Here is a 72,089-nt window from a genome sequence, read left to right as displayed (position 1 = left end):
CCCAGCTTAGTGTCATCCGCAAACTTGGAGCTGTTGCATTCAATTCCCTTGTCCAAATCATTAATATATATTGTAAATAGCTGGGGTCCCAGCACTGAACTTTGCGGTACCCCACTAGTCACTGCCAGCCAGTTCTTTATCCACATCAATGCTGAACCCCCAAGAAACGTTGAAATCTTGAATAAAAATGTTAGTCAGTAATATCAGTATCACCATACAGGGAGATATTCATGAGTTGCATGATAGCATGATCAAGGTTATATTGAAGCATAATGTGTTGTGGTTCAGCACTGAGGTGGGATTGCGGTTTTGATGAGCAGAGAGGTTGAATGAGGCAGAGTGCCTGGACGAGTGAATGTGCAGAATGTGTTTCCACCAGTGGGAGAGTCCAGGACCAGAGCCACAGCCTCAGAATAAAAAGGTCGCACCTTTAGAAAGGCGACGAGGAAGACATTCTTCAGTCTCAGTCAGATGGTGGCGAATATGTGGAATTCATTGCCATGGAGCCTGAGGAGGCTAATTCAATTATATTTTTAAGGTGGAAATCGAGAGATTCGTGATTAGGATGGGTGTTAGAGGTTATGGGGAGAAGGCGTGAGAATGGGGTTGAGAGGGAAAGACAGATCAGCCATGGTTGAATGGCAGACTAGACTTGGTGGGTCTAAAAGGCCTAATTCTTGAAAGGCGCCCATAAAATAAATTTATTAATTCTGCTCTTGTAACTTATGAACATCAGCAAAATATAGTGACGATAAAAAGTACAGTAAACATAAATAATTATTCACAAACTTCATTCGCGAGTCAGACCCCACCGGAACAGAAAAGACACATAGGCCAGGGGGACTGAGGGGGGAGAGAGCAGTAGATTTGAGGAGAGATGCGAGGGAATGAGAGAGAGAGCAGAGAGAGCTAGGCGAGAGAGAGAGAGAAGAGAGAGAGAGAGATATGAGCGGAGAGAGAGGCTCGTTCTTCTCTTCGCTGCTCTGCTCTTCTATCTCTCTCTCTATATCTCTCTCTCTCTCTCTCTCTCTCTCTCGCTCTCTCTCTCGCGCTCCGCTCTCTCTCTCTCTCTCTCTCTCTCTCTCTCTCTCTCTCGCTCTCGCTCTCGCTCTCGCTCTCGCTCTCGCTCTCGCTTCCATTTCCAAGGATTTTATGCAGCAAAATGCATAATACAGCACATCATAAACACATTCAGAGGTTACAATACATCAAGCAATCATTATAGTACAATGGTATAGTCATTATTTACAATGCTCTCGACCAGCATTGAAGGAAGGCCTCCAGAGTCCCCGTGGACACTGCGTGTTCCCTCTCCAGCTACACGCGAGCACGGACATAGGCCCGGAAGAGGGGCAGGCATCCGACTAGCATGACCATCGACCGCACACTGCCTAGACCTGCAAATGGCCACCTTGGCCAGGCCCAGGAGCAAATCGACTGGGAGGTCCCAACCTCCCGATCGGCTCCCCCACGCCCTGCCTTGTGTCCAGGCACCAGGATCGTTGGACTAAAATGTAACCAAAACTTGAGGAACAACCACTTCAGATATTGATACAGGGGCAGTGACCTCACACACTCCATATACGCGTGGAATACGGTCTATTCCTCGCCGCAGAAAATACTGACGGCCGACGAGCCCGTGAACCGACTCAAAAGTTTGTTACACGCCACCGCTCTGTGCAGCACTCACCACCCAAGGTCCCCAATTTAAAGGGGGACGACTCCTTGTAGAGGGATCTCCACTGGGGACTGCCCTTGCCTCCAGCTGGTCACACAGACACATCACGATAGAAACTAGGCAAACCCGGTAAGGCGGGTCGACTGATACCCGCCACCGGGAGCCGCGAGACCCCCCTTAGGCAACGACCCCGACGGAAAAAATACATGGCCAGAGCGTGACATCTGGGGGGGTTCTCTACATACATATACCTCCGCAAAGTCCTGAGACGGAGAGCCGCCACCTGGGTACGCACGCATACCAAGGACTGGCCACCCTCCTCTAACGGGAGACTCAGGACCACTGTGGAAACCCAGTGCTTCCTATTTTTCCCAAAAGAAATCCGCCAGCTTCATCTGTAAAGCATTTACAAAAATGGAAGGCGGGACAAGAGTAGCCAGCCGGTACCATAACACAGAGGCCACCAGCAGGGAGTCTACCTGCCACTGACGCACTAAAAGTCCAGAGCACTTGCTCCAGTTAATCCTGGCGGACGATGTAGCTGAGAATACATTCACGCATCCTCCGCAGGTCACCAGGATCAGTGAACATAAGGAGTACATCGTCGGCATACGCCAAAAGAACCGCCTCTACGCCCGGGCCAGGTAGGGCCAGGCCTGTCAACCGCCTTCGAAGAAGACACAGGAATGGCAGTACCGAGTACAACTGACCGAGTACAACTGACCAGACATGGGGCACCCTTGACGGACCCCACTCCCAAAATGAAAGGGAGCCAACCACACACCATTAACCTTCACAAGCCACTCCACTGCAGCATACAAAAGGCGGACCTGGGCTACGAAATGCGGTCCAAATCCAAACGCTTGCAACGTCCCGAAGAGGTAATCATGCTCTACCCTAGCAAAAGCCTTCTCCTGATCAAGAGACATAAAAGCAGCTGACTGACCAGTACCTAACCAGGTGGATGTACCTAACCAGGTGACCCAGTTCTTCAACAAGCGGAGTTCCCCCTTCTTGGGCAAGCCGACAACTGCCCTACGCCACGAGAGAGGCATCTCCCCGGTTGCCAGGCTCTCCCCCAGAACCCCCAGGATATCCCAGAAGGTTCGAGTAAACTCTACCGTCAACCCACCCAGCCCGGGGGACTTGCGCCTCCTGTGCTGAAGTAAGGCACGAGTCAACTCCTCTAAAGATAAAGGGCCATCAAGAAGACGGCCACCTCTCTAACTACAGTTGGTAGACCCTCCCACAGGTCCTGCTGAGCCTCCCTGCTGAATCCACCTGCGGAGAACAGGGACCCATAAAAGGACCTGACCAAGGCACTGATCCTCTCCGGATCAGTGACAGAGGAGCCGTCGTCTGCAGAGCAGCTCTACGAGCTGCTTGTGAGCTCCCCGCCCTTTCTCCAGAGAGAAAAAGAAAGGTGAAGCTCGATCCAGATCGTGCAGCAGCTGGACCCGCGACCTCACGTAAATGCATCCGGACCGCTAAAGCTGCAGGTACCTCAAACCTTCCCTCACCTCCTGATACTCTCCCCATTCGCAGGAGTCCTCACCAACTCGACACAGGCGAGACTCTGCATCGAGTAACCCCTCACGAGCCTCTCGACGCGTGTGTCCCGCCTTCCAGTCGACCCCCTCGTGTATTCCTGACAAAGGAGATGGATGTAAGCCTTTCCCACATCCCACCATTGCCTCAGGGAAGGGAAGCTCCTCTGCCTCTCTCTCCACTTCACCCAAAACTGACTGAATGACTCCCGGAAACACCGATCCTCCAGCAGCTTGTTGTTAAATTGCAATACGTGGATCCAGCCCGAGCGCGCGCTGGAATAAAGACCACTCATACCAGACAATGGTTGGAGCACGGCACCAGCCGCTTCAGGCCGCTAAGACATGGGAGACATACACACCGGAGATGTACATGCGATCAATGCGGGAACCACTCCCCTCAGACCTCCGCGAAAAAGTGCTGGTCTGCCGTGCATCAACCAACTCAAAGGAATCAATCAAACCTCTCAACGTCTTCACTACAGCAGGGGCACACTGAGTACCAGAGGGATCTCGCACCTCAAGTGTGCAATTGAACCCCCCCCCCCCCCAAGGAAGACACACTCTCCACTCTCAATAGTGCTCAACAGAGCAGTCACCTCCTGAAGTAGGCAGGCCTGCATCGTGTCGGTGCTGGGGGTGTACACATTAACGAAATGCAATGGCATGCCATCGAGGCTCACGGCCAGATGGAGCAAACGACCTGGCACAACTTCCTGCACCTTCAGGATCTCTGGCTGAAAAGTCAGGGCCAACAGTAAAGCCATCCCACTCGAATTTGTGCTGAGGTGGCTCATGTAGACCCGCCCCCCCCCACTCCAGTCGCCCGGTGGGTTCATCACTGACAACAGTATGCGTCTCTTGCAGAAAACCCAATGCATATTTCCCCTCTCTGAGGACTGATAGATGATGAAATCTACGAAAATCCCCCTTACCGCCATTTAATTTTAGACTAGCAACTGTGAATGTGACAACACACTAGAATTTTTCCTTACACTCCTCATGGGAGCGGGGACCCTTTCTCTTAGAAACTTCAAAATGTCCCCAAACTGACGCTTCTCAGACTGGGGAAGACCAGTCTTTGCTGCCAAGGATAATATCAAGTGTCTTAATAAATCCTGGCAGACCTGTCCAACATCTCCCAGCTGCCTCCATTTTAGTTTTAGAGCACTTGTTTATTTTCAGATAGTCCCGATACTCACAGATAACGGCCCCTCAAGACACAGCACTGGAGTCGGGGCAATTCACCAACACACTGACACCTGGAGCACCATCCTCCACTATACAGCGCTGAAGGTTATTGTCTGAGTTCAGAGGACTACAGCTAGCTGTCAGCTCACCCACCCCACTGCACAAGCTGGCTGCATCACTCAGTGGGCATCAGACCACCCCCAGGATCAATGTCGAGGGAGGCTCCCGATACTCCTGACAGCAATAAGTTGTCCGATGAAAGGCCAGGCTCCTGAACTCTCCCACTCTAAGTCTGGGCCTGGGGAAGAAAAAGGCATCCCCAGGGCCCACGGTACGCAGGCACCCCCTGATTCTGAATGATGGTACATGCCCCGAAAACAGCCCCGACCCCCATCGCACCCAGAGTACCCGCTCCACTGGCAACGCCCAGAGTACCCGCTCCACTGGCAACACCCAGAGTACCCACTCCACTGGCAACACCCAGAGTACCCACTCCACCGGCAACACCCAGAGTACCCGCTCCATTGGGAACGCCCAGAGTACCCGCTCCACTGGCAACGCCCAGAGTACCCGCTCCACTGGCAACACCCTGAGTACCCGTTCCACTGGCAACACCCTCAGAGTCTCTACCCTCCACCAGCAACACCGTGCATTTAGGAGGCATAGATCATGCGAGTCTCAGCTTATCCTGATGACAAATGACCTGGCCAAGCACCTTGATAGTAACGTCATCACAAGTTTAGTTGTGCTGGACTTTTCTAAAGCATTTGATGTCACCCCACACCGGAGACTGCTTCGCAAGCTTGACTTCTATGGTATTCGTTCCAACACGAAACGATGGATTTGGCATATGGATAAGAAGGGAATGGAGGGTTATGGTATGAGTGCAGGCAGATGGGACTAAGGGAAAAAAGTTGTTCGGCACGGACTTGTAGGGCCGAGATGGCCTGTTTCCGTGCTGTAATTGTTATATGGTTATATATGGTTATATGATTTCCAATTTCCTGACAAAACGTCTTCAGTATGTGTGTGAAAGGAAAGAGCTCCAATTGTCATCCAGTGTTGAGTGGTACACCTCAGGGCACAGTACTTGGCCCACACCTATTTTTGCTTTACATAAATGACATCCATGAAAAAGTCGCAAGTACGACCAGACTTTTCGCTGATGATTGTCTGCTGTACCGTCCAATTAAGTCAGCTGATGATGAACATGCTCTCCAAAAGGATCTCGATACTATGGTTGAGTGGTCACAGCAATGGGGCATGCAGTTCAACCCTTCCAAATGTGAACCTATGCGTGTCACCAGAAAGAGGAATCCAGGCAAAACATTTTACAATGCCACGCTTGAAGAATCCAAACAAGCCAAGAATCTTGGCATCAAATTGCAGAATGATCTGTGTTGGAATGGTCAGTCTCATCGTGCAACGGTGAAAGCAACAGGTGTCCTAAACTTTCTGAGGAGCAACTTTCATCATTGTTCAACTTCTGTCAAGGAGAAGCTATACTTCACCTTCGTTAGACCTCATTTGGACTACGTAGTTGCAGCATGGGACCCATACACAAATTAAAACATTTCTTCCATCGAACGTGTCCAAAGACAGGCAGCTCGATTTGTTACTAACACCTATGAGAGAGAAGCGAAAGTCACCAAACTTCTGAATTCTCTGGGGTAGAACCCTCTCCAAGACAGACGTGAAGCTCACCGTTTGACCTGTTTTTACAAAATGTTAAATGGTCAGCTCGACATAGACTAGAAGACCTACACCAAACCCAAACAAATTAGGAGCAGACGAGGGCATTCAATCCAATGTGTGATCCCAGCTACAAAGACAGATGTATACAGCAATTTGTTCTTCCCCCGCACAATTAAAGCATGGAATAATCTCCACCCAACTATAGTTAACCAACCAGATGCAACTAAATTTAAAGTAGCTCGTTCTTCCCAATAACCCTTTCTGGCTGAAGCCCTGCCTTCACCACCTCCAGTTTAAATTCCATTTGGAATATTTTGGAGGACCAAGAAACCAAGAACCAAGAACTCAGAACTGAGAACCCAGAGTACCCGCTCCAACGGCAACACCCAGAGTACCCGCTCCAACGGCAACACCCAGAGTACCCGCTCCAACGGCAGAGTCTCTACCCTCCCTCACCAGGGGAGTGACCTCACCAAGACCCATTGAAAGAGCCTATGTTTCTGGAGTCTCCCCGACTATCTCAGCCGGGGGGGGGGGGGGGGTGAAACACACCCCACGGCAACTCTCGTGGTTCTAATAAGGAACACAGACTGGAGAGCTGCCTCTACTCCCGAGACTCCCACTTCGGGTTGTCTCTGCTCATCCCCATCCAGAGCACACATTTCCAGGAGAGCCAACCCCAAAACTGGTGTGATAACACCCTTGGAAGGCCCCTGAAATGAGGGGATGTCCTCTGACTAAGAGGACACACTCCCAGGGGAGCCAACCCCAAAGACCGGTGATATAACACCCTCGGAAGGCCCCTGAGACGAGGGGACAACTACCGGCCCAGAGGACACAAGTCCTTGGCCACCATCCTCAACAGGGGTAGAATGTCTCGAAGTAGGCATCCCCCTTACTTTGGGTCCACAGACTTGCTCTCCCTCTCTGGGCCCACGCCTACTTTGAGTCCCGCTGGCATGCGGCGGTACGGTGATCTCCATCAAGGAAGGGTCCTCCGCCTCCACACCACCTCTTTTCCGCCCCCACGTTCTACCCCCCCCCCCCCCCGCCCCCTAAGTTCTGATCCACCTCAGCTCCTTGCTGAATCACACTAGGTACGTCTTGGACCTCACTGGGGCCAACAAGCACCCCTTGAGTGGGCTCAGGTCTGTGCAAGGGCGCATCCGCTAGCGATTGACTCGCTTGGAAGTGCTTATTCTTCTTTTTGGACTTCTTCCTCTGCACCACCCAAACCCCCGTCAACCACCGCCACAGGTTTAAGGACGTAAAGGGCGGGGGGCAGCACAGGTCTGGGCCGCTGAGTTGGAGCTGGCAGCCTCAGAAGGGTCAGCAGTGATGCCCCGGGTCACCAAGGCAGTACAGGCCTCCCCGGATGGGCCAGCAGTGCATCCCTGGGCCACTGCGCTAGGATTTATAGCATCGTATTTAGCACTAGAGGGCGCCGTCCTGTGTGTGGCTGCCTAGCCAGCAGCTGTCCGTCTTTTCCACTTCTTTTTTTTTTTTTAGTGAGTCATAGTGTTTTGTTTTTGGGAGGTCTAGATTTTTTATGTGGGGGAGGGGGGAACTACTTTCTAGGGTCCCTACCTGGTCGGAGAGGCAGCTTTTCTCCGGGCTGCACCGTCGACCCGTCCTCGCGGCCTACCAGCGGGCCTGGAGCGGCGTTTTCCTGAGGTACCGCCCAGCACCTCGGCTTCGGCTGCGGCACAGCGCTGGAGCGCTGGAGCGCTATCGCTGAGCGCAGCGGGCGATGCCTTGCCTGGGTCACCGCGCTGGAGCTCCGGTGAGCTGAAGACCGCAGAGAAAAAACATCGCGGAGCTGCGGGTCTGTGGAGCGGCCTTGAACTTAACAATGGGAGCCTGGGATCTCTCGATGAGATCGCCAGTGGTGGAGCTCCAACCGGCGCGGCCTTGTCGGCTTCGGAAGCCGCGGTGTCCGGTAAGGAAGCGGCCGTTCCAGGTGTCCCAAGCCGCTGAGATGCTCTCCCGACGCCGGTGCAACATCACCCGGCGAAAAAGGCCTGGAACATCGGGCTTCTGTAGAGGCAACTGTGGAGGCCTCAATAGGCCCGACTATGGGTGAACTGGGGATGGGGACTGGACTTTGTGCCTTCCCTCATAATGGAAACCATTGTGGGGGATGTTTTTATGTTAAAGATCTTTATTATTGTTATGTTTTGTATTAACCTTTCTGGCTTAATCCCCCCCCCCCCCCCCTTCACCACCTCGTTTAAATTCCAGTTGGAATATTTGGAGGTCCAAGCAACCAAGAACCAAGAATCCGCCCGGCAAATGGGACAATCCTTGCGGAAATATCTAAACTCTCTGCACGCATGACCGTGCCTCCCCCCAACTCCAACGCACATGACAGGGGTCACCCTAATATTCCACAACAAAGCTCCCCTCAGCGCTCGACCCCACTTCCACCTTCATGAAATCCTGCCTCTTTATACTCTGATCCCTTTGAGACATGGGTTACTCCAGGGGTGCATAAGCCTAGTCAACCTAGACCGCACCTCCCCAATCTTTGCCAAGTGTGGAAGAAGTTGCGCATCCCGGATGAATGCGGGGACATCCCGCAGGAGAACCGATCTTAACCATATAATATAACCATATAACAATTACAGCACGGAAACAGGCCATCTCGACCCTTCTAGTCCGTGCCGAACACATAATCTCCCCTAGTCCCATATACCTGCGCTCAGACCATAACCCTCCATTCCTTTCCTATCCATATAACTATCCAATTTATTTTTAAATGATAAAAACGAACCTGCCTCCACCACCTTCACTGGAAGCTCATTCCACACAGCTACCACTCTCTGAGTAAAGAAGTTCCTCCTCATGTTACCCCTAAACTTCAGTCCCTTAATTCTCAAGTCATGTCCCCTTGTTTGAATCTTCCCTACTCTCAGTGGGAAAAGCTTTTCCACGTCAACTCTGTCTATCCCTCTCATCATTTTAAAAACCTCTATCAAGTCCCCCCTTAACCTTCTGCGCTCCAAAGAATAAAGCCCTAACTTGTTCAACCTTTCTCTGTAACTTAGTTGCTGAAACCCAGGCAACATTCTAGTAAATCTCCTCTGTACTCTCTCTATTTTGTTGACATCCTTCCTATAATTAGGCGACCGAAATTGTACACCATACTCCAGAATTGGCCTCACCAATGCCTTGTACAATTTTAACATTACATCCCAACTTCTATACTCAATGCTCTGATTTATAAAGGCCAGCACACCAAAAGCTTTCTTTACCACCCTATCTACATGAGATTCCACTTTCAGGGAACTGTGCACAGTTATTCCCAGATCCCTCTGTTCACCTACATTCTTCAATTCCCTACCATTTACCATGTACGTCCTATTTTGATTTGTCCTGCCAAGATGTAGCACCTCACACTTATCAGCATTAAACTCCATCTGCCATCTTTCAGCCCACTCTTCCAACTGGCATAAATCTCTCTGTAGACTTTGAAACACTACTTCATTACCCGCAACCCCACCTATCTTAGTATCATCTGCGTACTTACTAATCCAATTTACCACGCCATCGTCCAGATCATTGATGTACATGACAAACAACAGTGGACCCAACACAGATCCCTGTGGCACCCCACTCGTCACTGGCCTCCAACCTGACAAACAACCATCCACCATTACTCTCTGGCATCTCCCATTCAGCCACTGTTGAATCCATCTTGCTACTCCACCATTAATACCCAACCATTGAACCTTCTTAACCAACCTTCCATGAGGAACCTTGTCAAAGGCCTTACTGAAGTCCATATACACAACATCCACTGCTTTACCCTCATCAATTTCCCGAGTAACATCTTCAAAAAATTCAAGAAGATTAGTTAAACATGTCCTTCCAGGCACAAATCCATGTTGACTGTTCATAATCAGACCCTGTTTATCCAGATGCTTATATATATTATCTCTAAGTATTCTTTCCATTAATTTGCCCACCACTGACGTCAAACTAACAGGTCTATAATTGCTAGGTTTACTCTTAGACCCCTTTTTAAACAATGGAACAACATGCGCAGTACGCCAATCCTCCGGCACTATTCCCGTTTCTAATGACATTTGAAATATTTCTGCCATAGCCCCTGCTATTTCTACACTAACTTCCCTCAATGTCCTAGGGAATATCCTGTCCGGACCTGGAGACTTATCCACCTTTATATTTCTCAAAAGTGTCAGTACTTCCTCTTCTTTGATCCTCATAGTTTCCATAGCTACTCTACTTGTTCCCTTACCTCACATAATTCAATATCGTTCTCCTTGGTGAATACCGAAGAAAAGAAACTGTTCAATATCTCCCCCATCTCTTTTGGCTCTGCAGATAGTTGGCCACTCTGACTCTCTAATGGACCAATTTTATCCCTCGTTATCCTTTTGCTATTAATATAGCGGTAGAAACCCTTCGGATTTACTTTTACCTTACTTGCCAAAGCAACCTCATATCTTCTTTTAGCTTTTCTAATTTCTTTCTTAAGATTCTTTTTACATTCTTTATACTCCTCAAGCACCTCATTTACTCCATGCTGCCTATAACTATTGTAGATCTCCCTCTTTTTCCGAACCAAGTGTCCAATTTCCCTTGAAAACCATGGCTCTTTACAATTTTTACGATTTCCTTTCAACCGAACAGGGACATAAAGATTCTGTACTCTTAAAATTTCACCTTTAAATGTACTCCATTTCTCTTCCACATCTTTCCCATAAAACAAACTGTCTCAATTTACTCCTTTTAAATCCTTTCGCATCTCCTCAAAGTTAGCCTTTCTCCAATCAAAAATCTCAACCCTAGGTCCAATTTTGTCCCTCTCCATAATTATATTGAAACTAATGGTATTGTGATCACTGGACCCGAACTGTTCCCCAACGCATACCTCTGCCACCTGACCCATCTCATTTCCTAACAGGAGGTCCAGTACCGCCCCTTCTCTAGTAGGTACTTCTATGTATTGTTGCAAAAAAACTATCCTGCACACATTTTACAAACTCCAACCCATCCAGCCCATTTACAGAATGTGTTTCCCAGTCTATGTGTGGAAAATTGAAATCTCCCACAATCACTACCTTGTGCTTACTACTAATATCTGCAATCTCCTTACATATTTGCTCTTCCAATTCTCGCTCCCCATTTGGCGGTCTATAATACACCCCTATAAGTGTTGCTACCCCTTCCCCATTTCTCAGTTCCACCCAAATAGCCTCCCTAGACGAGCCCTCTAATCTATCCTGCCAAAGCACTGCTGTAATATCTTCCCTGATAAGCAATGCAACACCTCCACCTCTTGCCCCTCCAATTCTATCACACCTGAAGCAATGAAATCCTGGAATATTTAGTTTCCAATCACAGCCCTCCTGCAACCATGTTTCACTGATCGCCACAACATCATACTTCCAGGTGTCAATCCAGGCTCTAAGTTCATCCACTTTTCTTACAATGCTCCTAGCATTAAAATATACACATTTAAGAAACCCACCCTCTCTTATTCTCTGATTATTTTCTTTTTCTTCTCTCTCCCCTACATTTTGGGTCAGAGTGCTACCATTCTCTGCCCCCTGCTTCACACACTGACTGCTAGCTTTCCCAATTTGAGTCCCTCCCCCCAACCATACTAGTTTAAAGTCTCCCCAGTAGCCTTTGCAAATCTCCCCGCCAGGATATTGGTCCCCCTTGAGTTCAAGTGCAACCCGTCCTTTCTGTACAGGTCGTACCTTCCCCAAAAGAGGTCCCAATGATCCAGAAACTTGAATCCATACCCACTGCACCAGTCTCTCATCCACGCATTTATCCTCCACCTCGCTCCATTCCTACTCTCACTGTTGCGTGGCACAGGCAGTAATCCTGAGATTGTTACCTTTCCAGTCCTTCTCCTTAACTCTCTACCTAACTCCCTAAATTCTTCTTTCAGGACCTCTTCTCTTTTTTTACCTATGTCGTTGGTACCTATATGCACCACAACCTCAGGTTCCTCTCCCTCCCATTTCAGGATTTCTTGGACACGTTCAGACACATCCCTGACTCTGGCACCAGGGAGGCAAACTACCATCCGGGACTCCTGTCTGCGTCCACAGAATCGCCTATCCGACCCCCTGACTATAGAGTCCCCTATTACAATTGCCCTCCTCTTCTTTTCCTTACCCTTCTGAGCAACAGGACCGGTCTCTGTGCCAGAGGCCCGGCCGCTGTCGCTGCCCCCAGGTAGGCTGTCTCCCCCACCTTTACTCAAACACCAGTACTTATTTTCAAGGTGTACAGCCACCGGGGTACTCACCAGTCCCTGCCTCTGCCCATTGCCCTTCCTAACTGTGACCCAGTTTTCTGTCTCCCGTGGTCTTGGAGTGACCACCTCCCTGTAACTCCTTTCTATGACCTCCTCGCTCTCCCTGAGCAGACAGAGGTCATCGAGTTGCTGCTCCAGGTTCCTAACGCGGTCCCTTAGGAGCCCCATCTCGACGCACCTGGCGCAGATGTGGACGTCTGGAGAGCACTCAGACTCCATGACCTCCCACATCTGACATCCAGAACAGTAAACTGCCCTGGCCCTCATTCTCCCCCTTATCCGAATACAATAAAGCCTTACCCAGGATACAAGCCAATCAGCTGCTTCCTCTGATCCTCTTCCACCAATCAGAGGCTTCCACCAGAATCCTTCTCTGGAAGTGAGATGGAACGTTACAGATTTGGGTACACTTACAGCTCCAGGCAACTCCTCCTCTCACCAACGGCTCCCCGGGCCTCTGTAAACGCAAGCCCCGCGCTGTTTTTATACTTACAGCTCCAGGCAACTCCTCCTCTCACCAACGGCTCCCCGGGCCTCTGTAAACGCAAGCCCCGCGCTGTTTTTATACTTACAGCTCCAGGCGACTCCTCCTCTCACCAACGGCTCCCCGGGCCTCTGTAAACGCAAGCCCCGCGCTGTTTTTATACTTACAGCTCCAGGCAACTCCTCCTCTCACCAACGGCTCCCCGGGCCTCTGTAAACGCAAGCCCCGCGCTGTTTTTATACTTACAGCTCCAGGCAACTCCTCCTCTCACCAACGGCTCCCCGGGCCTCTGTAAACGCAAGCCCGCGCTGTTTTTATACTTACAGCTCCAGGCGACTCCTCCTCTCACCAACGGCTCCCCGGGCCTCTGTAAACGCAAGCCCCGCGCTGTTTTTATACTTACAGCTCCAGCAACTCCTCCTCTCACCAACGGCTCCCCGGGCCTCTCATCTTAGGGTGGACACCCACGGTTCCACTGGTACAAAGATTCCCTCCCCCCCCCTGTGATCCCCTTCTCCAGAGCTAAGGTCACATCCTCCTGGGAATTTAGTATCATCCCACACTTCCCTCTTGCAACCTCGGCAGAGGCAATTACATCCTTCTGGAAAATATCATGCATGCCCTTCGTTATAGCATCCCTGCTTCACAGGAACCTGGTTTGGGTTCCGAGATCCCGAATTTTCTACCACCTAAGTCAACATAATGCTCATCCTTGATTGGCCCCAAAGCCGCAGCCGAAACCGCAGCTGCGTAACTCCAAGTCCGAGATTGAGCCCACGCCATCTTGACAGTGGCACAAACCAACACCAGGGGAACCAGCAATCTCAGCTCAAGAGTGATCTCAGTCAGTCACAGTCTGAAAAAGCAACAGAAGCAGTTCTCTTCAGCCGAGTAAGGAAAACCCCCACGCTCAACTCCACAGCCGAGAGCAGCTCTTGGGAGGCTTTTCAAAGCCCTTCCAAGCCTCCAGAAACAGCCTGAAGTGAACAGTACCTTCCCCTCATTAATTCCAGGCAGCCTACTCTGGGCAAAACGGTATGAGGGCAGGGATCCGGTGTTAGAAACGACAAAAACACCGCACACCTTCCTACTCCCCGGTCTCCGGTCACTATTGGCAATCCGCCAGCAACAGCCGCTCCCACGGCGCCCCAGAAGAACGCACTAACTTCACACTTAATAACCATATAACCATATAACCATATAACAATTACAGCACGGAAACAGGCCATCTCGACCCTTCTAGTCCGTGCCGAACACGTATTCTCCCCTAGTCCCATATACCTGCGCTCAGACCATAACCCTCCATTCCTTTCCCGTCCATATAACTATTCAATTTATTTTTAATTGATAAAAACTAACCTGCCTCCAACACATTCACTGGAAGCTCATTCCACACAGCCACCACTCTCTGAGTAAAGAAGTTCCCCCTCATGTTACCCCTAAACTTCTGTCCCTTAATTCTCAAGTCATGTCCCCTTGTTTGAATCTTCCCTACTCTCAGTGGGAAAAGCTCATCCACGTCAACTCTGTCTATCCCTCTCATCATCTTAAATACCTCTATCAAGTCCCCCCTTAATCTTCTGCGCTCCAAAGAATAAAGCCCTAACTTGTTCAACCTTTCTCTGTAACTTAGTTGCTGAAACCCAGGCAACATTCTAGTAAATCTCCTCTGTACTCACTCTATTTTGTTGACATCCTTCCTATAATTAGGCGACCAAAATTGTACCCCATACTCCAGAATTGGCCTCACCAATGCCTTGTACAATTTTAACATTACATCCCAACTTCTATACTCAATGCTCTGATTTATAAAGGCCAGCACACCAAAAGCTTTCTTTACCACCCTATCTACATGAGATTCCACTTTCAGGGAACTGTGCACAGTTATTCCCAGATCCCTCTGTTCACCTGCATTCTTCAATTCCCTACCATTTACCATGTACGTCCTATTTTGATTTGTCCTGCCAAGATGTAGCACCTCACACTTATCAGCATTAAACTCCATCTGCCATCTTTCAGTCCACTCTACCAACTGGCATACATCTCTCTGTAGACTTTGAAAATCTACTTCATTATCCACAACCCCACCTATCTTAGTATCATCTGCATACTTACTAATCCAATTTACCATACCATCATCCAGATCATTGATGTACATGACAAACAACAGTGGACCCAACACAGATCCCTGTGGCACCCCACTGGCCTCCAACCTGACAAACAACCATCCACCATTACTCTCTGGCATCTCCCATTCAGCCACTGTTGAATCCATCTTGCTACTCCACCATTAATACCCAACCATTCTTCTTAACCTGTTTAACCTTCCACGAGGAACCTTGTCAAAGGCCTTACTGAAGTCCATATATACAACATCCACTGCTTTACCCTCATCAATTTCCCGAGTAACCTCTTCAAAAAATTCAAGAAGATTAGTCAAACATGACCTTCCAGGCACAAATCCATGTTGACTGTTCCTAATCAGACCCTGTTTATCCAGATGCTTATATATATTATCTCTAAGTATCCATTCCATTAATTTGCCCACCACTGACGTCAAACTAACAGGTCTATAATTGCTAGGTTTACTCTTAGACCCCTTTTTAAACAACGGAACAACATGCGCAGTACGCCAATCCTCCGGCACTATTCTCGTTTCTAATGACATTTGAAATATTTCTGTCATAGCCCCTGCTATTTCTACACTAACTTCCCTCAATGTCCTAGGGAATATCCTGTCCGGACCTGGAGACTTATCCATTTTTATATTTCTCAAAAGTGTCAGTACTTCCTCTTCTTTGAATCTCATAGTTTCCATAGCTACTCTACTTGTTTCCCTTACCTCACATAATTCAATATCCTTCTCCTTGGTGAATACCGAAGAAAATAAATTGTTCAATATATCCCCCATCTCTTTTGGTTCTGCAGATAGCTGTCCACTCTGACTCTCTAATGGACCAATTTTATCCCTCGTTATCCTTTTGCTATTAATATAGCTGTAGAAACCCTTTGGGTTTACTTTCACCTTACTTGCCAAAGCAACCTCATATCTTCTTTTAGCTTTTCTAATTTATTTCTTAAGATTCTTTTTACATTCTTTATACTCCTCAAGCACCTCATTTACTCCATGCTGCCTATAATTATTGTAGATCTACCTCTTTTTCGAACCAAGTGTCCAATTTCCCTTGCAAACCCTGGCTCTTTCCGATTTTTACTATTTCCTTTCAACCGAACAGGGACATAAAGATTCTGTACTCTTAAAATTTCACCTTTAAATGTACTCCATTTCTCTTCCACGTCTTTCCCATAAAACAAAATGTCCCAATTTACTCCTTTTAAATCCTTTCGCATCTCCTCAAAGTTAGTCTTTCTCCAATCAAAAATCTCAACACTAGGTCCAGTTCTGACCATCTCCATAATTATATTGAAACTAATGGTATTGTGATCACTCGTCCCGAACTGTTCCCCAACGCATACCTCTGCCACCTGACCCGTCTCATTCCCTAACATTTCCTAACAGGAGGTCCAGCACCGCCCCTTCTCTAGTAGGTGCTGGAGAGATCCTTGAACAAAGGACAGTTTCAGCATTCCAATGTTAAGTCGATCTTTGAAGACTCACTGCCTCTGTCCCTCTTCCTTCGATAAAAGACCTTGAAAGGTACACAAAATTGCTGGAGGAACTCAGCGGGTGCAGCAGCATCTATGAAGCGAAGGAAATAGGCGACGTTTCGGGCCGAAACCCTTCTTCAGACTGATGGGGGGTGGGGAAAGAAAGAAGGAAAAAGGGAGGAGGAGGAGGAGCCCGAGGGCGGGCGGATGGGAGGGTGGGAGGAGACAGCTAGAGGGTGAAGGAAGGGGAGGGGACAGCACAGGCTAGCCAAATTGGGGGAATTCAATGTTGATGCCATAAGGGCGCAAGGACCCCAGACGGAATATGAGGTGCTGTTCCTCCAATTTCCGCTGTTGCTCACTCTGGCAATGGAGGAGACCCAGGACAGAGAGGTCGGATTGGGAATGGGAGGGGGAGTTGAAGTGCTGAGCCACCGGGAGGTCAGGTAGGTTATTGCGGACTGAGCGGAGGTGTTCGGCGAAACGGTCGCCCAACCTACGCTTGGTCTCACCGATGTAAATTAGCTGACATCTAGAGCAGCGGATGCAGTAGATGAGGTTGGAGGAGATACAGGTGAACCTTTGTCGCACCTGGAACGACTGCTTGGGACCTTGAATGGAGTCGAGGGGGGAGGTGAAGGGACAGGTGTTGCATTTCTTGCGGTTGCAACGGAAAGTGCCCGGGGAGGGGGTGGTGCGGGAGGGAAGGGAAGAATTGACGAGGGAGTTGCGGAGGGAGCGGTCTTTGCGGAAGGCAGACATGGGGGGAGATGGGAAGATGTGGCGAGTGGTGGGGTCACGTTGGAGGTGGCGGAAATGGCGGAGGATTATGTGTTGTATTTGCCGGCTGGTGGGGTGAAAGGTGAGGACCAGAGGGACTCTGCCCTTGTTGCGTGTGCGGGGATGGGGAGAGAGAGCAGTGTTACGGGGTATGGATGAGACCCTGGTGTGAGCCTCATCTATGGTGGCGGAGGGGAATCCCCGTTCCCTGAAGAACGAGGACATTTCCGATGCCCTGGTATGTCTCATCCTGGAACAGATGCGGCGTAGGCGGAGGAATTGGGAGTAGGGGATGGAGTCTTTACAGGGGGCAGGGTGGGAAGACGTTTAGTCCAGATAGCCATGTGAGTCAGTGGGTTTGTAATGTATGTCGGTCAGGAGTCTGTCCCCTGCGATGGAGATGGTGAGGTCAAGGAATGGTAGGGAAGTGTCGGAAATCGTCCAGGTGTATTGGAGTGCCGGATGGAAGTTGGTGGTGAAGTGGATGAAGTCAGTCAGTTGTGTGTGGGTGCAGGAGGTGGCACCAAAGCAGTCGCCAATGTAGCGGAGGTAGAGGTCGGGGATGGGGCCCTGGTACGCATCGAATAAGGATTGTTCAACGTACCCGACAAAGAGGCAGGCGTAGCTGGGGCCCATGCGTGTGCCCATAGCTACGCCTTGTGTTTGGAGGAAATGGGAGGAGTCAAATGTAAAGTTATTGAGGGTGAGGACCAACTCCGCTAAGCGGAGGAGAGTGTCAGTGGCTGGGTAAAGGTTGCTCCTCTGGTCGAGGAAGAACCGGAGGGCTCTGAGGCCATCCTGGTGGGGGATGGAGGTGTAGAGTGACCGGACATCCATGGTGAAGATGAGGGGGTGAGGGCCCAGAGAGTGGAATGCGTGGAGGCGGCGGAGAGTGTCTGAGGTGTCTAGAACATAGGTGGGGAGGGATTTGACCAAGGGGGATAGGATGGAGTCAAGATATGTCGAGATGAGTTCGGTGGGGCACGAACACGCAGAGACAATGGGTCTGCCGGGAGAGCCGGGTTTGTGGATTTTGGGGAGAAGGTAAAAACGGGCCGTGCGGGGCTGGGGAACGATGAGTTTGGAGGCTTGGTCAGGTAGGGCGTGGGAATTGATGAAGTCGGTGATGGTGCTAGAAATGGTGGCCTGGTGCTCGTCAGTGAGGTCATGGTCCATGGGTAAGTAGGAGGAGGTGTCCGAGAGTTGGCACGTGGCCTCAGCTTTGTAGAGATCGACGCGCCAGACTACCACGGCACCTCCCTTGTCGGCTGGTTTGATGACCCAGTCTGGGTTTTTGCGGAGAGATTCGATGGCAGTGCGTTCAGAGGGGGAAAGATTGGAGTGAGACAGGGGAGTGGAGAAGTTGAGGCGGTTGACGTCGCGGCGGCAGTTCTGAATGAAGAGTTCCAGAGCCGGGACTTTCTGAGGGGGGTTCCACGAGGAGGGGGTGCGTTGGAGACGGGAAAAGGGGTCATCATTAGGGGGCGAGGACTCCTTCCCATGGAAGTGCGCTGTGAGGCGGAGACGACGGTAGAAGCTCTCCAAGTCATGGTGGGCGCGGAACTCATTGAGATGGGGACGGAGGGGGACAAAAGTGAGACCTCTGCTGAGGACAGACCGTTGGGTGGGGGAGAGGGGGAGGTCGGGGGGGGGATGGTGAACACCCGGCAGGGGTGGGAGTTGGGGCCAGAGGAAGGCAGGTGGGTAGACTGGGTACGGGGTTGTGGGTGTTGGAGGGGTGGTGGGTGGTCAGGGGGTGGGGGGGAGAGAGGGCTGTAAGGTGGGTGGGGAAGAGCGGGTGTGACATGGTTGGGGGGGGATGGGGGAGGGTCAGTGGAGCAGCCACTGAGGTTAGCACGGCTGGGCAGACGGGCGCTAGGACCCGGTGGAATTAAATCGAGGAGAGTGGGAGTAAGCAGCGTGAAGGCTGCAGGCCCAGTGCAGAGTCCAGACTCCAGGTAAGGCGACGGCTGTGGGTTGCTGGAGGGGGGTGGAGTGGCGCGGGTCAACGGACCCGATGGTCGGAGTCCAGCGGCGCGGGTCAACGGACCCGATGGTCGGAGTCGAGTGGCACGGGTCACCGGACCCGATGGTCGGAGTCCAGTGGTGGTTGAGTCGGGGTCCGCGGGCGATGCGTGGGTGGTCCCGGTGGGCGGATGGTCGGCGGGTCGGCGGCGAGATGAATCGGGTGCGTAGCGGCGGCCATGTTGAGATAGCTCCGGTCCGGCGGCGTTGTCGGATAGTTGGGGTCGGGTGGCGATGTCGGAGGAATCGGCGAGGGGGAGCGAGTCCAAGTTACCGTTGAAGCTGCGAGGCTGGGCGTCATCGGTAGGCAGGTGAGGGTCGGCGGCATCGATGTAGAGGTCGGTGAAGGCGGCGTCCCGGTGGGTATGGTAGTCGCTCCTCGTGGGCAAGATGGCGTCGCGGGACTCGGGCAGGCGATGCGGGCCAGGGTTGGGGCCCGGAGTCTGCGGGCGGTCGAGTCGCGGAGTGTAGGCGTCGGGAGCGGCCTGGAGTCGGGATAATTTAAGGTCCTTGGTGGAATTAAGGTAGGCCAGGAATTTTTTATTTAAGAGGTGGATCTTCCGGCGGATGAAATACAGCTGGGGTCCGTTGCAGGTCTGGGTTAGTGAGGCCTGAAGTACAGGGAGTGTCGATGTGAGGTCCTGTTGGTGCCGGCGCATCGCGACCAGGGTGGATCTCAGTGCCCGGTTGGAGAATTGCTGGGTATGCCGGTGGATAGCCAGTCGGTACCGATGGTCCGGTTGGGGTCCGAACTGGGAGGTAGGGAACTGGAGCTGGAAGCCGTGGGGTATGAGATGATGGCGCAGGCAGGACCCGAGGAAGCAGATGTGGCTGTGGTATCGAGTCTGGGTAAGGGTATGGTCGTACAGTTGGAGGGCAGGTGGGATCACAGAAGGTGTGCAGTTAGAGAGGAGGTTGTGAAACTGTCTCCGGAGAGAGGAGGAGAACTTCTTCAAAGTAGGCATACCTTGAAGAGATATCGCAGTGGAGTAGACAAAGTGTTCAAAAGGGAACTGCAGATGCTGGAATATCGAAGGTACACAAAATTGCTGGAGGAACTCAGCGGGTGCAGCAGCATCTATGGAGCTTGAAAGGTTGCTTTGACACATTTCAGCCGTCATGGTCTCTCTCTCTCTCTCTCTCTCTCTCTCTCAGCGCTAGCTCGAGAGTAGCTCTCATCTCTATCTCTCTCTCTCTCTCGCTCTATATATCTCTCTATATATCTATATCTCTCTCTATCTATCTCCTCGACTCATGCTCTCTCTCTCTTCTCTATTCCCCTCCATCCCTCTCTCCTCTTCTCTCTCTCTCTCTCTCTTTCCCCCTCCCTTTCTCTCTCTCAGGGAAGAGGCCAAGGCAGTGCAGTACCTCTGTCTTGACGGCATCACAGTCTGCAGCCATTACACAAGTAGCAATAAATAAGCCTGCCGGGTCTCACCACTCAGGTATGGAGCCAAGATGTCCATCCAATTCCTGACATGCCCATCCCTTCTCAGCAGTCATTTAAAAAGTGTAAAAAAATGCTTAGGTATGCGTTCACATGCACCCCAGGGCTATGTGCCTTCATTGGCACAAAGCAGCAGGGATTATGTTACTCAAGCAAAGTTATGGGTCTACTCTTGGGTTGCTGCTGTAGTTCTCAAGCAACTCACTGTTATTCAAAGCTGGTCTCAGATAAATGTCAGATCAGTCCCCCAGGAACCAGTACTCAGGCCCACATTCTCCACCAATGTGGCATCAGTCAGCTCACCACATCAGCAATAAACACACTGGAACACACCGTAAGTTGAACTCACAGAATGGGCTTCATTTCACAAAACAAGATCGTCCCTCTCCCACCTTCCTCTCTCCCAGGGTTCATACGGACAAGGATCAGATGAATTGGTCCAATAACAATTAATGAGATCCAACTGTTCCATTTTTATATTTTATCGTTTGCCCGTGGCTGGGAATCAGAGCGGACCATAAAGTGGACATGTTGTCACAATATATAAATAACCTGGTGTAAATGTAGATGGGTTGTTGAGTAGGTTTGTTGCCTCTACCAATATTGTTGGAGTTGCCGATGGTGAGGAATGCTGCCAGTTCGCAGAGCAGGATAAAATGTAAGAGATTATGCAGTTAATGGCAAGACCCACAAAAGCATTGGTGTGCAGAGGGATCTTGGAGTCCAATTTCATAGTTTACAGAAGGTGGCAGCAGAAGTAGATAAGGTGGTGAAGGAGATAAATTGTGTGCTTGCCTGTATTGCGAGGGGGGTTGAATACAAGTCAGGAAGTCACGATGTAGCTGTATAGGACTTTGGTTAGGCCACATTTGAAGTATTGTCTGCAGTTCTGGTCGTCCCACTACCGGAAAGAAAATGCATATGATGTGGAGGTTTTCGAGAGGGTGCAGAGGAGGTTTACCAGAATGCTACCTGATTAGTTTAGTTTAGTTTATTATTGTTACATACACTCAGGTACTGCGAAAATATTTTTGTTGCACTCTCTCTGGTGAAAGGACTTTTCAGTTGCCAGTTGTCATGGTTTCAACGACAGCGAGAGGTTGGATAGACTTGAATTTGCTTTGCTGGAATGTCAGAGGTTGCGGGGAGACTTGATAGAAGTAAACACAATGATGAGAGGCATGGATAGGTAGATGGGCAGAAACTTTTATCCAAGGGTAGAAAAGTCCAACATTAGAGGTCATAGCTACAAGGTGGGGTGTCTTAGGGTATCTCCGAATCATACAGCAAAGACCAAGCCGTTTGACCCAGCGAGACCATGACAACCAAGGTGCCCCATCTACACTAGTTCCACCTGGCCGTGTTTGGCCCAGCTCCCTCTTAACATTTCCTTTCCGTGTACATGTGCATATGTATTTTTAATGTTATTCTTTCTGCCTCTATTACAGTACCTCCACTGGCAGCTCATCTCTTGTAACTATCACCCTGTGTTTGGAAAAAGTTCCCCTTCAGATTCCTATTAAATAATTCCTCTCTCACCTTCAACCTAATCCTCTGGTTCTTGATTCCCCTACTCTGGGGAATAGACTATCCATCCTATCCATACACCTCATGATCATATACAACTCTGTAAGATCACCGCTCATCCATGCACTCTCCACAGAATACAGTCCTAGCCTGATCAACCAGTCCGTATAGCTCAGTCCCTCAGTTCCTGACAACATCCTTGTTCGGGTAAATCTCGACATTCTTTCTAGTTTAACAACATCTTCTGTAGCTGGGTGACCAACTCTGATCGCATACTCCAGCTGTGGCCTCACGAGCACCTTGTACAGTTGTAACATCCAACCCTCTATCCTCAAAATCCTGATTGATGAAGGCCAAAGTGCTAAAGTTCTTTTTGACCACCTTATCAACCTGTGCTACCAATTGCAATGAACTATTAGAAACATAGAAACTAGGAGGCTATTCTGCCCTTTGAGCTAGCACCGCCATTCATTGTGATCATGGCTGATCGACCCCAATCAATAAGCCGTGCCTGCCTTCTACCCATATCCCTTGACTCCACTAGCCCTAGAGCTCTATCTAACTCTCTTAAATCCATCCAGTGATTTGGCCTCCACTGTGGCAGGTAATTCAACAAATTCACAACTCTCTGGGTGAAAAAGTTTATCTCACCTCAGTCTTAAATGGCTTTCACATTATTCTAAGGGGAGGTCATTCTAAGGGGAGGTATTCACCTGCATTCTGAGATCTCTGCTCTGCAAAACTCCCCAGAGTCCTGACATTTATAGTGAAGACCCTGTCCTGATTAGTGTTCCCAAAATGCTGTACCTCACATTTATCTGGATTAAACTCTATTAACCATTCCTCTGCCCCCTTGCCAACCTATCCAGATCCTGCTGCACTTTTTGACAACTATTTTCGCTGTCTACAATAACAGCCACTTTAATGTAATCTGCAAATTTACTTACCGTGCCTTGTCGGTTCACATCCAAATTGTTTACTTAAACCATAAACAGCAGTGGATCCAGCACCAATCCTTGAGGCACGCACTAATCAGGGTCCTCAAGTCCAAAAAACAATGTTCCACCATCACCCTCCTTCCATGAAGCCAATTTTCTATCCAGGCCATTAGCTATCGTTGGATCCCATGCAGTCTAACCTCCCAGAACAGCTACCATGCGGGACCTCGTCAATTGCCTTGCTGAAGTCTATGTAGAAAATGTCTACAGCTCTGCCATCAACCTTTTTGTTTACATAGTGATACAGTGATACAGTGTGGACACAGGCCCTTCAGCCCAACTTGCCCACACTGGCCAACAATGTCCCAGCTACACTTGTCCCACTTGCCTGCGCTTTGTCTATCTCCCTCCAAACCTGTCTTATCCATGTACCTGTCTAAATCTTTTCCCATTCACCTTGAACCTATGCCCTCTGGTCCTCGATTCCCCTACTTTGGGCAAGAGGCAGTGCATCTACCTGATCTATTCCTCTCATGAATTTGTACACCTCCATAAGATCACCCTACTAAACCTCTCTCTATAGCCCGCACCCACCAGTCCTGGCAATATCCTCGTAAATCTTTTCTGAACCATTTCATTCTGCTTGACAATACCTTTCCTATAACACGTTGCCCAGAACTGAACACAATATTCTAAATGCGGCCTCACCAACATCTTACACAACTGCAACATGACCTTCCAACTTCTATACTCAATACTCTGACTGACGAAGGCCAAAGTGCCAAAAGCCTTTTTGACCATCCTACCCACCTGCGACTCAACCTTCAAAGATCCATGTACCAGTACTCCTAGATCCCTCTGCATTACAACACAACCCAGAGGCCTACAATTTAATGTGAATATCCTGCCCTTGTTCGACATCCCAAAATGCAACATCTCACACTTCTCAGTATTTAATTCCATCAACCATTCCTCCACCCACCTGGCCAATTGATCAAGACGTGTACAAGGAGGATGAGTTGAACCTGATCTGGAAGGAAACAAATATCCAGGCAAGCAGGTTGGTTCTACTACATGTCCCCCCCCCCCCCCCCCATGTTTTGATAGCGAGTTCCGCTCTTGGGTACAGTGAAATGTGTGGTCGCCATATGAATAATAAAGAGCACAGCACACGATAGTCTTTAACACAGACATCCCCACACAGCGGGATCAAAGTTTCCCACTGTAAGGGAAGGCTCCAAAATTCAGTCATCCTCCTCTGTTGTCCTCCCGTGGTCCGAGGTCTCCCGAACCCCCCGCTGTCGCCGCTACGGGCGGCCCGATGTTCAGGCCTGCTCGCCGGGGAGATGGAAGTCCAATGTCGGGTCTGGAGGACATCCTCAGCGTTAGGTCACGCTCGCCGCATGCAGTCGCATGCTCGTGGGACAGGCCCTTTAGTTGAGTTTATTGTCATGTGTAAAGCTTTTGTTACGTGCAAACCCGTTAGTAGAAAGACAATACATGATTACAATCGAGCCATCCATAGTGTACAGGTGCATGTTAATGGTCATAATGTGAATAAACTTTAGTGCAAGATATAGTCCGATTAAAGATAGTCCGAGAGTCTCCAATGAGGTAGATAGTATCTCAGGACTGCTCTCTAATTGTTGGTAGGATGGTTCAGTTGCCTGATAATAGCTGGAAATAAACTGTCTCTAAATCTGGAGGTGTGTGTTTACAACCTTCTATACCTCTTGCCTGATGGGAGAGGGGCGGAGTGGCTGGGGTGTGACATCATTAATGCTGGTGGCCAGCATACTTGTGTTACCAAGAAGTGCAGCAGGTCAAGATGCAGCTAAATACCATTGGTAGCCACTATGCTAGAGACATTATGGCAGTGACATTATGGCACAAGTAAACATGTAACACAATTTCAGGCCATCGTTTGGTCGCGATTTTCACTCAAATATAAATACAGGTGATAAAACAGTCAAAACGAATGTGATCTATTTTAAATTTTAATAAAAACTTTGTCAAACAAAATAATTTCCAAAAGTGCAGTTGTACCCTAATGGCAACATAACTAAGATGAAAGTAATAGATAAATTATATTCTAATGTACTCAGTGTTTTCCTCAAATCTGCAGTAGCACTTTAAATGTACAAATGCATTTCCAAGCAGAAGTAACCATATAACCATATAACCATATAACAATTACAGCACGGAAACAGGCCATCTCGACCCCTCTAGTCCGTGCCGAACACATAATCTCCCCTAGTCCCATATACCTGCGCTCAGACCATAACCCTCCATTCCTTTCCCATCCATATAACTATCCAATTTATTTTTAAATGATAAAAACGAACCTGCCTCCACCACCTTCACTGGAAGCTCATTCCACACAGCTACCACTCTCTGAGTAAAGAAGTTCCCCCTCATGTTACCCCTAAACTTCAGTCCCTTAATTCTCAAGTCATGTCCCCTTGTTTGAATCTTCCCTACTCTCAGTGGGAAAAGCTTTTCCACGTCAACTCTGTCTATCCCTCTCATCATTTTAAAAACCTGTATCAAGTCCCCCCTTAACCTTCTGCGCTCCAAAGAATAAAGCCCTAACTTGTTCAACCTTTCTCTGTAACTTAGTTGCTGAAACCCAGGCAACATTCTAGTAAATCTCCTCTGTACTCTCTCTATTTTGTTGACATCCTTCCTATAATTAGGCGACCAAAATTGTACACCATACTCCAGAATTGGCCTCACCAATGCCTTGTACAATTTTAACATTACATCCCAACTTCTATACTCAATGCTCTGATTTATAAAGGCCAGCACACCAAAAGCTTTCTTTACCACCCTAGGTGGTATAATCTCTCAATATAATCTCTCTCTGACATCCTAACTCCCAAGGAGCAGAGTTAAATAACATTGCTTAACACCACAAAAATATACCTAATTTTGCATTTTGAGCTTTAATATAACTGTTTTAAATAACACATGGGGCTCATGTTGTCGACCTCCACGTGGTGAGCCCTGTCAACTGAGCTCAGTCGCCACAGCTCGGCGCCAACCAGGAGCGTGCGCCCTTTTTAGGGCGGGGCATCTATATATGTCGAACCGATGGCATCACCCTGCTGCAGCTGATTGCGGAAAACCTCACTAAGGCCAAGACCACCATCATTGAACACCTGCTACAGACCCACAAAGTCATTGCAATCCTGCTCCAAGAGACTCACAAAAGTGATCGCTCCCATCTGAAGATCCCTGGTTATACCCTGGCCGCCTGCACCAAGAGCGACAACCACGGGATTGCCACTTTTGTGAGGAACACAGCAAAATGGAAAGCGGTTGCAGTGTCCCCTCCTGACTCCAACGTGGAATGGGCAACAACGCAAGTCGAAGATGTCACGGTCATCAATGTATACAAGCCACCTTCTACCAAGCTCCACAAAGACTCCATCCCCACATTTGGTTCGCCCTTCATCTACACCGGAGACGTTAACTGCCACAGCACCACCTGGGGCTACCGTTCAACTAACTGAGATGGCGCTGCACTAGACGATTGGGCCTCAGTTCCTGCCGTTCAACTCCCGTACGACCCAAAACAACCGGACAGCATCCACTGGCAGGTGGAACACCATTACCAACCCTGACTTGGCTTTTGCAAACCTGAATGGACCATCCACACACCGTATCATCCTGGATCACTTCCCAAAATCACAACATCACCCATCTCTGATTATCCCGGACAACCCCATCGAGCCGGTCCCAACCAAACCTGCGAAGAGATGGATTTTCCGCAAGGCCAGGTGGGACCAGTTCACAAGTCTGGTGGACTTCTGGATCGACAGCCTTCCCACTTCCACCTCCACCAATCTGGACAAAGCCTACTCAGCCTTCTGCAAACTCCTCATCAGGGCAGCAAAGAGTGCCATTCCTCGCGGCTATCATTACCGGTACATCCCCACATGGGACGTAGAATGTGACGCATGCTATGACACATTCCTGGACGCTGAACCTTGCGAAGAATCTGCGTCCAAGGATATGGAACTGACAAACTGCCTCGACAAGAAGCGCAGAGAGCGGTGGGAAGAGACAGTCCAAGGAATCGACTTCACACACTCCAGTAGGGTGGCTTGGAAGACCTTCAATCGCCTCAGTAGTCGAAGTACCCGCCCAAAGCATTGCCCTGTCATGGCCAACTCCATCGCCCACCAGCTCCTGGCCAACGACCACTTCAAAGTCGTGGACAAGAATCATACTCGTTCTGTTAAACAGGCAACCACTAATCTTTGGAAAGCTCCAGGCGCTGATGGGCTTCTGTCAGCAGCCTTTTCCTCTACAGAACTCTCTCCTGTCATAGGTACACAAAATTGCTGTAGAAACTCAGCGGGTGCAGCAGCATCTATGGAGCGAAGGAAAGAGGCGACGTTTCGGGCCGAAACCCTTCTTCAGACCTGTACAAGGTGTACAGGTACAACTGTACAAGGTGCTCGTGAGGCCACAGCTGGAGTATTGCGATCAGAGTTGGTCACCCAGCTACAGAAGATGTTGTTAAACTAGAAAGAATGTCGAGATTTACCCGAACAAGGATGTTGTCAGGAACTGAGGGACTGAGCTATACGGACTGGTTGACCAGGCTAGGACTGTATTCTGTGCAGAGTGCATGGATGAGCGGTGATCTTACAGAGTTCTCCTCCTCTCTCCTGTCATCACTCAATTGAAATGCGGAAAAGCCCAGGGTCTCGATAACATCCCCCAGAATTCCCGAAACACTGCGGTCCTAAATGCCAGGTCTGATTCCGTCAGTTCTACTCCTCTTGCCTCATTGGTCAGTCCATTCCGAAGATCTGGTGCAAAGCCACCGTCATTGTGCTACCAAAACCAAACAAGCGTGTGGACGACACAAGGAACCATCGGCCCATCTCACTCCTCTGTCCTGTACAAGCTTTTGTATGGGACGCTGCACTACCCACCAAATAGTCAAGCTGACCAACAACATCAAAGACAAGGAAAAGGTTGGCAAGTCGGGCTTCACACTGGTGAATCTCACTGCCGCCTACGATACAGTGTAGCACCAGGGCTTGATCTTGAAGCTCCTCCACACCATTCCTGACTGCCATTTAGTGCGGTTCCTTACCAACATCCTGGCCAACTGCAGTTTTGTACTCAAGACGAGCGACGGACAATCAAGCCGACTGCAGCACTTAAGAATCGGAGTCCCCCAAGGCTCGGTACTGGCTCCCATGCTGTTCAATCTCTTTATTAGTGATCTGCCACTCATGACCTTGCGCCAGTTAGTATACGGAAATGACCTGGCCCTACTGCTTTCAGACAGGAGTTGGTCAAACGTGGAAGATGTGCTTTCAGTGGATATGGAACTTTTCGCGGGCTGCCTTAAGACCTGGAGACTAAAACTGAATGTGGCAAAAACCACCACACCGGCCTTTCACCTGAACAACAAGGAATCTCAACGCCAGCTAACCGTCACCCTCAATGGGTCACGACTACCCAATATCCCATTTCCTTCATACCTTGGGTTGAAACTAGATCGGCAGCTGACCTACAAGCAACACCTTGAAGCTCTCCCTGCTAAAGTCTCGGTGCGGAACAACCTCCTGCATTGCTTGGCTGGATCGTCATGGGGCACCACGACATCTACTCTCTGAACCAGTGCTCTTGCACTCGTGTACAGCGCCGCTGAGTACACCGCCCCAGCATGATGCCGCATCGCTCTTACTAGCAAGCTGGACACCATCCTTAACGACACCATGCGGATCATCACCGGCTGCCTACGTCCTACTCAGACGGATCTTCTGCCGGTGCTCGCATGTATCACACCCGTCAAGCTTAACAGAGAGTACTTCACCCACAGGCTGGTGTACAATGCCCCATCGGATGCCAAACATCCTTTGCACCACCTCGCCCAGGACTCGCAGCAACTGGGACCTCAACGCTTGTCATCTTGTCGCCCCTTCTCCCGTCACGCAGCCACCCTCTGTGGCTCCGGGTTCAGCACACTAGGAGCTTGGAGAACCAGCTGGGAACAGACTTCAGGACCTCCTCAATTCACTGTTGCACCGAACACCACAGCTCCACCCGGCTCGGACATGCCCCGCAAAGTGGGTCGCCCTGTACCAGCTCCGTACAGGGGTCGGCCGGTTCAACGCCAAGATGCATCGCTGGGGGCTGCGTTCATCAGCAGCCTATGTGTGTGGAGCAGACCAGCAAACAGCGCAGCAGAAGCACAGCATTTTCAACTGCACTGTCCTCCGCCGCCCCTGACGGAGGGGTAGACCTCACGGCCCTCGACAACAGCACATTGAACTGGTTACAGGGCCTGGAGGGTGTTACATAACCTCTGCTGCCTCAAACGCAGGAACAAGAGGAAGATATAACTGTTTAAAACAGAGTATCTTTGGATTTTGCTAGCAAAAATCAAAACTTTGAGCCCAGTTTACAATGTGACTGAACCATAAACGATTTGCACAACACATTTCATACATTAACAATATTCATTTATACACCTGTGATCAGTGTTCACTCATTAACAGGTTTGATAAACACATTGTTATGGGGTCACAGGGGTCACAGCTTAAGGATAAGGGGGAAATCCTTTAAAACCGAGATGAGAAGAACTTTTTTCACACAGAGAGTGGTGAATCTCTGGAACTCCCTGCCACAGAGGTTAGTCGAGGCCAGTTCATTGGCTATATTTAAGAGGGAGTTAGATGTGGCCCTTGTGGCTAAGGGGATCAGGGGGTATGGAGAGAAGGCAGGTACGGGATACTGAGTTGGATGATCAGCCATGATCATATTGAATGGCGGTGCAGGCTCGAAGGGCCGAATGGCCTACTCCTGCACCTAATTTCTATGTTTCTATGTTTCTATTGGTGTCACTCCCATCTGTAGTGCGTCTACAAACGTCTCTCCAGGCACATGTAAACAAACAAATGTGGTGTCGCAAAGTACGCCAAGACCAAGTCACATGACCTTGGCCGGGAAGTCTTCATTTTCGAGCAGTAAAGAAGCGCTTGAAGAAATTCACTCGACTCTTCAACTGCAAAAAGAAACAGAGGTCAATAGCTAATCTAACCTCATACATGTGTCAGAGGTTATGGGGGGAAGGCAGGAGGATGGGGTTACAAAGGAGAGATAGATCAGCCATGATTCAATCAAGGAGTTGACTTATAACCATATAACCATATAACAATTACAGCACGGAAACAGGCCATCTCGGCCCTACAAGTCCGCGCCGAACAATTTTTTTTTTTTTCCCCTTAGTCCCACCTGCCTGCACTCATACCATAACCCTTCATTCCCTTCTCATCCATATGCCTATCCAATTTATTCTTAAATAATACCAACGAACCTGCCGCCACCACTTCCACTGGAAGCTCATTCCACACGGCTACCACTCTCTGAGTAAAGAAGTTCCCCCTCATGTTACCCCTAAACCTCTGTCCCTTAATTCTGAAGTCATGTCCTCTGGTTTGAATCTTCCCTATTCTCAAAGGGAAAAGCTTGATCACATCAACTCTGTCTATCCCTCTCATCATTTTAAAGACCTCTATCAAGTCCCCCCTTAACCTTCTGCGCTCCAGAGAATAAAGACCTAACTTATTCAACCTATCTCTGTAACTTAGTTGTTGAAACCCAGGCAACATTCTAGTAAATCTCCTCTGTACTCTCTCTATTTTGTTGACTTGATGGGCCAAACGGCCTAATTCTTATCCTATCACTTATGAACCTCAACTAATTAGCTCTTTCAGAATTAAACTAATTAATAAAATACCACGGTACAGATGTGAAGATTTGTATTTACTTATCATGTTATAAAGATCTGCATTATAATGTACGAATGGGTGGTAGCGGTTTCAATACTATGGTCCAAATGAATGCACTATTCTATAAGCAAACAAGCAATGCAGATTCTTTGGTGATCTATTGGACAGGAGGTCTAGATTCTAAACAATCCTCTGTCACAGTCAATCAGAAAGTGAGAGTGCTTCAATGGTTAGCCTTGGATTCCTTGGTGATGGGTGACGTATCCATTCTTACACTATACAGCAAGCTGAAGGTGGGGGAAAGATGAACCATCAGCTGTTTTTTCCTGCTCTCTGTATTCCTAGAAAGGTGTCTTTACATTTCAGAACTTCTCTTGGTTAAGATGAGATAACCAAATTTATTACATTTATTTTGAGATTTGGCTTACACCTTGGCCTGTATTCACTGCACTCTTTCATACTGAAACAGAGAGATTAGAGATATGCATTTGAAAACCGATTTGCGTGTGTGCGACATGAGAGTAACTCAAACACCTCATGTCTCCCAGGAGAGGAGGAGTTACTGGGTGAGGGGAGGGGCACCACGTGCAGACCTCGAGGCTGGACAAAGAAACCAGGCCAGGTTTTCTGTGTTGATGCCTGAATCACCCACTCCAAACCAACGTACTATGTATCCTATTTATTAGTTAGTAAGTACATGGAAGGAGGTTTTCCAGAGTTTCCCTGTTCACTGGGGTGGGGGTGGGGGGGGGCAACATACACTGTAAAATGTCAGGAAATTACATTAAAACTAGAAAACAAAGAATTAATTGGCAATACACACCTTCCGTGCCACCACCATCTGTTCACTGGGGTCTATCTCCAAAGCCTCCTCACATTCCTTGTCTGATTCCATTTCAATGGTTTGCTCCCTGGGTGCTGGTCTGACAAGAAAACAGCAGCATAAACGGTAACACAGTAACCCCTCCTTCTCAATGAAATGTCATCGATACCAAGGGCTGGGAAGAACACACGGCTTTCAAGGCATCTTCTCCAAGGACTTTGATGCAGCTGATTTCTGCAGTCAGTGGATTCCTCTACAAGCGGTTTGATGGAGCATAACAGGAAAGGCCATTTCTTGAATTGGAGGAAGCAAGGGTATAAAACTAGCAAAAATGCCAGGGGAAGAGGAGGAGAAATTACTTTTTACTCTTCAAATTATGACCTAGGTTATATTCCCTTAAAAAGTTGTAAAAAAGACTCAATAATAATATATATTTTAAAAAACAATTCAATGCGCATGTCAAAGAGGAAAGGGGGGAGTATTAAGTGGCTAAATTGTTCAGTGCTACTACAAGCAGAATTCTCTAATTCCATCCACATTGTGTACACATGGTTCTTCAGATTCTATCAAGTAACAGTGGGGGCAGAATTACTGCCTTACAGCACCAGAGACCCAGGTTCAATCCTGACTGTAGGTGCTGTTTGTGTGGAGTTTGCATCTTCTCGCTGTGGCTGCGTAGGTTTCCTCCAGGTATTCTGGATTTCCTCCCACATCCCAAGGACGTGAGGATTTGTATGCTATTTGGCTTGGGTAAAATTGTAATTTGTCCCTCGTGTGTAGGATTGCGCTAGTGTGCGGGATGATTGCTGGTCGGCGCAAACTCAGTAGGACTTTTATTTTGAGATTTGGCTTACACCTTGGCTGCCGTGTTGATGATGGTAGCAAACACGGCAGTCAATTTTCATAGGGTGGTGTCGTAGGGCCATAAATTATTCAACTCCTCGCCGAAGGAGAATCCGTCTGGTTAAAGGAGGAGGACATTCAGTTTCGAATGGCTGGACGGCTTCCTTTAGTTTGTTTTAGATTAGTTTAGTTTAGAGAGAATCTAAATCCAAGATGACTATCAACACGCATTTGGGATTGTTTCAGTTCAATGGGCTCCCATTAGGCTCCCATTTGGTAAATCATCAGCCCCAGGGATTTCTCAAGGGTTTATGACACAAATTCTAGAGGGAATTGAAGGTGTGGTGTGTTACTGGCCAAAGCATCAAGGGATAATCCCATTTGATCGTATGGCACAATAGAAATGCAACTGATATCCCAGTCCAAGTAGAACCAAACCTTAGCTCAGCCAATTCATTCTTGCAGGATGGAACTTGCTCTCTGGCCTCCTGCTGTGTTGCTTGCTGAAGGGTTTCCAGTTCTTCCTTTTCCTGCAAAATGAAAATAATGCTCAATCTTTATACACACATGAATGCAAAACAAGATTACAACATATCTTTAAACCATATAACCATATAACAATTACAGCACGGAAACAGGCCATCTCGGCCCTACAAGTCCGCGCCGAACAATTTTTTTTCCCTTAGTCCCACCTGCCTGCACTCATACCATAACCCTCCATTCCCTTCTCATCCATATGCCTATCCAATTTATTCTTAAATGATACCAACGAACCTGCCGCCACCACTTCCACTGGAAGCTCATTCCACACCGCTACCACTCTCTGAGTAAAGAAGTTCCCCCTCATGTTACCCCTAAACTTCTGTCCCTTAATTCTGAAGTCATGTCCTCTAGTTTGAATCTTCCCTATTCTCAAAGGGAAAAGCTTGATCACATCAACTCTGTCTATCCCTCTCATCATTTTAAAGACCTCTATCAAGTCCCCCCTTAACCTTCTGCGCTCCAGAGAATAAAGACCTACCTTATTCAACCTATCTCTGTAACTTAGTTGTTGAAACCCAGGCAACATTCTAGTAAATCTCCTCTGTACTCTCTCTATTTTGTTGACATCCTTCCTCCTTCCTATAATTGAGCGACCAAAATTGTACACCATACTCCAGATTTGGTCTCACCAATGCCTTGTACAATTTTAACATTACATCCCAGCTTCTATACTCAATGCTCTGATTTATAAAGGCTAGCATACCAAAAGCTTTCTTTACCACCCTATCTATATGAGATTCCACCTTCAAGGAACTATGCACGGTTATTCCCAGATCCCTCTGTTCAACTGTATTCTTCAATTCCCTACCATTTATCATGTACGTCCTATTTTGATTTGTCCTGCCAAGGTGTAACACCTCACATTTATCAGCATTAAACTCCATCTGCCATCTTTCAGCCCATTTTTCCAAATGGCCTAAATCACTCTGTAGACTATGGAAATCCTCTTCATTATCCACAACACCCCCTATCTTGGTATCATCTGCATACTTACTAATCCAATTTACCACCCCTTCATCCAGATCATTGATGTACATGACAAACAACAAAGGACCCAACACAGATCCCTGAGGCACCCCACTAGTCACCTGCCTCCAACCCGACAAACAGCCATCCACCATTACCCTCTGGCTTCTCCCATTCAGCCACTGCTGAATCCATCTTGCTATTCCTGCATTTATACCCAACAGTTTAACCTTCTTAACCAACCTTCCATGACGAACCTTGTCAAAGGCCTTACTAAAGTCCATATAGACAACATCCACTGCTTTACCCTCGTCAATTTCCCTAGTAACCTCTTCAAAAAATTCAAGAAGATTAGTCAAACATGACCTTCCAGGCACAAATCCATGTTGACTGTTCCTAATCAGACCCTGATTATCCAGATGCTTATATATATTATCTTTAAGTATCTTTTCCATTAATTTGCCCACCACTGAAGTCAAACTAACAGGTCTATAATTGCTAGGTTTACTCTTAGAACCCTTTTTAAACAATGGAACAACATGCGCAGTACGCCAATCCTCGGGGACTATTCCCGTTTCTAATGACATTTGAAATATTTCTGTCATAGCCCCGGCTATTTCTACACTAACTTCCCTCAATGTCCTAGGGAATATCCTGTCAGGACCTGGAGACTTATCCACTTTTATATTTTTCAAAAGTGTCAGTACTTCTTTTACTTTGAAACTCATAGTATCCATAACTACTCTACTAGTTTCCCTTACCTCACATAATTCAATATCCTTCTCCTTGGTGAATACCGAAGAAAAGAAATTGTTCAATATCTCCCCCATCTCTTTTGGCTCTGCAAATAGCTGCCCACTCTGTTTCTCCAATGGACCAATTTTATCCCTCGTTATCCTTTTGCTATTAATATAGCTGTAGAAACCCTTTGGATTTACTTTCACCTTACTTGCCAAAGCAACCTCATATCTTCTTTTAGCTTTTCTAATTTCTTTCTTAAGATTCTTTTTACATTCCTTATACTCCTCAAGCACCTCATTTACTTCATGCTGCCTATAATTATTGTAGATCTCCCTCTTTTTCCGAACAAGATGTCCAATTTCCCTTGAAAACCAGGGCTCTTTCCAATTTTTACTGTTTCCTTTCAACCGAACAGGAACATAAAGATTCTGTACTCTTAAAATTTCCCCTTTAAATGTCCACCATTTCTCTTCTACATCTTTCCCATAAAACAAAATGTCCCAGTCCACTCCTTTTAAATCATCTCGCATCTCATCAAAGTTAGCCTTTCTCCAATCAAAAATCTCAACCCTAGGTCCAGTTCTGACCTTCTCCATAATTATATTGAAACTAATGGTATTGTAATCACTGGACCCGAAGTGCTCCCCAACGCATACCTCCGCCACCTGTCCTGTCTCATTTCCTAACAGGAGGTCCAGCACTGCCCCTCCTCTAGTAGGTACCTCTATGTATTGCTGCAAAAAACTATCCTGCACACATTTTACAAACTCCAAACCATCCAGCCCATTTACAGAATGTGTTTCCCAGTCTATGTGTGGAAAGTTGAAATCTCCCACAATCACTACCTTGTGCTTACTACTAATATCTGCTATCTCCTTACATATTTGCTCTTTCAATTCTCGTTCCCCATTTGGCGGTCTATAATACACCCCTATAAGTGTTGCTACACCTTTCCCACTTCTCAGTTCCACCCAAATAGCCTCCCTAGATGAGCCCTCCAATCTATCCTTCCAAAGCACTGCTGTAATCTCTTCCCTGACTAGCAATGCAACACCACCACCTCTTGCCCCTCCAATTCTATCACACCTGAAGCAACGAAATCCTGGAATATTTAGTTTCCAATCACAGCCCTCCTGCAACCATGTTTCACTGATCGCCACAACATCATACTTCCAGGTGTCTATCCAGACTCTAAGCTCATCCACCTTTCTTACAATGCTCCTAGCATTAAAATATGCACATTTAAGAAACCCCCCGTCGCTTCTTCTCTGTTTATTTCTTTTTTTTTCTTTCTCCTCTTGTGTCCGAGTGCTTCCCTTTTCTGCTTCCTGCCTCCCATTCGGTCTACTAGATTTCTCTATTTGAGTCTCTATCTTTGCTGTGTCCATCTTGGAATCTTTTAAATTAAAATATAAAAACACAAATATTTATTCATCATATGCATCCTGAGGAACAAGTCCCATCATTGAACAATGTCATGGCTTCATCTTTAGTACCTTGAGATTTAGTATCCTGCTCAATTTATTAATTGATGCAAGGGCTTGTTTCCGTGCATGTCATTAGTAAATGAAAGAGCACTTTAAAAATAGTCCCTTCTAAGATTTGTGCTTAAAAAACATTGATTTCTACCTTGAGATCATTTTAGCCTTACTTGAAGTTTCCGAATATCCTCCAGACATCTGTCTCTGTCCGTCTGTACTGCCAGCAACGTTTTCTCAAAAGATTCTGCCCGAGAAGCAACTTCCTTGTTCTCGTTAATAACATCCTTTGCTTCATCACTGACAATCTCACCAACTATTCTTCAGGTTTCTCCTGCGTTATTCGATCTGCACTTTCAGACATTTTCATTCCCACCTTTACTTGAGCCAGATTTTCAAATTCAGTTCATATATTTTCAATTCTTTTAAGTCAGCTCTTCTAATATTAGTTTTCTTTTTTGAGTTCTTCGCATTCCAGAGTTTCAGTTTTAAGTTGTTGGTGAAGCTCTTGAATTAATTGCCTCTCATTTGTTTCATTTTTATCCTCTTCGTTTTGGAAATCAATAGCCTTGAGCTCTGAAAGCTGTTCCAAAATTTGCAGATTTTCTTCTTGCAAGGACTTTCGTTACTTTGTTTAAGGGGTCCTTGTGCAACTTTCCATTGCTCTTTGAAGATGGATTTCTCATTCTCAAGATTCTTAATTTGCTGTTGTTGCTTTTGCTTCAACTGATTATCCTTCAAAGACAGGACCTGGTTTAGCTCCTCCCTGTACTGAACCAACTGTGCTTTTAACAGAGCGTTGTCAGAAGTAAGGTCATCCATCTGGTTGAGAACATTTCCGATCTCTTGCTTCAGTTCATTGTTTTCAGCTGCACTCTCCTGAATGATGCGATGTTTCTGGCAATGCAAGTCGAGATGCCATTGTTCCAGCTCCGTGTATTCTGATAACATGCGGTCTCGGACATCTTGCAAGGAGGCCATCGATTTTGTGAAGGCACACGTCTGGCTAACAGCTTTGTCTTTTTCTTCCCTAACCTTAACAAGTTGGACCTCCAGCTCTTTCATGGCTCTGGCTCTTTTCTGATTATCTTGTTGGAGAATCCTCAAATTCTTTTCGTAGTCATCTATTTGCTTTCTATGTTGCTGCTGGATTTCCACTAGACAGTCAGAAATGTCACTGCCTTTTGATGAGACAAGCTTTGAGAACTCTGCATCCTTACTGCTCAACATGAGCTTTGGCTGCTGGGAAATGCCTCTCAATTTCCAACGTTGATGCATCCACTCTGTCTTTGTCCCGTTCCAGCAAATCCAGTTTATCCAGATGTCTCAATATTTCTTTCTGATGAATTGTTTTCAGTTGATTTAAAATCTCAAGTAGTTCCTTCTCCTTCTGAGTAATTTAAGTTTTTCTCTCCTCTTTGTTCTTCCGAAGATCTTCTGTGAACCCTAAGCACTGCATTCGAGCACCTTCAGTTTCAGTTCTGGTGTCTTGGAGCAAAGACTTTATAAGATGCAAGTTCTTCTTGAACAAGTTTGACTTGCCTTTCAGACTCGGAAGCTTTTGCTGTCATAGACTCTTGTCTCTTGCTCATTTAATCACAGGTAGATTCCGATGTTTTGACACATCACTTTAAGTCCAAAATGAGCTCCTGGTACTTGATGCAGTCCTTCTTCAAAATATTTATTTCCTGCTGCTTCTCTTTTAACAGTTCTCGAAGCTCCTTTGTCTTACCTTTGGACGAGATATTACACCTCCGAGCAGACCGAAGTCTCACTACAAATTCTTTCACCAGTTTTATTTCCTGTACCTCTTTTTCTTTGATCAGATGACGTTTCTCTTCTCTGAAGCAGTCCAATTCATTGACAAGTGAATTGTTTTGCATATGTTAACTGGTCTATCTTGTCATCATTTTAAAGTAATTTTGCCTCCAAACACTCTCTCTCATTTTTGACCTTTTCTGACATTTCCTGGAAATGTTCAAGTTCTTCCTGGAGAAGAGATTTGTCATCCTCTAATTGTCTACGCTTCTGCGACAACAATGGTCCTACTTGTCCTGTTGTGTGAACCTTTCCTTCCTTCCTTCCTTCCTTCCTTCCTTCCTTCAGCACAGGCTGGTCCTCCAGGGACTGGGATTCTAATGACAGTGGTTCATTAAAATCAGCCTGATAAGAATCATCCTCACTCTGCAACTCCTCTATGATGGATATGGATGAATTAAATTCATTCAGCAGGAGCTCCTCCTCTTTTTGGGTTTTGTCAAACTCTGCTTTAAGATGGTGAGAAGTTTATTTCAATGATTTGCTTTCCTCCTGGAGCTGATTGTACTGGGTGGACAATTCGCTTGCATGACTCTGCTTTGCCGTAATAATTTGTAGCTCGCTGCTAATTCTTTCAATCTCTTCCTCAAGCTCCTGAACTCGCTGCTGCTTGGATTTTGTAAACTTTCTCATTTTGTCCTTTATTTTTTTCATTTTCGGCACCAGCTTCCTCAATCTGCCTCTCCATGCTTTGTCGTTTGGCTTCTACATCGCGGAGCTTGAACATCACCTCCTGTTTCTCTATTCTTGCCGTCTCAACTATTTGCCTCATCTTATCCATCTCATTGCTGATATTTTCGTAGGATTGCAAAAGGGATTCATATTCGTGCTTTAATTCGTCGTGCTTTGTCTTCCACTCTGACAACTCTGCCATCTGGGAGTTTTTCAGTGAATCCAACTGTTGAGAATATTATTGCTTCTCATTAGTTAGGATGTCCAGTGTCTGCTTCAGACTTTCACAGGCAACGTTTAGGCTCTGTATCTCTGTGGATATACGATCTGCTTCGGAGAGAAGCCTCTGCCTCTCCTCCTCTTTGCAAGCTGCTGCGTGCTCCTTTATTTGAGAGAGAGACAATTCCTTTTCCTTAATAAAACATTTCAACCTCTCAGCTTCAGAACTGGAAGCTGCCAATTGCGCTCGAAGTTGTGAAACGGTGTCGTCCATTTCAGAATGATCCGTCCTGAGTTTGACACAATCTTCCACTTTAAAGGCCAGCAGCAAGTCTCTCTCCTCGATGGTGCGCTTCAGTTTGTGAGTTTTCATGCTCAAGTCTTGGATTTGAGTTTGAAGTGTGGGAATGGTTTCCATGTTTTGCATGGATTGTATTTCCGGGGCTTGGTGTTCTACAGCTTTCTTCTGGAGATGTCCAAGCTCATCTCCCTGCTTTTGCAGGGATTTATCTTTCTCTCGCAGAGTCTGCGTGAGCTGACCTGCTTCACACACCACATCTTGCTCCTGATGTTGCAACCCTGAAATCATCTGCATATATTGGCCCAACTGCTCAAGTTTTGGCTTGGAGCTGTTGCAGTAAATTTGCTTGCTGATTCAATGACATCACCAACTTTAAATTCACCAAATTTACTTTGAAATGCAGACTTCATCTCTTCAAGTTCTGCTTTTAGCCGACAATTTTCAGTGTTGAATGGCTGTGCTTGATCCCACACAAAATGTGTTGCGAGTTCATTCTCAGTCAACTTCCCCTGCAATTGACTGCGCTCAGCAGTCCACCTGCTCAAAGATGTGTGAGGTTCTTTATTCTCATTCTGAAGGCTTTCTTTATCAATATTCAATGCATCCATTTGTTTCTGCAACAACACAACTCTATCGGTTTTCTGGTGAAGTTGGCCCTGCAAGTCAAGACATTCAGCAGAAGTTTTCTATGTTAACACGTTAATATTAATTTTATTATTAACGTGTTAACATAGTATAACTTACAAGAAAACATCCACCACCGGAGTGAAACCGGGGGCTCCACAGTCGGTCATTCATTTGTTTGTGCAGCTGCCCGCTGGTTCAGCCTTCTCCAAGATCCATTTAAGAAAGAACTGCAGATGCTGGAAAAATCAAAGGTAGACAAAAAATGCTGGAGAAACTCAGCGGGTGAGGCAGCATCTACGGAGGAAAGCATCAATAGGCGACGTTTCGGGTCAAGACCCTCCTTCAGACTGATGTGGGGGTGGGGGGATAAAAAGAAAGGAAGAGGCGGAGACAGTAGGACTAGAAGGAGAGCTGAGAAGGGGGATGGGGAGGAGGGAGAAGACAAGGGCTATATAAAATTAGAGAATGTTGATACCGCTGGGGTGTAGACTACCCAAGCGACAACCAATGCTGTGGGGAGATATGTTGCCAATGTGGTCATTGTTACACTGGAGGCAGACCTACCATTAAAGGAGTATTTGTTGACATCGGAAGTATTGTAGAAGTCAGACAGCTCAACTATTGCTCAGTTGTTTACATCTTCACTTGCTGTACTTTGGGCAGAAGGTATAAAACACGAGAATGTTCTTCTGTTTGTGACTTAAACGTTGTATTCCCTAATAAATAATAGTATCCTGAATAATAATAGAAACGTTTACTTCCTTGCCCATGAATTCACAATACATTTGTACCACGGAACAACAAAGTTGCTGTATTAACAACCCTTTAAATTTCCCAAATGTAGTTACTTGGTATCAAGCTAAGATGAATTCACCAACGCTCTACTCATTTGCTTTGATGTATTTTAAATACTTCCCTTGAAAAATACAGATGGGTAAATGATCGTCAGTAACAGAGACAGAGATACTGTGCACACTGGATGGAACCCAATGACTATTAACACCAAATATGAAAAATGAGAGTTAAAATTGATCAGGTTGTCACAACCCCAGAAGGCGTCATTTTGCCCATCATGTCCAAAACTGATCTTTAATTTGAACTGTTCAAATGTTTATATATAAAGGAGTAAATTTGCTTTTGATATGCAGCACGGAAACAGGCCCTTCGGCCCAATGAGTCCAGGCCGACCAGCGCTCACCCCGGACACTATCCTGCACACTAGGGACAATTTACAAGTTTTACCCAAGCCAATTAACCTGCAAACCTGTACGCCTTTGGAGTGTTGGAGGAAACCGTAGCACCCGGAAAAACCCCACGTGATCACGGGGAGAACGTACAAACTCGGTACAGACAGCACCAGTGGTCAGGATCGAACCCGGGTGTCTGGTAAGGCAGCAACTCTACCATTGTGCCACTATGCTGCCACCCCCTCCCCCCTCCAAACAGAAAACTATTTTATTCAACCTTGGCAAAGCTTAAAATAAATAACAGCGTAAAATGTTGAGTGAACTGAAGCATTACATTTCCACAGATATATAAAATCAAAGTTTAAACTGAAAGTGTCAGACTGAGCACATACCATAAGCTTTTGACCAGCTGTGGTCTGCTTTGTCCATCCTTGATCCATTCCTCGTCTCCCAGTTCCTCCTCCAGCTCCTGCAGCTCTGAGGTCAAATCTGGATCAAAGCAGCCAGGAAAGAACCAGTTATCCTCAATCAGTTTTGTTCCACCGGATGACACGTCATTAAGAAAGACAGCATGGACACAGACACAATATGGACTGATTGAACCCTAGTGACCATCACTACCTTGTGGCTTCCCCAAGTTAAGGTGTTAATTTCTGACTGGGCTAAAACACCTTGCAGCTGGCTGGTTGGCTGGCTGGCTTTACATTTTAAAAGCTTGCAGTAACAAAGCTAAATTTACATCACTGGTATTCCAGAGACAACTAATACCAATACTGATTTATGTATTGATATTATTTCAGTATTTCTTCAGGAGAACCTGCAAATCCATGAATAAACTGAGTGAAGCCTGTGTAGTGGCCATTTGGACAAAAAGGTAAGTGTGCTACCTTTGTAATTACCAATGTAAATAAAACTGGACAAAACTATTGTCAGCATGGATTTTGATGCTGAAAGTAAAAACGTTAGCATTCCAGATTTCATAAGTCGACAGTAGCCTTTGTCTTGACTGAAATATGGACAACAAACAGATCCCTAAATAGAGGTGCACTCGACGTTCGTCATCAAGATCACTAATCAAGTCATTCACTTCTTAAATATTTTAAATTAAAACAAAGTAAACTGTATGATTTGTTCCAAGTGAGAACCAGAGAGCACCACAATTTACCTTCTCTTTCTTCCTCAAGTTGCCTCATTCTTAATTCCATGACATTCCTCTCATCGATGTCATGGCTCGGTGTTGGCTTATAAACTGTTTCTCGCCACTTCATCAGGCGGCTGTGCAGTTCCTCTGCAGATTCAGATTCACTTGTCTACAGACACATTACACACAAAGCAACATCGTCCACTCATCTAACTGGCCAATTAGATGCTTGATGCCATAAGAAACAGAAGCGCTGAGACATGATACAAGAGTAATGATTCTCTATGTTTGCCTCCCGGACATATTTGATTCACAAAATAGCAAGCTGATTTGTCGTTGAGAGTTATTCAGCAAGATGACCAGAGGTGTGATCAGCATTAAAAATTGAACTTCATGGTGAAAAATATAGTTTGTAAAAGATAGTTTACCCTTTTTTATTCTCTCCTGGAAATTATGATTTCAGTGATTTTCAGAAATAAGTAAAATTATTTTAATTGTCTTTAAGATAAATGGACCTATGGGCAATAAAGCACTGACTTGTTCCTTTTAATGTACACCTTCAAGACATATTGTTGCATGTTATTAGAATTGCAAGTTGTAGAATTGGATAAATTCTACAACTTGTTGCTGAATTACATAAAATCAGCCCTTGAGCCTTATTCATTCTATCACATGATCATGGCTGATGAGATCTTTGATCTAAACATTTACCTAATCCCCATAATCCTCAATTTTCCTGCAATGTAAAATTCTAGCTGGCTAACCCTTGAATATACTGAATGGTTCTCCACCCACAGCTCCGGAGGGTAAAGAATTCAAAAGATTCTCAATCCTCAGAGGAGAAATGTCAAGTACTTTGGATCCGTCTTCACTGAGGAGGACACAAACAATCTTCCTGATGTACTAGTGGCCAGAGGATTTGTGGTGACGGAGGAACGGAAGAAAATTCATATTAGGCAGGAAATGGTGTTGGGTGGACTGATGGGACTGAAGGCTGATGGTCTGCATCCCAGGGTGCTTAAGAAAGTGGCTCTAGAAATCATGGACACATTGGTGTTAATTTTCCAATGTTCTATAGATTCCGGATCAGTTCCTGTGGATTAGAGCAGTGGTTCCCAACCTTTTTTAGCTCATGGCCCCCTTGGGATCTTTAAATTTGTCTGTGCCCCCCCCCCTGACATTATTAGCGGAAAAAAAGTACTTCAATAGTATACCTTCCATAAAAATATCAGTGTGTATTAATTGCACATATATTCTCTTTTATTCTATTCCACAAACATCAAAAATATTTCAAATATATAGATTTCAATGTATTAGAACTGAAATTTAGGAGGCAACAGGGTGTTAGCTCTGTGGCCCCCTTCATTGAACCTGTGGCCCCCTAAATCCCAATTATTTGCTGTGCCCCCCCCCCCCCCCTGAAATTTGCCATATGGCCCCAGGTTGAGAATCACTGGATTAGAGGGTAGCTAATGTTATCCCATTTTATAAGAAAGGCGGGCGCGAGAAAACGGAATTATAGACCAGTTTACCTGACATTGATGGTGGGGAAGATGCTGGGTCAAAGATGAAATAGCGGCATATTTGGATAGCAGTAACAGGATCGGTCCAAGTTAGCATGGATTTAAGGGGAAATCATGCTTGACTAATCTTCAGGAATTTTTCTAGGATGTAACTAGGAAAATGGACAAGGAAGAGCCAGTAGATGTAGTGTACCTGGACTTTCAGAAACCATTAGATAGGGTCAAATTTGATAGGAGATCAGTGGGCAAAATTAGGGCACATGGTATTGGGGCTAGAGTGTTGACATGGATAGAAAATTGGTTGGCAGACAGGTAACAAAGAGTAGGAATTAACGTTACCCTTTCAGAATGGCAGGCAGTGACTAATGTGGTATTGCAAGGCTCTGTGCAGCTATGTACAATATACATCAATGATTTAGATGAAGGGATTCAAAGTAACATTAGCAAATTTGCAGTGTGAATTGTAAATCCTCCCAAATATTTTATGACCTATAATGAGACAATTTGGTGCAAACTATGATTCGTAAGTCACAAATAAATTGTTTCTACTTCTTGATTGCTTTTCACGTCCTGAAATTTTATCACTTTATGCGTCCTGGAATTTCGTTGCTTTTCGCATGCTGAAATGTCATCACTTTTTGCGTGCTGAATTTTCGTTGCTTTTCTTGTGCTTATATTCGTCGCTTTTTCGTCCTGTAATTTTATCGCTTTTCGCATGCTGAAATGTCGTCATTTTTTGCGTGCTGAATTTTTGTCGCTTTTCCTGTGTGGAATTCTGTCGCTTTTCGCCTCCTGAAGGTCTGTCGCTTTTCCTGTGCTGTAGTTTTGTCACTTTATGCATGCTGAAATTTCATTGGTTTTAACACCCAGAATGTTCCTCACTATTTGCGTGCTGAATTTTTGTAGCTTTTTGTGTGCTGAAATTTCACCATTTTTCACGTTCAGAAATTTTGTCGCTTTATGCGTCCTGATGTTTCGTCGCTTTTCACATGCTGAATTTCGTCGCTTTTTGTGTGCTACCTTTTCGCCGCTTTTTGTGTGCTGAAATTTCCTTGCTTTATGCGTCTTGTAATTGTGTCGCTTTTCGCTTGCTGAAATGTCGTCACTTTTTGTGTGCTACATTTTCGCCGCTTTTCGTGTGCTGATATTTCGTCGCTTTTCACATCCTGAATTTACGTTGTCTTTGGCGTTTTAATTTTCGTTGCCTTTCGCGTCCTGAATTTTCGTCACTTTTCGCGTGCTGAATCTTGGTCACTTTTCACGTGCTGAAATTTCGGCGCTTTTTGTATGCTGCAATTTCGTCGCTTTTCATGTCCTGAAATTGTGTCGCTCTTCACGTCCTGAATTTTTGTCGCTATTCACATCCTGAAGGTTCGTCACTTTTTCTATTCAGAAATTTTGTCACTTTTTGTGTACTGAAATTTTGTCGCTTTTCATACCCTGCATTTTCGTCGCTTTTCACGTGCTGAATTTTTGTAGCTTTTCACATGCTGAAGGTTCGTCGCTTTTCGTGTGCTGAATTTTCGTCACTTTTCACGTGCTGAATTTTCGTCACTTTTCAGGTGCTGAATTTTCGTTGCTTTTGCATCCTGAAAATTAGTTGTGTTTCACGTCCTGATTTTTTGTCACATTTCATGTCCTGAATTTTCGTCGCTTTTGGCGTCCCGAAATTTCATCGCTTTTCGCACCCTGTAGTTTAGTCGTTTTTCATGTGCTGAATTATCGTTACTTTTCACATGGCGTCCCGAATTTTCATCGCTTTTCGCATCACGAAGTTTAGTCGTTTTTCGTGTGCTGAATTTTCGTCGCTTTTCACATGCATAATTTTTGTCGCATTTTCAGTGCTGAAATTTTGTCGCTTATCACGTTCTGTAATTTAGATGCTTTATGCATCCTGAAACTTCGTCGCTTTTCACGTCCTGAATTTTTGTAGCTTTTGGCATTTTGAATTTTTGTCGCCTTTTAGGCCCTGAATTTTCGTCGCTTTTGGCATCCTGAAGGTATGTCACATTTCACGTGCTGAATTTCCGTCGCTTTTCGCAGGATGAATTTTCACCCCTTATCATGTCCTGAAATTTTGTCGCTTTATGCATCCTGAGGCTTCGTCGCTTTTTGCGTGCTGAATTCTTGTAGCTTTTCGCATGCTGAATTTTCGTCGCTTTTCACTTGCTGAAATTTCGCAACTTTTCACATTCTGAAATTTCATCGCTTTATGCCTCCTGATGTTGCTTTATGCGTCCTGTAATTTCGTCGCTTTTCGCTTCCTGAAATGTCGTCACTTTTCATGTGCTGATATTATCATGCTGATAATCTTTTCATGTGCTGATAATCATGCTGAATTATCGTCGCTTTTCATGTGCTCATATTTCGTCGCTTTTCACGTCCTGAAATGTTGTCACTTTCCGCGTGCGGAATTTCCGTCGCTTTTCATGAGCTGATGTTTCGTCATTTTTCACGTCCTGAAATTTCCTCACTTTATGCGTCCTGGAAATTCGTTGTTTTCGCATGCTGAAATGTCGTCACTTTTTGCATGCTACATTTTCGCAGCTTTTCGTGTGCTGATTTAGGACGTTAAAAGCTTTTCACGTCCTGAATTTTCGTCACTTTTCGCGTGTAGAATTTCCGTCACTTTTCGCGTCCTAAAGTTTTGACGATTTTCGCGTGCTGAATTTTCGTCACTTTTTGCGTGCCGAATTTTCGTCATTTTACGCGTGCTGAATTTTCTGTGCTTTTCGCATGCTGAATTTAGGTCGCTTTTTGTGTCCTGAAATTTTGTCACTTTTCGCATGCGGAATTTCCGTAGCTTTTCTGAGCTGGTATTTCGTCATTTGTCACGTCCTGAAAGTTCGTTGCTTTATGCGTCCTGGAATTTCATTGCTTTTCGCTTGCTGAAATGTCGTCGCTTTTTGTGTGCTAAATTTCTGTCGCTTTTCGTGTGCTGACATTTCGTCGCTTTTCACGTCCTGAAATTTCGTCACTTAAGGTTTTGTCGCTTTTCGGGTGCTGAATTTTCGTCACTTTATGCGTACTGAATTGTCGTTGCTTTTAACGTCCTAAATGTTCCTCTCTTTTCGTTTGCTGAATTATTGTCAATTTTCGCAAGCTGAATTTTCGTAGCTTTACATGTGCTGAAATTTCGGCACTTTTCACGTTCTGAAATTTCGTCGCTCCATGCGTCCTGATCTTTCATCGCTTTTCGCATGCTGAATTTAAGTCGCTTTTTGTGTCCTGGAATTTCGCCATTTCTCACGTCCTGAAATTTCCTCACTTTATGCGTCCTGATCTTTCATCGCATTTCGCGTGCTGAATTTTCGTCGCTTTTCGTGTGTTGGAATTTCGTCGCTTTTCACGTCCTGAAATTTTGTCGCTTTATGCTTCCTGGATTTTCATTGCTTTTCACGTCCTGAAATGTCGTCACTTTTCACGAGTGGAATTTCCATCGCTTTTCACGTCCTGACGGTTTTGTCGCTTTTCACTTGCTGAATTTACGTCGCTTTTTGTGTACTGAAATGTCGGCGCTTATCGTGTGTTGGAATATCGTTGCTTTTCACGTCCTGCAATTCTGTCGCATTATGCATCCTGGAATTTCATTGCTTTTCGCATGCTAAATTTTCGTTGGTTTTAATGTCCAGAATGTTCCTCACTTTACGCGTTGCTTTTCACATGCTGAATTTTTGTCGCTTTTTGTGTGCTGAATTTTTGTCACTTTTTGTGTGCTGAAATTTCGGCGCTTTTTGTGTGCTGGAATTTCGTCGCTTTTCACATTCTGAAATTTCGTGCTTTATGCGTCCTGTAATCTCGTCGCTTTTCGCATGCTGAAATGTCGTCACTTTTTGCATGCTGAATTTTTGTCGCTTTTCGTGTGCTGATATTTCGTCGCTTTTCACGTCCTGAAATGTCGTCACTTTTCGCTTACGGAATTTCCGTCGCTTTTCGCGTCCTGAAGGTTTGTCGCGTTTCGCGTGCTGAATTTTCGTCACTTTATGTGTCCTGAATTTTCATTGGTTTTAACGTCCTGAATGTTCCTCTCTATTCGCGTGCTGAATTTTTGTCGCTTTTCGTGTGCTGAAATTGCGGCACTTTTCACGTTCTGAAATTTTGTCGCTTTATGTGTCCTGATGTTTCGTCGCTTTTCACATGCCGAATTTTTGTCGCTTTTTGTGTGCTAAAATTTCGGTGCTTTTTGTGTGCTGGAATTTCGTCGCTTTTCATGTCCTGAAAATTCGTTGCTTCATGCGTCCTGAAATTTCGTCGCTTTATGTGTCCTGATGTAACGTCGCTTTTCGCATGTTGAATTTACGTGGCTTTTTGTGTGCTGACATTTTCGTCGCGTTTCGTGTGTTGGAATCTCGTCGCTTTTCATGTTGAAATGTTGTCGCTTTATGTGTCCTGGAATTTCGTTGCGTTCCGCATGTTGAAATTCCGTCAGTCTAGATACAGGGGCTTGCAAAAGTATTCATACCCCTTGAACTTTTCCACATTTTGTCACGTTACAACCACAAACGTAAATGTATTTTATTGGGATTTTATGTGATAGACCTACACAAAGTGGCGCATAATTGTGAAGTGGAAGGAAAATGATACAAGGTCTTTTTTTACAAATAAAAAACTGGAAAGTGTGGCGTGTTCTGTCCCCTTTACTCTGATACCCCTAAATAAAATCCAGCCTTCAGTTCATCTAATTAGTAAATAGAGTCTACTTGTGTGTAATCTAATCTCAGTATCAACTCAGCTGTTCTGTGAAGGCCTCAAAGGGTTTGTTAGAGAACATTAGTGAACAAACAGCATCATGAAGCCCAAGGAACACACCAAACAGGTCAGGGATAAAGTTGTGGAGAAGTTTAAGGTAGGGTTAGGTTATTAAAAAAATCCGAAGCTTTGAACATCTCACGGAGCACTGTTCAATCCATCATCCGAAAATGGAAAGAGTATGGCACAACTGCAAACCTACCAAGACATGGCCGTCCACCTAAACTGACAGGCCGGGCAAGGAGAGCATTGATCAGAGAAGCAGCCAAGAGACCCATGGTAACTCTGGAGAAGCTCTTAGCACACAAAAAAGTGACGACATTTCAGCATGCGAAAAGCAATGAAATTCCAGGACGCATAAAGCAACGAACTTTCAGGACGTTAAAAGTGACGAAATTCCAACACACAAAAAGCGCCAAAATTTCAGGACACAAAAAGCGACCTAAATTCAGCATGCGAAAAGCAAAGAAAATTCAGCACGCGTAAAGTGACGAAAATTCAGCACGCGAAATGTGACGAAAATTCAGCACGCGAAAATCGACAAACCTTTAGGAAGCGAAAAGCGACAAACCTTTAGGAAGCGAAAAGCGACGGAAATTCTACACGCGAAAAGCGACGAAAATTCAGGACGTGAAAAGCGACGAAATATCAGCACACGAAAAGCTGCGGAAATGTAGCACGCAAAAAGTGACGACATTTCAGCATGCGAAAACAACGAATTTCCAGGACGCATAAAGTGAGGAAATTTCAGGACGTGAAAAATGACGAAATATCAGCTCATGAAAAGCGACAGAAATTCCGCACGCGAAAAATGACAAAATTTCAGGACGTGAAAAGCGACAAAATATCAGCACATGAAAAGCGACGATAATTCAGCATAATTATCAGCACATGAAAAGATTATCAGCATGATAATTCAGCATGATAATATCAGCACATGAAAAGTGACGACATTTCAGGAAGCGAAAAGCGACGAAATTACAGGATGCATAAAGTGACGAAATTTCAGGACATGAAAAACGACGAAATTGCAGCAAACGAGAAACGCTGAAATCCAGCATGCGAAATGCTATGAAACATCAGGAGGCATAAAGCGAAGAAATTTCAGAACGTGAAAAGTGGAGACATTTCAGCAGATGAAAAGCTGCTGAAATTTCAGCATGCGAAACGCAATGAAATTCCTGGACGCATAAAGCGACGAAATTTCAGGACATCAAAAGCGACGTAATTCCAGCACACGAAAAGCGCCGAAATTTCAGCATGCAAAAAGCGACGAAACAACAGGACGCATAAAGCGACAAAATTCAGCACGCGAATAGAGAGGAAAATTCAGGACGTTTAAACAAACGAAAATTCAGCACGCATAAAGTGACGAAAATTCAGCACGCGAAAAGCAACAAACCTTCAGCACACGAAGAGCTACGAAAATTCAGCACACGAAAAGTGCTGATATTTCGTCACTTTTCACGTCCTGAAGGTTTGTTGCTTTTCGCGTGCTGAATTTTCGTCACTTTATGCGTGCTGAATTTTCGTTTGTTTAAACGTCCTGAATTTTCCTCTCTATTCGCGTGCTGAATTTTGTCGCTTTATGCGTCCTGTTGTTTCGTCGCTTTTTGCATGCTGAAATTTCGGCGCTTTTCGTGTGCTGGAATTACGTCGCTTTTCATGTCCTGAAATTTCGTCGCTTTATGCGTCCAGGAATTTCATTGCGTTTCGCATGCTGAAATTTCAGCACTTTTCGGGTGCTGGAATTACGTCACTTTTCATGTCCTGAAATATCGTCGCTTTATGCGTCCAGGAATTTTGTTGCATTTCGCATGCGGAATTTCCGTCGCTTTTCGCGTCGTGAAGGTTTGTCGCTTTTCGCATATGGAATTCCGTCGCTTTTCACGTCCTGAAGGTTTGTCGCTTTTCCTGCGCTGAATTTTCGTCACTTTATGCGTGCTGAATTTTCGTTGGTTTTAACATCCTGAATGTTCCTCTCTTTTCCTGTGCTGAATTTTTGTCACTTTTCGCATGCTCAATTTTCGTAGTTTATCGTGTGTGAAATTTCGCCACTTTTCACGTTCTGAAATTTTGTCGCTTTATGCGCCCCGATGTTGCGTCGCTTTTCACGCTGAATTTTTGTCGCATTTTGTGGGCTGAAATTTCGGAGCTTTTCGTGTCCTGAAATTTCGGAGCTTTTCGTGTCCTGAAATTTCGTCGCTTTATGCATCTTGGAATTTCGTTGCTTTTCACATGCTGAAATGTCGTCTTTTTTTGCGTGCTAAATTTTCGTCACTTTTCGTGTGCTGATATTTAGTCATTTTTCACATCCTGAAATTTTGTTTCTTTTCGCGTGTGGAATTTCCGTCGCTTTTCGCGTGCTGAATTTTTGTTGGTTTTAACGTCCTGAATGTTCCTCTCTTTTCGGGTGATGAATTTTTGTCTCTTTTAGCAAGATGAATTTTCGTAGCTTTTCGTCTGATGAAATTTCGTTGCTTGATGCGTTTTGATGTTTTATCGCTTTTCGCATGCTGAATTTACGTCGCTTTTTGTGTGCTGAAATTTCGGCGCCTTTCGTGTGCTGGAATTTCGTCATTTTTCATGTCCTGAAATGTCGTCGCTTTATGCGTCCTGTAATTTCGTCGCTTTTCACATGCTGAAAGTTGGTCACTTTTCGCATGTGGAATTTCCGTCGCTTTTCGTGTGCTGAAGGTTTGTCGCTTTTCACGTGCTAAATTTTCGTCACTTTACGCATGTGGAATTTCCATCGCTTTTTGTGTCCTGATGGTTTGTCGCTTTTCGCATGCTAAATGTACGTCAATTTACATGTACCTCTCTATTTGCGTGCTAAATTTTAGTCGCTTTTCGTGTGCTGGAATTGCACCACTTTTCACGTTCTGAAATTTTGTCGCTTTATGTGTCCTGATGTTTCGTCGCTTTTCATATGCTGAATTTTCGTCGCTTTTTGTGTGCTGAAATTTCGGTGCCTTTTGTGTGCTGGAATGTCGTCACTTTTTGCGTGCTAAATTTTCGTCGCTTTTTGTGCTGATATTTCGTCGTTTTCATGTCCTGAAATCTCGTCTCGCCACTTTTCACGTTCTGAAATTTCGGAGCTTTATGCGCCAAGATATTTCGTCGCTTTTCACATGCTGAATTTTCGTCGCTTTTTGCATGCTGAAATGTCGTCACTTTTTGCGTGCTAAATTTTCATCGCTTTTCGTGTGCTGATATTTTGTCGCTTTTCACGTGCGGGATTTCCGTCGCTTTTCGCGTCCTGGTGGTTTGTCGCATTTCCCGTGCTGAATTTTCGTCACTTTACACGTGCTGAATTTTCGTTGGTTTTAACGTCCTGAATGTTCCTCTCTTTGCGAGTGCTGAATTTTTGTCACTTTTCGCAAGCTGAATTTTCGTAGCTTTTCATCTGCTGAAATGTCTCCACTTTTCACGTTCTGAAATTTCGTCGCTTTATGCGTCCTGATGTGTCGTCGCTTTTCGCATGCTGAATTTACGACGCTTTTTGTGTGCTGAAATTTCGTTGCTTTTCGTGTGTTGGAATTTCGTCGCTTTTCATGTTCTGAAATTATGTCGCGTTATGGAGTTTAATGCTGATAAATGTGAGGTGCTAAACCTTGCCAGGACAAATCAAAACAGGATGTACATGGTAAATGGTAGGGAATTGAAGAATACAGTTGAACAGAGGGATCTGGGAATAACCATGCAAAGTCCCTTGAAGGTGGAATCTCAAATAGTGGTAAAGAAAGCTTTTGGTATGCTAGCCTTTATAAATCGGAGCATTGAGTATAGAAGCTGGGATGTAATGTTAAAATTGTACAAGGCATTGGTGAGACTAAATTATGGAGTATGGTGTACAATTTTGGTCGCCCAATTATAGGAAGGATGCCAACAAAATAGAGAGAGTACAGAGGAGATTTACTAGAATGTTGCCTGGGTTTCAACAACTAAGTTACAGAGAAAGGTTGAATAAGTTAGGTCTTTATTCTCTGGAGCGCAGAAGGTTAAGGGGGCACTTGATAGAGGTCTTTAAAATGATGAGAGGGATAGACAGGGTTGATGTGGATTAGCTTTTCCCGTTGAGAATAGGGAAGGTTCAAACAAGAGGACATGACTTCAGAATTAAGGGACAGAAATTTAGGGGTAACATGAGGGGGAACTTCTTTACTCAGAGAGTGGTAGCGGTGTGGAATGAGCTTCCAGTGGAAGTGGTGGAGGCAGGTTCGTTGGTATCATTTAAAAATAGATTGGATAGGCATATGGATGAGAAGGGAATGGAGGGTTATGGTATGAGTGCAGGCAGGTGGGACTAAGGGGAAAAAGTTGTTCGGCACGGACAATTTCGGTGCTCTTCATGTGTTCAAATTTCGTTGCTTTTCATGTTCTGAAATTTCGTCGCTTTTCATATCCAGAATTTTTGTCGACTTTTGCATGCTGAATTTTGTCGCTTTTCGCGTTCTGAATTTTCGTCGCTTTTCATATGCTGAAATTTCGGCGCTCTTCATGTGCTCAATTTTGTTGCTTTTCATGGTCTGAAATTTCGTCGCTTAATGCGTCCTGATGTTTTGTTGCTTTATGCGTCCTGATGTTTTGTCGCATTTCGCATGCTGAATTTTCGTCGCTTTTTGTGTGTTGATATTTTGGCGCTCTTCATGTGCTCAATTTTGCTGCTTTTTATGTTGTGAAATTTCGTTGCTTTTCATGTCCTGAAATTTCGTTGCTTTTCACATTCTGAATTTTCGTAGCTTTTTTTGTGCTGAAATGTCGTAATTTTTGCATGCTGAATTTTTGTCGCATTTCGTGTGCTGATATTTCGTCGCTTTTCACTTGCTGAATTTTCGTCGCTTTTCGTGTGTTGATATTTTGGCGCACTTCATGTGCTCAATTTTGCTGCTTTTCACGTTCTAAAATGTCGTCGCTTTATGCATACTGATGTTTCGTCGCTTTTCGCGGGCTTAATTTTCGTCGCCTTTCACGTTCTGAAATTTTGTCACTTTTTGCATGCTGAATTTTCATCGCTTTTCACGCCCTGAAGTTTAGTTTCTTTTTACGTGCTGAATTGTTGTCGCTCATTGTGTCCTGAAGTTTTGTCATTTCACGTGCTGATTCTTCGTCGCTTTTCACGTCCTGAAGGTTCGTCACTTTTCATGTGCCGAAAATTTGTCGCTTTTCGTGTATGAAATGTTGTCTCTTTATGTCCTGATGTTTTGTCGCTTTTCGCATGCTGAATTTCGATGCTTTTCATGTTCTCAAATTTCGTCGCTTTTCATGTTCTTAAATTTCTTCGCTTTATGCGTCCTGTAATTTCGTCACTTTTCGCATGCTGAATTTTCGTCGCTTTTCGTGTGATGAATTTTCGTCGCTTTTTGTGTGCTGAAATGTCATCACTTTTTGCGTGCTGAATTTTGCTCTTTTCGTGTGCTGATATTTCGTCGCTTTTCACATCCTGAAGTTTCGTCACTTTTCGCATGCGGAATTTCGGTTGCTTTTCGCGTCCTGAAGGTTTGTCGCTTTTCGCGTGCTGAATTTTCGTCACTTTTAGTATGCTGACATTTCGTCGCTTTTCACGTTCTGAAATTTCGTCGCTTTATGCATCCTGATGTTTTGTCGCTTTTCGCATGCTGAATTTTCGTCGCTTTTTGTGTGCTGAAATTCAGGCGCTCTTCATGTGCTCAAATTTCTTTGCTTTCCATGTTCTGAAATGTTGTCGCTTTATGCGTCCTGTAATTTTGTCGCTTTTTGCATGCTGAATTTTCGTCGCTTTTTGTGTGCTGAAATATCAGTGCTTTTCGTATGCTGATATTTCTTCGCTTTTCACGTTATGAAATGTTGTCATTTTTCGCGTGCTGAATATTCGTTGCTTTTCGCGTGCTGAATTTTCGTCACATTTCATGTGCTGAATTATCGTCGCTTTTTACGTTCTGAAGGTTCGTCTGAATTTTCATCGTTTTTCACGCTGAATTTCCGTCGCTTTTAGCATGCTGAATTTTCGTCGCATTTTGCATGCTGCATTTTCATCGCTTTTCGCGTCTTGAAGGTTCGTCGCTTTTCGCATGCTGAATTTTGGTCGCTTTTCACATGCTCTGTTTTGTCGCTTTTGTGTGCTGATATTTCGTCACTTTTCACATGCGGAATTTCCCTAGCTTATCGTGTCCTGAAGGGTTGTCGCTTTTCGCGTGCTGAATTTTCGTCACTTTTCACGTCCTGAAGGTACGTCCCTTTTCGTGTGCCGAAATGTTGTCGCTTTTCGTGTCCTGAAATTTTGTCACTTCATGCATCCTGAACTTTTGTCACTTTTCGCGTGCTGAATTTTCGTCGCTTTGCGCATAGTGAATTTTCGTCACTTTTAGTATGCTGAAATTTCGTCGCTTTTCATGTTCTGAAATTTTCGTCACTTTTTGCATGCTGAATTTTCGTCGCATTTCGTGTGCTGAATTTTCGTTGGTTTTAACGTCCTGAATGTTCCTCTCTTTCCGCTTGCTGATTTTTTTGTCGTTTTTCGCATGTTGAATTTTCGTCGCTTTTCGTGTGCTGAAATTTCACCACTTTTCTCGTTCTGAAATTTCATCACTTTATTTGTACTGATGTTTCGTCGCTTTTCACATGCTGAATTTTCGTCGCTTTTTGTGTGCTGAAATTTCGGCGCTTTTCATGTGCTGGAATTTCGTCGCTTATCATGTCTTGAAATTTCGTTGCTTTATGTGTCCTGTAATTTCGTCACTTTTCGCATGCTGAAATGTCGTCACTTTTTGCGTGCTGAATTTTCGTCGCTTTGCGCATAGTGAATTTTCGTCACTTTTAGTATGCTGAAATTTAGGCGCTCTTCATGTGCTCAAATGTCTTTGCTTTCCATGTTCTGAAATGTTGTCGCTTTATGCGTCCTGTCTGTTCCTCTCTTTTTGCGTGCTGGATTTTTGTCGCTTTTCGCATCCTGAAGGTACGTCCCTTTTCGTGTTGCTAAATTTTGTCGCATTTCATGTCCTGAACTTTTGTCACTTTTCGCGGTCTGCTTTTTTGGTCGCTTTGCGCATAGTGAATTATTGTCACTTTCAGTATGCTGACATTTCGTCGCTTTTCACGTTCTAAAATGTCATCGCTTTATGCATCCTGATGTTTTGTCGCTTTTCGCATGCTGAATTTTCGTCGCTTTTTGTGTGCTGAAATTTACGCGCTCTTCATGTGCTCAAATTTCTTTGCTTTCCATGTTATGAAATGTTGTCATTTTTAGCGTGCTGAATGTTCGTCGCTTTTCGCATGCTGAATTTTCGTCGCATTTCATGTGCTGAATTATCGTCGCTTTTTACGTTCTGAAGGTTGAATTTTCATCGTTTTTCACGCTGAATTTCCGTCGCTTTTAGCATGCTGAATTTTCGGCGCATTTTGCATGCTGCATTTTCATCGCTTTTCGCGTCTTGAAGGTTCGTCGCTTTTCGCATGCTGAATTTTGGTCGCTTTTCACATGCTATGTTTTCGTCGCTTTTCGTGTGCTGATATTTTGTCGCTTTTCACGTCATGAAATTTCGGCACTTTTTGTGTGCGGAATTTCCTTAGCTTTTCGCGTGCTGAATTTTCGTCACTTTATGCGTGCTGATTTTGTGTTGGTTTTAACGTCCTGAATGTTCCTCTCTTTTCGCGTGCTGAATTTTTGTCACATTTCGCATGCTGAATTTTTGTCGCTTTTCGTGTGCTGAAATTCCGCCACTTTTCTCGTTATGAAATTTCGTCGCTTTATGCGTCCTGTAATTTCGTCGCTTTATGCGTCCTGTAATTTCGTCACTTTTCGCATGCTGAAATGTCGTCACTTTTTGGGTGCTGAAGTTTTGTCGCTTTTGTGTGCTGATATTTCGTCGCTTTTCACATGCGGAATTTCCCTAGCTTATCGTGTCCTGAAGGGTTGTCGCTTTTTGCGTGCTGAATTTTCGTCACTTTTAACGTCCTGCCTGTTCCTCTCTTTTTGCGTGCTGGATTTTTGTCGCTTTTCGCGTCCTGATGGTACGTCCCTTTTCGTGTGCCGAAATTTTGTCGCGTTTCATGTCCTGAACTTTTGTCGCTTCATGCATCCTGAACTTTTGTCACTTTTCGTGTGCTGAATTTTCGTCGCTTTGCGCATAGTGAATATTCGTCACTTTTAGTATGCTGAAATTTCGTCGCCTTTCATGATCTGAAATTTTGTCACTTTGTGCGTGCTGAATTTTCGTCGCATTTCGTGTGCTGATATTTAGTCGCTTTTCGTGTCTTGAAATGTCATCACTTTTCGCGTGCGGAATATCCGTAGCTTTTTGCGTCCTGAAGGTTTGTCGCTTTTCGCGTGCTGATTTTTTGTCGTTTTTCGCATGTTGAATTTTGGTCGCTTTTTGTGTGCTGAAATTTCACCACTTTTTTCGTTCTGAAATTTCATCGCTTTATTTGTACTGATGTTTCGTCGCTTTTCACATGCTGAATTTTCGTCGCTTTTTGTGTGCTGAAATTTCAGCTCTTTTCGTGTGCTGGAATTTCGTTGCTTATCATGTCTTGAAATTTCGTTGCTTTATGTGTCCTGTAATTTCGTCGCTTTTCGCATGCTGAAATGTCGTCACTTTTTGCGTGCTGAATTTTCGTCGCTTTTCGTGTGCTGATATTTCGTCGCTTTTCACGTCATGGAATTTCGTCACTTTTGGTGTGCGAAATTTCCTTAGCTTTTCGAGTCCTGAAGGTTTGTTGCTTTTCGCGTGCTGAATTTTCGGCACTTTTAACGTCCTGAAAGTTCCTCACTTTTTTTTTTGTTTTGTTTATTTTATTAGAAGTAAGTGCAATACAAAACAATACAGTGGGACCTAATTTTAGGTACCAACTATGGCATAAAGTAAGTATACATTCTATGTACAACCTCTAGTTTTATGTTTTTGAAAAGGAAATAAGAAAGACAAGAAGAAGAAAAAAAAATTTGAAGAAGCGAAAAAGAGGAAAAAAATAGATAGTAGAAAATAGAAAAACGTGAAGTGTGTATATAAGAAAAGAAAAAGTGGAAAGCAGAAATAGGAGAGAAAGACCCTTAAAAGAGAAATTTTCAAATCTTTATTCGGAGATGTAAATCAATCCACAACCTGACCTGAAATCAGTAATCTTTGCGGTACCGCTGCATCACATGATAAATTGGATAGTTATATGGATGGGAAAGGAATGGAGGGTTATGGTCTGAGCGCAGGTATATGGGACTAGGGGAGATTATGTGTTCGGCACGGACTAGAAGGGTCGAGATGGCCTGTTTCCGTGCTGTAATTGTTATATGGTTATATGGTTATGATTCCAAAAAGTCGATAAAAGGGGACCAACTCCTTAGGAATTGGTCATATTTATCTATTAGTCGGAGTCTCATTTCTTAAAGGTGTGCTATGTCCATCATATTCCTAATCCACATTTTAACAATTGGTATAGCTGTATTTTCCAAAATTTAAGTATCAATTTCTTTCCAATTATTAACCCATAATTAAAAAAAAGTTTTGGTCTTTATTTAAATTGAGGGTAATTCTCTATTTAATATATTATCATAAAAGTATGATATTAGTTTTTGTGAATCAGCCTTAATATTCATTGCTTCTTCTAAAGGATCTAAATATATAGTTTGAAATCTATGTGTATATTTCTTCATAAAGTCACATATCTGTATATATTTAAAATATTGATTATCCTTCAGTTGAAATCTTAATTTTAATTGTTGAAATGATAACAATTTGCCCAATTCATACATGTCTCCTACTTTCCTAATCCCCACTCTATCCCATTGTTTATATGTTTTGTCGATAACAGATGGTTTAAATGCGGGGTTGTTCAATAGTGGGGTTAGTACTGATAGATTCATTAATTTCAAGGATAATTTTATTTGTTTCCAAATTCTTATTGTATTGTGAATAATTGGGTTCTTCTTATATATTATACTATTCAATTGTATTGGTGAGAACATGATCGTTCCTATATCGTACGGGAAACACTCCTCTTTCTCCATTCATATCCACTCCGACTGGTGAGTGGAACTATCCAACCAGTACATTATGTTCTTAATATGCACTGCTCAGTAGTAATACGTAAAGTTAGGTAATGATAAACCCCCAACTCTTAGGTTTACACAAATGCTTTCGTTGAGTTCTGTGTGCTCTGTAATTATAGAAGTTATATAGAATGTATATAGAAGAAACACGTTACTTCTTAAATATAACCAATGTTCTTTAAAAAAAGTTAAGCTCGCAGCTGTCAGCTATTTTTGTGTGCTCAGAAGTCAAGGCGCAAAAACATGTTATTTGCTTAGTTTATATTTTGCTTTAGACTAGAACTTTATGATAACTTAGAAATTGAAAATAAAAGAAAAAAAGGACAGTACAAGGTTAAAGTTTGTAAAAACATACGCACCAAGCAGCCAAAGATAAGAACTGAAATTGCAATAAAATACTGCATGAAAGGATAGTTCAGTGAGCATTTGGAGAATGGCAAAGCTGTGCTATCTCTGAGTGTTCCAGGCCCAGATTTGTGCAAATTAAAGGCCTCTCGTCTTCTTGAAGAATTTTCCGTGTCTGTGTCATTTATATCTTTAATTTGAGTCATGTAAACCACGACAAATTACCGCTGCGAGCAGGGTCGGTAAGAGACCATTAATTAAAAGATAAGTAGCCCAGGGCCTTCCCAGCCCCTAATGTGGCTCTTAAGGACAACAGGACAAAGGTGGCCACCTAAAAACTATGCGGATTTCCGCATCATTTGGACTAATAACCTGGTGTTCATTGAGAAACCATTGGATTAGATTAGATTAGATTAGATAGCCTTTATTGTCATTCAGACCGAAGTCTGAACGAAATTGAAGCAGTCATACATACAATACAATACAATCAAAAAACAACAATAAACACATATTAACATCCACCACAGTGAGTCCACCCAGCATCTCCTCACTGTGATGCAGGCAAAAGTCTTAGGTCTCCAGTCTCTTCCCTCCTCATCTCCTTCTGCGCTGAGGCGATACCCCCCGGGCGATGTTACAACTGTCCCGCGGCTCAAACACCGCGGCCCGGGGTGGTCGAAGCTGCCGCCCACCAGTCCTGCTGACGCAGCCGCTGGCCCGCGGCCGAACCCCGGACTCAGGCCACCGCCGCCAGAACACCGTCCCAGCCACCGGAGCACCGTTCCAGCCCCGAGCCGGATCGCCCTCACATGAGTACCGTTACCGTCTCAGCCTCGCGCCAGGCCGCCCCGACATGGGCGCCGCTCCTCCCTCGGGCTGGGCCGCCCCGACATGGGCGCCGCTCCTCCCTCGGGCTGGGAGCGCCGACATGGGCGCCGCTCCTCCCTCGGGCTGGGCCGCCCCGACATGGGCGCCGTTCCTTCCTCGGGCCGGCCGCCCTCCCGGGAGCGTCACAGCCCCTCACGAAAGCACTGTTCCAGCCCCGAGCCGGGCCATCCTCACGGGAGCGTCACAGCCCCTCACGAAAGCACTGTTCCAGCCCCGAGCCGGGCCGTCCTCACGGGAGCGAGCCCAGTGCGAGTCCTGGCGGGCTCTGCCTCCTGAGCCTCGAGGTCGCCAGCTCCGCCATTGGGCCTCAGGGAAGACGGAGGCAGAGAAGGGGAATACGACAAAAAAGTCGCATTCCCCCGCAGGGAGAGACAGCAAGCCCCGTTTCCACACCCCCCCAAACAGAAACTAAAAACCAAAACTAGACTAACCAAAACGAAAATAAATAACACAAAAAACACAAAACAAACAGGACTGCCGGAGAGCCGCTGCAGCCAGAGCCGCGCCGCCACTAGGGGACACAGAAGTGCCTAGGTAGTTAGAAGGTTTCTCCGACCCAAGAATCTGGCACTAAATTGTTCTAAAAAGGAGGACCGGGAGGATTGTCCAAGAAGGCCGCGCTGTGTGTGGTGAGTAATAATAGTTGTGATAAGAAATTAATGTGATAGTATTAAGAGTTTATTTAGACCTTGTGGTTAACGCCCTGAGAAGTCAGGGGCCTGTACGGGCAAGGCAGGTATTGTGTGGACAACGCTTTGGGTGACCAGGGGTCATCCAGGCAAAATATGAATTTGGGATAGGTGCGTGGCAGAAGGTGTACACAGTGATAGAATATTGTAGAATAGCAGAAAGTAGAATAGCAATAATAATAGTGTATGGTTTAAGGACTGAGTATCTTAACTGTTTATGGATATAAGCCTGCAGCATTCTTTCAGCTGAGAGATCAGAAAAAATGTGTTTCCTTTGCCTGGAAATGAATGGGAGTGGCATGTGGTCAGATGTTGAGTGACTAGGATTTTGATTGGTTGTGATCTTAGTGGGGTGTGGTTAGAATTTGAGTGACGGTGAGTCTGACTGGTCACGATCTGAATCAATGTCCAATCACAGCGTTTGGGAACCTGATTGATGGAAGATTGGATCATCCTACTTTGGCTTGGGAGGGATCCCAATGTTAATTTTGAAACTTTAGTCAGTGTAGAAAGTTGTATAATTTCTTTGAAGTAAGAATGAAATGAATGTGATTTGTGTGTAAAAACCGGTTTTGAATGAATGAAGAAGTTTTTTATGTGATAATTATTTTGTTATTATTGTATTTGTAGACCACATTGTAAGGGTAAGTAGATACGTTTTATTTATATAGCACGATTTAAGTTAACTCGCATGGACACCAAAGTGTTTTACATAAAATAGATAATAAGTTTCCATACCAACCAGAGAAAAAGGATTTAAAAAAATAAATAAATAAAATGGAAGTATTGATTAAGAACCACAGACCAAGAGATAAAACAGAGAAACGGAAAAAGAAAAGGGAGAAGGAACAAGAGGTGCTTAACCTGTTCAGGGCAGAAGGGGAAAGGCTGAGGAAAACCTACCCGGCAGGAAACACAACCAAGAAAGAAGGAGGGGAGACCGAGAAGCAGTCCGAGGGTCAGGGGATTATGGGAAGAGGAGCGTCCTTATATCCCTGTTTAAAAGACCCCGGGCGTCCCCCTCCCTACCCCAGTCTGGAAGGTGCAAACCAATGCCCCGTGATAAGAGGAATAATGAAGTAAGAAGGGAGATCAGGAAGCTGCAGGACCAGAGGAATCAGAGGTGTTTGGAGGTACCCGAGTGAGCAGAGAGGGGGGCCAAAGGAAGGGGTGGACAATGGAGAGAGTTAAGCCAGTGGTCAAGGGAAAGAGTGCAAGGCAGTGAGGTGGAAACGGAATTGGGCAGTTCTAGGGGAAGTTATAGGGAGAGAAGGAGGGAAACAACGGATGGAGATTTAGTGGAAGATTTTAAAAGAAATATGAAGGAATCCCTGGAGCAAATAGAGATTAGAGTTAAGGAACTGGGAGTACATGTGGAGAGAACGAAGGGAGAGGCGGCCCAAGGAGAATCAGCATGGCAGGAGTTAGATATAGGACCTCCGGAGTGGGAGGTAGAAACAAGACAGGTACAGGGGAATAAAATGATGCCATTGCTTGCGAAAAGAGCAGGACAGACACAGTATGTTCCTTGGGGGACCTTGAAGGGCTGAAAAACATTTTGCCTAACATATATGATGGGGCAGGAAAATGGATAAGGGCATTTGAGGAGGAAACTACAGGACGACTATTGGCCATGGGAGATATAAAGGCACTTCTGGCAAAATTAATAGGAACCACGAAACTGGCGGAACTCCTAGAAAAGGCAGGCATAAATAACGCAGCAGGCAATCCATTGATTGATGGCCGACCATTTGACCTTGTCAGGACAGTGGTATGGCAGGCCCTCAGATTCAGCTACCCATTTAAAGTGGACCCCAAGACATAGAAGGGGGACTCACTGGGGGACACAGAAAACCCAGCAGCATATCTGGAGGGCCAGTTGAAAAAGTGGAGACTTGAAACTGAACAAGGAATTGACGGCAACGAGCTGATGATCGCTTTGTTCCGAGCTGCTATTGTAGATGCCATGCCCGCTCAAGTAAAGTCCACACTGGAGGAGGTGGTGGGACTGTCAACGATGCCACACGTCCAGTTCAGGGACCACTTGGTCCATGCAGTCGACAAATACCGCAAAGATAAAAAAAAAAGATTGGCAGACCAGCAGGAGGAAGTGCAAAGAAAACTGGTACAAATGCAGCTTGACGAACTAAAAAGAAAAGAGCGTGAAAAGGGAAAGAAAATGCTCGCAGTAACAACAGAACCGGCTGAAACAGCTGAATTGAGTGGTGCACCAACACGTGGTGAGTCCTATGCCAGAGCCAGAAAAGGGCCGGAAACTACTGGGCCAATAGTAAATGTCTTTGGGACTTTCCCTCAAATGCCTTATCAGGGACGGGGTAAATCAGGACACAAGCCCTAACTGGACAGCGGTCCCCAGGGGAGGGACGCATTTAAAGGAGGATGTCAAGAAAGTCTGGCAAGAGGTAGGGTTTTGAATACCAGCCCCATTTTTTAATCAGATGATAAAGGCAGAGTTGGAAGGTGTACCCTTAGAAAGTATTTGATGCTGTGGATGATGTGTTGGTTTGTTCCACAATTGAGAAGCAATGTAAGAGAGAGAGAGAGAGATATTGTAAGCCTAAAAAATATATATATTTCAGAATGTAGGACAGAGGATGATGACCTTGGGAAAGGCAGGATAAAGTTCAGACTAGATTGGAACATATGTTGAAATTGTGACGTAATTAAGAAAGATAATGAAGGAAGAAGGACAAACAAGCCTAAATAATGTTTCACAGTTAGAACTTTTGAATGATGGAGACAAAAAGGCTTTGTTTGTGAATGTTTGTTGTTAAAAGGGATCATAATAGCAAGTATGTAGGGTTTGAAATGGTGTATAAGGATGAATTAGACTTTCAGGTAATTAAATTAGAAGCCTGTAACCTTGCTTAGCTCAGTTGGCAGAAATTAAGGCTTTAAGAGAAGCATGTGACGTGAGGGAAAGTGAGAAAGATGAAGTTTATACCGACTAAGCATATGATTATGAAGTTTGTGATATGTTTAGAGCAGTAGGGAAATAGAAAGACTTTGAGAAAAGCAACGGAGACCAAATGTTAGCAGTAAAGTTAGACCTGATAGGAGCAATATTGAAGTCAGGGGCACAAGCTGCCATTAAATGTCAAGCACTTAAGAAGGTAAATTAAAGTGCAGACAAGCAGCCAGAACAGGATGATAAGCTGTTGTTATGTCTAGGATAAGTCTGAATCGATTTGGGTGTATATTGGCCAACCTATGCAGGTGGCGCAATGGAGAGGTCCCTACAAGGGACCGAGTTTGGAACAGTTAAAGATAGAATTTAAGAAGTATATGCAACAGTTAATTATGATGGACAAGTCTATTTATGAACAGGTAAAGTAAAAGCTGTTTGAGGTGGACCAGGAGGAAGGACCCTTTAAACCTGAAGACAAGGTGTATGTATGAGTTTTCTAAACCACCGACCGATGTTCATTTAGAAGATTGATATACCTGGTACCATTTAAATCATTACATGAGGGCTGTCCCGCAGGTACGAATAGATAATAGCCCTGAGGTAAGTGACCAAGAGGACAAAGATGTGAGAAAAGAGTAGAGTTTTAACAAGAACGTTGTTTGACATCAGTGGTGGGCAAAATAATGGAAAGGATACTTTAAGATAATATATATAAGAATTTGGATAAATAGGGTAGGATTAGGAAGAATTAGCATGGATTTGTGATTAGAAGGTCATGTTTGACTAATCTTGAATTTTTTGAAAAGGTTATTAGCGAAATTGATGAGGGTAAAGTGGTGGATGTTGTCTAGATGAACTTCAGTAAGGCTCTCTGACATCTCCCATACAGCCACTTTTTAATCCATCTTGCTACTCCTTACTAAACCTTCTTAACCAACCTTATTTCCTTAGTAAGGAGTAGCAAGATGGATTAAAAAGTGGGTGTATGGGAGATGTCAGAGAGCAATGGTGGATGGATGTTTGTCAGGTTGGAGGTCAGTGACTAGAGGGGTATCTCGGGGATGTGTGTTGGGTCCACTGTTGTTTGTCATGTGAATTAATAATCTGGATGTCGGTGTGGTAAAATAGATTAATAAGCATGTAGATGATACTAAGGTAGGTGGTGTTGTGAATAATGAAGTAGATTTTAAAAGTATACAGAGCGATTTAGGTAATTTGGAAGAGTGGGTTGAAACATGGCAGATGGGTTTAATGTTGATAAGTGTGAGGTGATACATCTTTGTTCCCCTGACCTCGAGTACATGTCTGTAAGATGCCGGCCTTTTTTCCTACCGAGAGAACTAACAGTAGCGATTGTCACGGCTGTGTATATTCCACCTGACGCCAATGTAAACACGGCACTCTCTCTCCTGCTGAACACCATTAATGAACAGCAGCGGGATCACCCCGAAGGTGTCACACATAATTGCAGGGGACTTTAATAAGGCCAACTTGAAGACTGTACTGCCGACATTTTATCAACATGTCAAGTGTTCTACTAGAGGGGTGAACACGCTGGATCATGTCTACACCAATATTAAGCACGCGTACAGTGCCATCCCCCTCCCCCAACTCGGCCAGTCAGATCATCTCTCCCTCCTGCTCTCCCCAGCCTACACTCCCCTCAGACGCAGTGCCAGGCCCACCACAAAGTCTGTTACAACCTGGCCTGAAAATGCACTCTCCAAGCTACAGGACTGCTTTACACAGACAAACTGGGACATATTCGAACACCAGGATCTGGAAACTCTCACAGAAACGGTGCTGGACTATATCAAGGTCTGTATCGGAAACGTGACTGTGGACAAAAACATTCGGGTTTTCCCAAACGAGAAACCCTGGATGTCCAGCCAGGTCCGCACACTCCTCAGAGTCCGCGATGCTGCCTTCAGGTCAGGTGACAGAGCTCTGTACAGGGCTGCTCGAGCCGATCTGAAAAGTGGAATTAAAAAAGCCAAGGCGGACCATTAGAGGAGCATAGAGTCCCACTTGTCCAGCAATAATACACGGGAGCTATGGCGGGGCATACAAGACATTACTAACTACAGAAGCTATGCCACAAAGTCAGAAGACCTGAGTGTGCCGCTGGCAGAAAAGCTAAATTGCTTCTTCTCCCGCTTTGAAACATCACAACAGCAGCACTCACCTGCTATAGCCCTGCTCCCACCCTCACCTGGCTCCTGTACTACTCCACTCACTGTCAGGGGGCACGATGTCAGACGGGTGCTCCTGGCAGTGAACCCCAAAAAGGCTACCGGCCCAGATGGAGTACCTGGTAAGGTGCTCAAAGCGTGTGCCCACCAGCTCACTGTCATCTTCACCAGAATTTTCAACCTCTCCCTGGACCAGGCAGTTATTCCGTCCTGCCTAAAATCAGCTACAATCGTCCCAGTGCCGAAGAAGTCTCCCATCACTAGCCTAAATGATTACCGTCCCGTGGCCCTCACTCCGGTAATCACGAAGTGCTTCGAGAGATTGGTCCTCCAGCACATCAAGGACTATCTACCACCAGACTTCGGCCCCCACCCATTCGCTTATCGCCAAAATAGATCCATGGAAGACGCCATCACCGTAGCTCTCCACTCTGTGCTGAGCCATCTGGAGCAGGGACAGAGCTACGTCCGGTTGCTCTTTGTGGATTATAGCTCAGCTTTCAACACAATCATTCCGGACATTCTCATTGATAAATTGGTCACTCTCGGCCTCCCCACTCTCACATGTGCCTGGATAAAAGATTTCCTCACCAACCGGCCTCAGACTGTGAGACAAGGCCCCCACCTCTCCTCCACTCGCAGGTTGAGTACCGGCTCCCCACAGGGCTGTGTGCTAAGCCCCCTCCTATACTGTCTCTACACCTGCGACTGTAGTCCGGCCCACAACAACAACCGCATCGTCAAATTTGCTGAGGACACTACTGTACTCGGACTTATTTCAAAGGGAGACGAGGCAGCCTACAGAGAGGAAGTCCTGAAGTTGACAACCTGGTGCTCAGAAAACAATCTGGCTCTGAACACCAGGAAAACAAAAGAGCTCATTGTCGACTTCAGGAGGCACAGCACCGACTTAGTCCCCCTACATATCAACGACGAGTGTGTGGAGAGGGTCAACACCTTCCGGTTTCTAGGCGTCCTTATCTCTGCTGACATCTCCTGGACAGACAACACGACAGCGGTCTTCAAGAAGGCTCAGCAGCGGCTGCACTTCCTGAGGGTTCTCAGGAAGCACAACCTGGACTCTAACGTGCTGCTGACCTTCTACCGCTCGTCCATCGAGAGCCTGCTGACATACTGCGTTACAGCATGGTACGGCAGCTGCACCATGGCAGACAGGGAGAGGCTTCAGATGGTAACTAGGACAGCACAGAAGATCATTGGTTGCCCTCTCCCCTCCCTGATGGATATTTACACATCCCGTTGCCTTAGCAGGGCAAATAATATCATCAAGGACAGCTCCCATCCTGCGTTTGGACTGTTCGACCTGCTGCCCTCTGGAAGGCGCTATAGGTGCATCAAAACTAGGACAAATAGACTCAGGAACAGTTGTTTTCCGAAAGTCATAACTACTCTTAACTCACACATGCACTGACTTCACAGCCCAACACCCGGACTTCCATCTATTCTATCCACGTACTGAAATTTGGAACTGTAATGTGTATTGTAATTGTAATTTTTAATATTTTTAAATAATTTTTAATATTTTAATATTTTAATATTTTAATTAACTTTAAAAATCTGCCTAAGAATATTACCTATTCATCCTTCACCATTTTGCCTTTATAGATATGTATATAGCGCCGCAGAATTGTGCACCTATCACCCCCCCCCCCCCTTGTTTTGTTTTCTGCTTCTTGTTTTTTGTACTAAATTATATGTATGCACTGAGTACGAGATGCTTTTAATCTCATTGTACATGTATAGTGACAATAAATGGCATATCTATCTATATCTATATCTATCTCGGCAGGACAAATCAAAATTGGACGTACATGGTAAATGGTTATGAATTGAGGAATGAAGTTGAACAGATGGATCTAGGAATAACTATGTATAGTTCCCTGAAGGTAGGATCTCATGTAGATAGAGTGGTAAAGACATATTTTGGTGTGTTGGCCTTTATAACTCAGAGCATTGAGTATAGAAGTTGGGTTGTAATGTTAAAATTGTACAAAGTATTGGTGAGGTCAATTGTGGAGTATGGGGTATAATTTTGATAGGCAAATTATAGGAAAATGTCAACAAAATAGAGTACAGAGGAGATTAACTAGAATGTTGACTGGGTTTCAGCAACTAAAATACAGAGAAAGGTTGATCAAGTTAGGTCTTTATTCTTTGGAGAGGAAGAAGGTTAAGGGGGATTGATAGAGGTCTTTAAAATGATGAGAGCGATAGACAGAGTTGACGTAGATAAGGTTTTTCCGTTGAGAGTAGGGAAGATTGAAAGAAGAGGACATGATTTGAGAATTAAGGGACAGAAGTTTAGGGGTAACATGAATGGGAACTTCTTTACTGAGAGAGTGGTAGCTGTGTGGAATGAGCTTCCAGTGGAAGTGGTGAAGGTAGGTTCGATTTTATCATTCAAAAATAAATTGGATAGGTATATGGACAGGAAAGGAATGGAGGCTTATGGTCTGAGTGCAGGTAGATGGGACTAGGTGGGAGTAAGTGTGAGGCAAGGACTAGAAGGGCCAAGGTGGCCTGTTACATTGCTGTCATTGTTATATTGTTAAGATATTGTGAGGTTATTTGGAGACATTAGTGACTATGAAGTTGGTGTAAATAAAGTCAGAATAAGGGGGTGTCTGTGTACCTTTTGGGGAGAATGGCTGATTAAAACTTGGTCTGACCATTGGGGTCGTACTACATGTAGTGGCAATAATGTTGTGCTGTGCTTTCCCCTGCATTAAGTCCCTCCTGGTGAAAGATACTGTGAAACAACTGCCAATGATAAAGGGTGCAGATGAATCCGGCCCTAAAGGAATATGGACCTCGATGATAGAATACTACTATGATGGAGAAGAAGTATTAGGAAAATGTTGAATTTTACTTCGGAGTCACGTGAGTGACTACGTGAAGAACACCGCCAGGACGCATGCGTGTATTTCGCTACACGCATTGCAACGAGTCACAGCAGGGGGAATAACGTTCCCCTTAGGCGGCAGAATTTGAAAGCCGGGAACAGCAGGTAAGGAGACTCTGTGTGCCTTCCACTTACCTTACAGGTGGAGACATGGACCAGATCCACGAAGGCTGCGGGAAAGCTGGCGGGGGAGAACCGCGGAGTTGCGGGCAGCCGGCAGCAGCAGCCAACGGCACGCCATCTCCCGTAATGGGAACAGCTGTGCCCGATTTCGCTCCCGCACCGGCCACGGCCGGGCGGTAGAGCGAAGCAAAAAACTAACAGAGCCGTTGACTCCGATGAGTCCGACTCTGAATAGCCGTGAGCGGCCGGTGCCCGTGCGCATTGGGGCCGGTTGGAGCGGCTTCAGGAGCAGCCGCAATCGGCCAGTGCCCGTGCGCATTGGAACCGGTTGGAGCGGCTGGGAGCGGGGAACAAGAGCAGCCACGAAGGCCAGTGCCCGTGAGCATTGGTGCCGGTTGGAGCGGCTGCAGGAACGGGAGCATGAGCAGCTTCAGGAGCAGCCGCGACGGCCAGTGCCCGCGAGCATTGGAGCCGGTTGGAGCGGCTGCAGGAACTGGAGCAGGAGCAGCTTCAGGAGAAAGCGGCTTCAGGAGCAGCTGCGACGGCCAGTGCCCGTGAGCGTTGGAGCCGGTTGGAGCGGCTGCAGGAACTGGAGCAGCAGCGAGTGGCCAGTGCCCGAGAGCATTGGAGCCAGCTGGAGCGGCTGTTGGAGCAGGTACTCCAAAGTGACAGGCTCCGGGAGATGGAGACTGGTCACAGTGGGCAGCTAGTAAGTCCTACAGCAGTACCTCTTGTAGGGCTGCACAGTGTTTCTCCCTCATCAGAGGGGAGTACAGGGGGTCAATTATGGGCTGACCCCGAAGAGGGGTAAAGAACATACCCCTAGTGCACATGGGGTGCAAGAAAACCTATTCGATATGGTGTCCCAGTTTATTCAACCCGACCAAACTGGCCAAAACCTGGAACCTAAAATAGCTGCAAGTATTGACTACTTGGCATTCAATCAGCTATAAGGACAGGCATTATTTGGACACCACAGCAAGACACTTACCACCAGGGAACTGCAAAACACTGAATGTTCCCAGTGTCAACCCGTGTATTTGAAAACATGTCGGAGCCTCAATCAGAGCCAGGGACTTGAAACTACAGAAAGTTCTGAAAGTCCTAACAGCAGGAATTACGGTTTTCGCCCGCACAATAAATAAAAAAGACATGACACAAGATCACCAGGATGCACTGGCTTTATTTTGCAACTACCAATACGAGTAAACAGCATTAGGAAGAAGTGCCATCCAACCGGCTTTAGACCCTAATTTGCAGGCCTATGCAAACCTGGAACCTCCAAACCACCAAAATTACTATTTGGAGGCAACTTATCAAAACAGGTAAAAAGAACTTGACGAAGAGGGTAAAACCCTGGGGCTCATTAAAGCAACGTCTAAAAACGACTTCCTGGGGAATGTGCCAACCCTCAACACCGACCCAACTACAGATCCAGACACCGGCGCCTCAACGTCCACGGAGGATGCCGGAAAAAAGTAACACACCTACCAATAGTAACCATGGAGGTAGGTGGGTCTGGTTCCTTACGAGGTTGGTGGGAGATACAATTCTATCTGGATGCTTGGAATAAATTAACTACCGACACTTATATTATCAGAAGCATAGGGTTATACCATAGCATTTATACCAAACATAATCCTCCAGTTCAGCATGTACCGAACCGAATGTTCGTACTTACAGACAAAGAAAAATCAAAAGCGCATGCTGAACTACAGTGGCCATATAAAAAAGGAGTAATGGAGGAAACCCAACACGAATCACAGGAATTCATGTCCAAAACCTTTATCATAAACTAGATGGTGGTTGCCGCATCATCATAGATTTGACTAATTTGAATACTTTCGTACTATATATTCATTACTAGATGGGAACCTTTGTTACTGCTAATCAATTGACTAGGTTACTACATGGCAAGCATCGATTTAAAAGATGCTTACTATACAGTACCCATTAGAGGTGACCACATAGGTTATTTAACACAATGGATCATCTGGGATTCACCCTTAACTCAGTTCACATGTCAGTGACTTTGCCAAAAGAAAAGGTTACAGCCTTAATGGAGGCTTGCAGCAAAACAAAATCATCCATCAGACTGGTAGCAAGAATAATTGGCATTTTAGTGGCTGCGTTTCCAGCTACACAAATCGGACATTTACAATATCAAAAATTACAGAGGGCAAAAATTCGAGCACTCAAAAATTATGGTGGGCATTTTGACAGACCAATGAAGCTACCACAATGGAACAAAAATGGAGGAAAGATAACATTAGGCATTGTTCCGATCCAAACATTATCAGCTACCCGTCTATGGAACTACAAACTGAGTTCTACCAATTCCATCTCCAGCTGTGGGGGAGATGGAAAGCACAGGAGGTATCATTATTACAAACACTGGGCATAAACTACCTGGGAATGTTAAGTGCATTCCATGGCCTTAAGTCATATTGTTCTGGATTATATCACCAGCATGTTAGACTACAAATTGACAACACCACCGTGGTAGCATATATTAACCATATGGGTGGAAACATATCGACATCATGTGACAATCTGGCCAACACAAATTGGCAATAGCGTATCCAGAGAGATATTTGGATATCAGCTACCTACTTACCAGGTAATCTAAATTTAGTGGCAGACAACAGGTCACGCAAATTCAATGGAAACACTGAATGGATGTTGGATACAAATGTACTTGTTGAAATTACAGCACGGTATGGAACACCAGATATCGACCTATTCGCATCCAGGCTCACACCAGTTATCGATTTATGTTAATGGGAACCAGAACCTGTGGCATTGGCAACAGATGCATTTCGCTGCATTGGGGGATTGTTTATTTATGCATTCCCTACTTTCTGCCTCATCAGTCGGGTATTTAGGAATATACAGCAAGACTCCGCGTCTGGTATCTTGATAGTACCCGATTGGCCTACTCAACCATGGGTCCCGGTGATACTCGACATGGTATTAGAACCATGCAGCACCATCCATCATAGACCTAATTTACTGGTTCTTCCCGCAACAAGGGGTAGTTACCCATGTCATAATTATATAAACCTATTAATTTGTAGAGTTGAAAGCACCTCTACCACAACTGGGACTGATGGACCGAACAGTGGATATTATTTCAGCGGCCCACAGACAGTCCACCAAATAACAGTACTTGGTGTCATCAAGAAATGGGAAGTACTGTCACAACAATAAACATCACCCACATCACCCACAGATCCCGTCTGTTCTGGAATTCCTGGCAAGCCTCCATTACGATCAGAGGCTCAGTCATAGTGATATCAACTGCGCCAGAAGTGCTCTGTCAACATGCCTGTGGCAAGGAACAGAGCCTCATTCTGTTGGGACACA

The 72,089-nt window shown here is 45.4% G+C and overlaps 1 long non-coding RNA gene across 1 annotated transcript; it reads right to left on the bottom strand.

The window, feature by feature from the left end:
• Window positions 1-24,235: 24,235 nt before the first annotated feature.
• LOC116982147 lies at window positions 24,236-43,334 on the bottom strand. The gene is made up of 3 exons (XR_004414372.1): window positions 43,197-43,334; window positions 29,139-29,144; window positions 24,236-24,247 (listed from the first exon to the last, which is right to left on the bottom strand). It is a non-coding gene; the product is annotated as an uncharacterized LOC116982147 (long non-coding RNA).
• Between the last annotated feature and the right edge of the window lie 28,755 nt (window positions 43,335-72,089).

The sequence above is a fragment of the Amblyraja radiata genome, chromosome 16 (assembly GCF_010909765.2).
Source record: "Amblyraja radiata isolate CabotCenter1 chromosome 16, sAmbRad1.1.pri, whole genome shotgun sequence".
Lineage (NCBI taxonomy): Eukaryota > Metazoa > Chordata > Chondrichthyes > Rajiformes > Rajidae > Amblyraja > Amblyraja radiata.
Note: the sequence above shows the minus strand (reverse complement) of the source record. Positions and strands in the feature narration are given on the sequence as shown.